Here is a 72,089-nt window from a genome sequence, read left to right as displayed (position 1 = left end):
TTCTATCCTCCACCTTCTCTCCTCCTCCTTTCCACCTTATCCCTTTACTTTTCCTCCTCCTTGTCTCCTCTCTCCTTCTCCCTCTCCCCTTACATCTCTCCCTCTCTCCTCCTTCCTCTCTCCTTACATCTTTCCTCTCACTTTCACTCCGCCCTCTCTCTTTCCTCTTTATCTCCTCCTGCCTCCTCTCCTTTTTCCTTCTCTCTCTCGCCTTTCCCTTTCTCCTCCTCCTTTTCTCCCCCTCTCATCATCTACATCTCTCCTTTCTGCTATCCTCCACACTCTCTACCTACTTCTCACCTCCTTTCCTTCCCTCTCTTCTTTCTTCTTGTCTCCTCTCTCCTCTACCCTTTCCCCCTACATCTCTCCCTCCTCCTTCTATCCTCCACCTCCTTTCCTCCTTATCCCTCTCCTTTTTATCATCCTTGTCTCCTCTCTCCTCCACACTCTCCCCCTCCATCTCTCCTTCCTCCTTCTATCCTCCACCTTCTCTCCTCCTTTCCACCTCATTCCGCTCCTTTTCCTCCTCCTTGTCTCCTCTCTCCTTCTCCCTCCTTCTGTCCTTCTCCCCTCTTTCCTTCCCCCCTTTCCTCCCTTCTTTTCTTTCCTCCCCCTCTCCTTCTCCCCCTTCACCCCCCTCCCCGCAAACACCCTCCCTCTCTCCCTCCCCTCTCTCCCCGCTCGCTCTGCCAAAATGACTCTTCTCTTCTCCCTTCCTCAGCTCCTCTTTCTCCCTCTCCCCCTACATCTCTTGCCTCCTTTTCTCCTCCATCCTCTCATCTCTCCTTCCTCTTTATCTTCTCCTCCCATCCTTCTCCCTGTCCCCTTTCCTCTCTTCCTCCTCTTCCTTCTCCTCCTCTTTCTCTCACCCCTGCTTCTCTCCTCCTCCCCTCCTTCCTCTTACCTCCTCTCCTTTTTCCTTCTCCCTCTCCCTTTTCCATCCCTCCTCCTTGTCTTCTTTCTTCCCGTCTCCTTTTCTCACCGCCTCCTCCCTCCCTCCACTCTATCCTTCCTCCTTGTCTCCTCTTTCTCCCCCTACATCTCTCCTTTCTCCTTCACCCTCTCTACATACTTCTCGCTTCCTCTCCTTCACCCTCTTCTTCCTCTTTGTTTCCTCTCTCCCTCTCTGCCTACTTCTCATCTCGTCCCTTTCACCCTATCCCTCTCTTCTTTCTTTTTGTCTCCTTGTCTTCTCTCCTTACATCTCTCCTTCCTCCTCTCCTTTCCACCTTACCCTGCTCCTTTTCCTCCTTCTTGTCTCCTCTCTCTTCCCTCTCCCTACTCTCCTTTCTCCTACTCCACACTCTCTATGTCTCCTCTCCTCTTCACCCTGTCCTCTCTCTTCACCTCTCCTCTCCCTCATCCCCCTCATCTCTCCTTCCTCCTTCTATCCTCCACCTTTTCTTCCTTCCTCCTTACCTCCACCCCACTCCTTTTCCTCTTCCTTGTCTCCTCTCTCCTTCTTCCTCTTCCCCTATATCTCTCCTTCTATCCTCCATCTTCTCTCCTCCTCCTTTCCACCTTATCCCACTCCTTCTCCTCATCCTTGTTTTCTTCCTCTTTCACCCTCTCCCCCTACATCTCTCCTTTCTCCTATCCTCCACCCTCTCTCCTCCTCCTTTCCGCCTTATCCTCCTTCTTGTCTCCTTTCCTTTACCCTATCCCTCTCTTCTTCCTCTGTTTCCTCTCTCTCTCTCTACCTACTTCTCATCTCGTCCCTTTCACCCTATCCCTCTCTTCTTTCTTCTTGTCTCCTCTCCTCCACCCTCTCTCCTTACATCTCTCCTTCTCCTTTCCACCTTACCCTGCTCCTTTTCCTCCTCCTTGTCTCCTCTCTCCTTCTCCCTCTCCCCTACATCTCTACTTTCTCCTATCCTCCATCCTCTCTACCTGCTTTTCACCTCCTTTCCTTCACCCTATCCCTCTCTTCTTCGTTCTCGTCTCCCCTCTCTTTTTTCCTCTCCCCTTACATCTCTCCTTCCTCCTTCAATCCTCCACCTTCTTTCCCTACTTCTTTCCACCTCATACCGCTCCTTTTCCTCCTCCTTGTCTCCTTCTCCCTCTCACTATTTCTCTCCTCCTCCTTTCCTCCTTATTCCTCTCCTTTTTCTCATCCTTGTTTCCTCTTTCCTCCACACTCTCCCCCTCCATCTCTCCTTCCTCCTTCAGTCCTCCACCTTCTCTCCTCCTCTCCTTTCCACCTCATCCTCCTCCTTGTCTCCTCTCTCCTTCTCCCTCCTTCTGTCCTCCTCCCCTCTTTCCTTCTCCCCGCAAAACCCCTCCCTCCCCTCCCCTCTCCTCCCCCTCCTCCCCTCTCTCTCACCCGGGGGTCGCTCTGCCAAAATGACTCCTTTTTTATTACACTTTCATATAACAGCGGCTCCCCCGGCGCGAGCGGCGGCAAAATTTCACATAAACTTTGCTCAAACACGCCTCAGCCCCCCGCGGTCCCCGGCTCGCGCTCCGTCCTCGGGCAGAGACAACACGCCCCAAAACCGAGCAAATAGCAACCCCCGGCACCCGTAGATGGAGTCATTATTGACCGGGACGCATGGGAATCCGCCTCATATCAAAACAATAAGCTGCCACTCTTTGCCGATCCAGTTTTAGCCGAGGTAGAAACAGAGACCGAGGGGCGTAAACTTTCCAGGCTTAAAATGAAGAGCGTCGCGGGGAGAGGAGAGCGAGTGATAAAGTGATCAAATGACTGAAATAAAAGAGGGAGGTTTGGGTGTGAGTGTGTGTGTGTGTGTGTGTGTGTGTGTGTACCATGTTAAGTAACCTCAATTTTTTTCAAACCTGTAGAACCTCTAGAAAGGGTGGTCCCCGCAAATGATGGCTAGAAAGTTGGTCCTCATTAACCATGGAAACCAGTGTGTGTGTGTATGTGTGTGTATGTGTGTATGTGTGTGTGTGTGTGTGTGTGTGTGTGTGCGTGTGTGCGTGTGTGTGTGTGTGTGTGTGTGTGTGTGTGTGTGTGTGTGTGTGTGTGTGTGTGTGTGTGTGTGTGTGTGTGTGTGTGGAGATCGGAGTGCGTCGCTGAATGGGAGTTTTTCATCGTCGTTCCCTCGTTGCCAACGGAGACGGGATGTACAGGAAAAAAGTGTGCGGTGTTTGTTTCGCTTTTGGAGTTGACCGAGGGTTTGTGAGAAGAGCGAGGTCAGTTTGGAGGGTTTTTTTTTTTTTTTTGTCGCTTGAAGCTGCATAACTTTTTTGGTGGAGGGTTTGGCAGTGTTGGGGAGTAACAGATTACATGTACTGGAGTTATGTAATCAGAGTACAAATTATGAGTAACTGTATTCGGTTACAGTTACAGTTACTGTTTCAGTGAGTGGTCATTGGATTACAGTTACTTTGTTGAAATAAGTGGATTACATGGCAGTATTTTCCAGTTTTTACATTTTGGGTTATATCCCTTTTTTTTTTTTTTTTTTTTTTTCATAATTCCACTCATTGCCAGACACTAAACCAGGTCTAAAACCAGGTCTAAACCAGGTCTAAACCAGGTCTAAACCAGGTCTAAACTAAACCAGGTACCTAAACCAGGTCTAAAACCAGGTTGGTATAAACCAGGTCTAAACCAGGTCTAAACCAGGTCTAAAAACCAGGTCTAAACCAGGTCTAAAAGGTCTAAACCAGGTCTAGGTAAACCAGGTCTAAACCAGGTATAAACCAGGTCTAAACTAGGTCTAAACTAGGTCTAAACCAGGTCTAAACCAGGTATAAAACCATGTCTAAACTAGGTCTAAACCAGGTCTAAACCAGGTCTAAACCAGGACTAAAACCAGGACTAAAAACCAGGATCTAAACCAGGTCTAAAACCAGGTCTAAACCAGGTCTAAACCAGGTCTAAACCATGATTTAACAGGACTAAATCATGCTGCGTGGACGTGTCTCGTCTTCTATTAATAACATTTTTAATTTGGTTCAGTAAAGTCTGGGCTTTTTATTTTCTTTTATCAGACAAAACATCTTATGTTACAATATCCTCGTCTTTGCTTCTCTACAGCAAATCAAGTAATCCAAAGTATTCAGATTACATTACTCACTTTAAGTAATTTAATGGATTCCGTTACAAACTACATTTTGGTGTATGTAATCTGTAATCTGTAGGGGAATATGTTTTAAAAATCACCTTCCCAACAATGAGGGTTGGGCACCTACTGTCTCAGCGGACGGGTTATGAGGCAAAGAGAGTTTATCCCTCTCAGGCTCAAATACATTTTTAGTATCAGGCAAAAATCTGATATTTGGGGACAATTATAATATGGGGTAGTAATATACAAACCTGACTTTTTTATCCTTTATAAACAACAAAAGTACTTTGCACTTCTGGCAGGTTTGCGTGTAGCCATGCTTGCACAGTCTGCATCGCCCACGCAGTGTTGGGAAGGTTACTTTTAAAACATATTCCCCTACAGATTACAGATTACATACCTCAAAATGTAGTTTGTAATGTAATCCATTAAATTACTTAAATTGAGTAACGTAATCTGAATACTTTGGATTACTTGATTTGCTGTAGAGAAGCAAAGACGAGGATATTGTAACATAAGATGTTTTGTCTGATAAAAGAAAATAAAAAGCCCAGACTTTACTTAACCAAATTAAAAATGTTATTAATAGAAGACGAGACACGTCCACGCAGCATGATTTAGTCCTGTTAAATCATGGTTTAGACTTGGTTTTAGTCCTGGTTTAGTCCTGGTTTAAGACCTGGTTTAGTCCTAGTTTGGACCTGGTTTGGACCTGGTTTAGACCTGGTTTTAGACCTGGTTTAGTCCTGGTTTAGATCTGGTTTTAGACCTGGTTTAGTCCTGGTTTAGACCTGGTTTGGACCTTGTTTGGACCTGGTTTAGACCTGGTTTGGATCTGGTTTGGACCTGGTTTAGTGTCCGGCAATGAGTGGAATTACCAAAAAAAAAAAAAAAGGGATATAGCCCGACATGTGAAAACAGGAAAATACCACCATGTAATCCATTTATTTCAACAAAGTAACTGTAATCCAATTACCACTCCTTAAAACAGTAACTGTAACTGAATACAGTTACTCATTTTGTACTCTGATTACTTCTGTAATCTGTTACAACACTGCGCCCATGCATGGATGGGAGAAAAGGCTCCTGAGTAAAAAAAAAGCTCATAAAATATGGATCTGTTGCAAATCTGCAACACCTGCCTGGAGAGGGTTACTGATCTGATGGAAGATTCAAGTTTGGATGCAGAAACATTGACTGTGCGCTTCTTAGTCCTCTTTGTGTCTCAGGAAGGACTGGTCTGGTCAGGGAGGGTCAGCAGGTCTGTGTCGAGGCTGTTTGAGGAGAGGAAGAGTCAAAAGTGTCCGTCCTCTGTGTCCTGCAGCGTCACAGTGTCCAGGGGGCGCCAGGTGAACACAACAGGAAAGGCCTTGCTCTTACTACACAGCAAAAAACTGGAGGGTTAAAATTTTAGGGTAAATATTTCAGAGTTGTTTTTAACACCAAAAGTGTTATTTTAACAATTTGAAAGTTAAATGTGGGTTCGAGTTGGGGTGATTTGCCAGAGTTGATGTGGTTGAGGTTAATTCAAACTTCTCTTAGTGTTAATTCAACTTCTCTTAGGCTACGTTCAGACTGCAGGGCTTAATGCTCAAATCCGATTTTTTGGAGAAATACGATGTTTTTGCGAGGTCGTTCACATTTCCAATTAAATGCGACTTTTATGTGACTCCAGTGTGAACATTAAACGGCCCAAAAGTGTCCCGCATGTGCACTGGAGACACGACGACGTCAACCGCAGCGAGCGTGCTCTGTGTTTACAGAAGTTGTCCAAACATGGACACAGCATTGAGCACCTGGAGATTTTAAAGTTCCTCTCGTACCAGAGCCAGAACATGAACAAACTTTACTTGTTTTAAGGAGGAGATTGAGAAGGAGAAGGACGAAAGTTTTTGGTCCGTGGTGTTTTGTGGGACAGCGGCAGCGACGTCCATTGAAAGGAACGTGTGGATGTGGAGACGGAGCCAAGAGTGGTGAGTGGTGATGTGCTTCACTTCAGTGACACCGAGTTCATTAACAATTTTTGCTTCCTACTTCAGCGCAGAATAGTGACGTTTGTGGCTTGTTGATAACGTGTAGGTGGATGAATGTGACCTGACCGTTCACACTGAAGTCGCATGTCAAAAGATCAGGTATGTGTCGGTTTCAGGAGCACATATCCAAGTGTCTTGAGTCGCATTTGAAAAAATCAGATCTGTGTGGTTCAGACTGTCATTAAAAGATCAGATACAGGTCACATAGAGGCCAAAAAAATCAGATTTGGGTCACTTCAGGCTGCAGTCTGAACGCAGACTTAGTGTTAATTTGGCTCCTCCCATTCACCACTTCAAACTCTTGTGAGAGAAGACCAGTTTGAACTAGTTTTTGCCGGCGGTCGGTTGTGAGGCGGTCGGTGTTGCGGCGAAGGACAATATTGAGCACAGACTTGTTTTAAACGTCCCTAACAGAAGATAACGACACTAACAGAAGATAAATAAAAACAACAACAGTTTGCCGGTTGGTGTCCACATTTTTCTTCAAGTTGGACAACATTTTAAAAAAATGCTTGAAGTGTGGACATCACATCATATCCGAGATCTGAGTGGAAAACGGATGGATAATCAAATGCACCATTAGCTCGCCTCTTGTATGGAAAAACAAACAACAACAACAACAAACAGCTCATTTCACACAATCCAACTCCCTTACTTGTGTCCTTTGAAATCCCATGATATTATGTAAAAAAAAAATTAGTTCAAAAACACCAAATTATAACATAAACAAATTGTCCATCTTTTTTGGCTTGTTTTTTTAAAGATCGTAAGTTGGAAGAAATATGTATCTACATTTGCTTACAAAAAGAAATCTGAAGGAAATCTGAAGGGGGAGCAAAAGGAAGGGATACTTGGACGGTCCAAAACAAAGGTTGAAACTTTGTTCGTACACTGTTTTCTGCAAGTTTAGAATGTTCAAAACAATAAAAAGTAACATGCTGCTCTAAATATGATGTGTTAATACCTCATAGAAGTAAAATTCCCGCTCTTTAATGCTACAGATGCCATGTAAAATAATTCAAGTTGTTCTAAAATGCTTCAATCAGATTACTTTATGTAGAAAATAAAAAATCACTGTCAAAGGAACCTATAGAAAAGTACTGAAGTCCACTGGAGAAAAGCTTGTCTCCGTGAATTTACCATAGACACACATGTAGATGACGTGTAGGTCCATAAGGTTGTTTTGTTGAGTAGTGTACTTGAAATGCTAATCGCTAAACACTTTCTCTTTCACGTATAAGCGTCGTGAATAATGCATGGGTCCCAGGGCCATTCCCACACTGTTTAAGGGGAGCCTATTAAAACTCACACTGTTCTATTTGTGTTGGTGCTTTTAGCCTATTTTTGGAGTCCCTGTCTGCTCGCCTCCTCTCACTGTCACTGAAGCACCAGACACACACATGCTCACAGACGGAGTGTGCATCTGCCTGACACTACCTTCAGAGCTGGGTAGTGCTCAGTTACTTTTACTCAAGTAGTTTCCAGACATCGTACTTTTAATCGTACTTGTGTAATTCATTGTACAGTGTAATAATACTCATACTTAAATAAACATTTTGGTTCCTCTTCCCATTGTGAGTAAATCTAAAGTGACTAAAGCTTCATGTGACAATAGGAATGCTTCACATCTGATTTAGTTTCCTGTCCTTTGAAAATAGTTGTGCATCGTTTAATGTTTAGTCCTTCAAATAACATTAACTTCAAATTATAAATCAGAAGTTACGTACAGACATTACTCTTACTTGAGTAAATCCTGCCTCTCCCAACCATCTCCTTAAACCAGATCTGGGCATTGTTCAGCTCCCGGGTCACATACGGTCCTTTGGTTGAGTCTGAACGGCCTGTTCAAGCTCATTTGGAATTACAAAATAAACATATTTTATAACTTGACCTCACGCATGGACTAAAGCTGCATTGCTTTTACTTTAGAGATGTTTTTATAAATGGCATTTTTTGTTCAGTAGCCTCACTTTTTCATTGCTTAGTCATAACAGAAACTCTTATCAGTCTGACCACCTCATCAAAACAATGATATTTACTGCTTTTTATAAAGAAATACAATTAATATTATGCAGAACTGAGTTAAGCATTTTGGCCCGGTCCTCCACAATAATAATAAAACAATAATAAAGGGACAGCACGTATTAATGAACATTTGAACTGTAAATATATAAAGATTATAGCCAACATGGTTCATTTCCATCTTCAGTCCCTGGGCAGGTTGATGTGAAATCATCTACAGGACAGAAGACAACATCTATACCAGTGCCTCTGTCCTGGTGGAGATGTTCCCAAACAAACCCAAACAAGATAAGATCGAGAAGCTGAAGATGCTGACGGTTCTGCTGCTGCAGTTCAAATTTGTGAAGGATCAAAGGTGAGGTAAGCAATAAACATTATCTCGATGAAGCTTATATGTTTTGAATTTGCTCGACTGGATCAATGACACTTCCAGTTCAGTCCTTGTTATTTGGGCTACAACATTAACAGCAGCTATAATGCTCCCTACAGTGGTACTACTGCACCAATGACACTGTTGTCCTTGTTGAAAGGACTGCAATTTCCCTTCTGGTTCACAAAATCATAGCAAAGGGCCCAAGGACTGGAGCTCCACTGCAGGATCAGTCCATGTGAGTATGGCTTAAAAATAGTGGCTGCTAACACTGAAGTTGGATAGCTATAGCCTCTGTATGGAGTAGAGCTCAAAAGGCTAACACTCTTAAGTGCACTCTTAAGATTAGCACTTGTGGACCTTTGGTGATTTGTAATAACTGGAGGATGCCTGAGATCCCGTGCTAATGTGCCATGTCTGTACTATATTTCGCCAAACACAGACATCTGGTGATAATACTTGTTCTGTGTGAATCTGCATCTCAGTGTTTGTTGTTGTTGGTTCTTTTCTCTTTCAATCTCTGTGTCAGTGTCAGTAAAATAGAGTCATTTATGGACTTTGCTCATCCCAAGCAAATGTGCTGAAAGTAACACAGAGGTGGAGGAGGTCATTTACAAATTACCAAAGGTTGCACTTATCCCATGCTAATAGGGCTTTATGCTATAAAATAATTGTTAAACATCGCAAACAATGAATGAGCAATTCATGTACGGCAGCTACAGTGTGAAAGGGACCAGTCCGTGGGTCAGGTTATCCACCACAGAAGTGCTGTCGTCTCTTTGCCCTTCAGCTGCAAACACAGCCTTCTCAAAAAGTCACAAGAAAATGTTCAACAGGCTCTATTCACTCTTACGTCACAAACCAGGAAGACGCTTGGAAACATGTGATGACAACTTCCGGTGGGCTCTGTTTGCCGTTAGCCTGATTCATGAACCAGTTTCACTTCTTGGAACCTGTTGGACTTCTCAGCATTAGGATTCGTTCACTCGACGGTAGGCGGGTACTTTTTTAATTTAACACTGTTATTTGGTCTTGACATATGTAATCCATCGGAACACTCAGTGGTGTCCAATAGTTGCCGGCACAACATCAAACAAAGCAGAGAGTGAACTTGTCTGTCAATGATCATTGTCATTTCTGTGAGGAGAACTTGCGAATTAAAGGTGCAATAAAAATGCGAAGTTTGTATCGTCTACATCCATCTCGATGCTTTGTTTACTGTTGTGCTGTTCCACAAAGGGGACCCAGACAGACGCGACGGGTTTGATGTCATGGCTTCACGGCTCACAGCTGATTGGCTGGTGTGCGATCTACAACTTCCTAGTGTATTCCGATTTCTGACCTAGTCTCTGGAGAGAAATGAAACTGAGGCACTAGGTGGCACTAACCTGGCTAGTTCGCTGTAGTAAGTCTGTTAAAATCTGGGAAAAATTTGAAAATGTCCCAGTTTTCTTCATCACCAAGTCATTGTAGTGTTCTGTTATGTTCGGCTCATCAACAGTTCCAACCATACCTCAGTTTTCAACATTTCCCAACTGACAAACAACTCCGAGCGCACTGGGTAAATGTGATTAGAAGAGATGAGGTCAAATTCAAAATGATTCCAAACAGCACATATATATGCAGTCTTTATTTTCATTTCACAGTTGGTCGGCGAGCCCACTATCGGAAATTACACCGGAAGTTCTCATTGCATGTTTCCAAATGTCTTCCTGGTTTGTGACGTAATGGAGCCTGTTGAAGAAGACCGTCTAAATCCCAAGGAACAGCACATGAGGGAATAACGCAACACACGTTTTGGATGAGAAAATATTACAACATGATTAAAAGTTGTTTGAGGTAAGAGTAACACCGAGCCTTTATGTCGCCCATTTAGAAGTATATAAAAGTTATCCTTCGCAAACACTCCACAGCTGTAACCCACCCCACAAACCACTTATTTTCGCCCAGACATCTATATATTCATACACTGGCCAGAGCACCCATCCCAGAATACACCCCCACATACACAAACAAACAAACAAACAAGTCCTCCCTCCCTCACCTCCCTCCCTGCCTCCCCCTGTCGTCTCCCGGCCCGTTAGAGAGAGGCACAGGCAGCCTACAAATAGCGCGGGGAGGAAGAGGAGGAGGAGGAGGAGGAGAGGCCCGGGTGGCAGTACGCACGGCGGGCTCACTTCATTACGCCGGGCTGGATGTGTGTTGACACCGGGCTGCTATCAGGGGGGAGCGTGTCACCGGCGCTGTTTACCTTTCCTCGGCGCGTGTTTGTGCCTCGGAGCGCGCGTTATACGGCCGTGTCCGCCAGCGCCAGCGCCAGCACAAGCGCGGCGGCGGCGGAGCGGTGAGGTGAGGTGCGGGGGCCAGGGCTGTTTGGGTGCCCGGGTTTGGCAGCGGCGCGTCTGCAGGGAGAGCGCTGATCAAGGGACGCCAGATGCAGTCCCCCCCCCTCTCCCTCCGTGTCTGCCACCCCACCCACCCCGCCCTCCACATCACCAAACCTGCACCTCAGCTCCAGCCTTCTGTGTGCCACTGTTTCACCGCGCACTGCAAAAACATGTTTAGGGAAAAATACCATTCCAGTTCACAGAATTATTAGAGATGCACCTACCCAGATTTTTCAGAGAAGATACTAGTGAGGATACTTTCACTTCAAGTATCTGCCCGTACCACACATCTGCACCGACAGCTGAACTGATATTTCAGCCAACATCCGATCCACCCAAATTTTCAGTATCTCAGTCCATATCCAAGACCAGTATCGCATCAGTGCAACCCTGATAATAATCTTCATTTTAAATGTCCTATTAAGTAAAATTTACTCTACTAAGCTGTAGTCACTTGTAGCGCCACCTAGTGCCTCTGCTCAGTTTCATTTCCCCCCAGCGACTAGGTCAGGAATCAGAACACACTAGTGCAGGGGTGTCAAACTCAAATTCACAGAGGCCAAAAGTAAAAACAAAGTTGTGGGCCAAACTAAATATTTATAGGAAAATTTCAACAACATCTGCATGTTTTCTCTTCTGTATGTAACGTTAAACCTTTTCTTATTAAAATAAATGTTTAATAATTGTTTTGCTGAAAGACTGACTCCAGAAGAAGCAGAATATAAAATAATGACAACATTTTAAATAATGTTTCTATAGTCTGTCTGTAACTGTTGAGCAGCTCTTATACATATTTGATATGATCTCGTGGGCCAAATATAATTATATTGAGGGCCAAATTTGGCCCCTGGGCCTGAGTTTGACATGTCTGCTCTGGATGGTTTCCAAGAACCCCGGAACTTGTAGACCACACACCGGCCAGTCAGTGAAGAGCTGTGAAGCCATGACGTCAAACTCATCGTGTCTGTCTGGGTCCCTTTTATGGTACAACACAACAGTAAACAAAGCGTCAAGATGGATGTAGACGAAGACAGACATTCTGTGTTGGCAACGATTCCCGAGATTGAGGATTTAAAGCCAGAACAAAGAGAATGTTTGGTGAATTTTATCAAGAGGAAAGACGTTATTGCCCTTCTTCCTACAGATTTGGCGCATTTCATACATCACGACCAAATAGCAGTGATTGGTTAAATAAAAAATTTACCTGCCTACTGTCGAGCAAACGAATCCTGATGCTGCGAGGTCAGACTGTTTCCACGAAGAGAAACAATAGACAATAGTAGTGACTATTTGTCAATGAAACTAACTAAACTAACTAGAACTAGAACTAAACATAATAACTCAAATAATCACCTTTGGGCACCAAGGTAAAGTAAAACAAACTCAATGTCCAGATCCTTTTCCAAGATTTATTCCAGGTGATGATCAACACCTACTCACTGCCTTTCCTGTCGACTGGTAAAAACCGTAGACCCACCCAGGTGCACTCTGGTCCTGCTGTGGCACCCTCTTTTATCCTCTAGGTGCCCCACAGTTCAAACCAAAACAGAAAAGGTGCTAAGGTAAATGAGGTAAATTAGACTAAACAAATTAGCAAACATAATATTAACGCAAAAATGTATTATACAGATTAACAAAACTAAATTAGTAAACTAATTGACAAATGAAAATAATAAACAAATTTTGGAATTAATAAAATGTAATAAAAAGCTTTTAGGCATGTTACAGTGTTGCATCTCCTCAAAAAGGTGATATTAGTATACTTGATAGAATGTTCCATAATAATTAATTAGTGGTTTTATTACTCAGATATCTTCAGTCTTGTCTTCTTTATTCACATTTTATTTTATTTATTTATTTTTTGAACATTCCTTTATTGATTTTTTTTTTTTTTTTACAGATTATTATGCAAATTTCTGTATTTTTTTTCTATTAGCTTGAAATAAGAAAAAAAGTATAAACCACCAAAGTAGTCAAATGAATCTTCTAAATTAAATCTTTAAAAATGAGTATTTTTACAGTGCAGATCCACAGCAGTGTGCAGCTCTGCTCCGTCTGCTCCACAGAGGAGGAGGTGAGCTCTCAGTTCATGTTTGTGATCAGGAAACATTATAACATAGACCAGAACATTTACATCATGTTGTGTTGTGGACTTCAACTTCTGAACCTCCTCTCTGATTAGTCTGTTGAGAAAACAAGTTCTTACATTGACTTCAGTCTTATAAATAAATGTTAAAAGAGCCATAAGAGAAACCACAACCTCCTACTAAAAAATAAAAACTGGTGGGAAAGAGTTAAAGATGTGATGGAAATGGACAAAGTAAAGCAAGACTGAGATTTAAAATGAAGAAATCTGAGGAGTTATGGGCACCTGTAATATAAGAGGCAAAATGACATATACCCTACCTTTTGTATGTGTGTGAATGTGTGTATGGGTGTATGTGTGAGTGAATGTGTGTGTGTTTACTCAATTTATTATTAATGAATAAATTTATTAGTTCATCAGTTACTTTTAAGTATTTTGAGATAGACTCTTAATGGGGGGAGCACGTTCCTCTGCCTAAATAGGGTACTAACATGCCCGGCTGGACTGGGAACGCCTCGGGGTCCCCCTGGAGGAGCTGGAGGAAGTGTCCGGGGTGAAGGAAGTTTGGGCGTCCCTGCTTAGATGGCTGCCCCCGTGACCCAGCCCCGGATAAGTGGAAGAAAATGGATGGATGGATGGATGGATCATGTCCAGGATTTAAAAAATAAAAAAACTGAATAGGAGTTAGTTTGTGGCTGCACTATGATAAAAAAAAAATAATAACAATAATAAGAAATAAGAAATAAAAAGGGAGTCTAAAAATGTTTTGAGATGACTGTAGAAGCTTCTCAGAGATGTTTGTCATAAAAAAAAAGTTGTTTTGTTAGTTTGGATTTAACACCAAAATGTCCCCGGCGTCCATTACTGAGGACATGTTACAACATTATAAATAAAAATAAACTGAACAAAATCAAAATGCTAAGATGTTCATTTACCTCCAAATACATAGAAAATCACAAAAAATATATATTGCAATACGCTTTTTTTCTTTGGGTCCCAGGAGCATATATATATATATATATATATATATATATATATATATATATATATATATATATATATATATATATATATATATATCTGCAGAGAACACCATGTATAGGCGTGTTTCAGCTGACGTCATTGTTATTAAAAGCCCGCGTTGCATGCTGGGAAATATTTTGGTTGGAGGCAAGAAACAGGATAGTGGTCAAACACAATGCGTAACCTCGCGTATTTATCCCCGATAATGGTAAATTCCTGCTGCATTATCAGATGCACAAATAGAAGCACGGAAGAAGGAAAATGTCTTTTTTGTATTCTGAGTGAAAAGAAATGCTAACGGTGAATTAAACGGCTTTCAAACATTCGCAGAGCAAACGTAGAAGATCCTAACAAACCATGGACTCCAACAAGTTCAACAACACATCGAGACTCTTGGAGGTTTTCATCTTTTCTGCTGTGAATGGCCCAGGAGTTTCCACCAAGTCATTGTGGATATCGCCGAAGTGAATATTTGTCCAGGTAGTTGGCGATTCTGACCAGAAATTTGGTTTGGTCCACCTTTTGTCGGGGTTGAAAAGGGTGATTTGGCTCCGTCGATGCTTATGACCAATTTCTGGTCAAATCGTCTTCAGTCCTCTGCCGTTAGAGTGGATAAATAACCAGGATCAATACCCTTGACGTGCTTTCTCGCTCCATCCGTCAGGTTGAATTATGTGTTTCTTGCCGCCGACCAAAATAATTCCCAGCATGCAACGTGCGCTTTTGTCAACAATGAAACTGGCCTATGACGTGTCGGAATAGCAACACTAAAAAGACGTGTTGTAATGAAAGGATGTTGGAATAGGTGACGGACCTCAATTGTGACCACATATCCCCAGTGCTGGAGTTAGAAATTTGGAGGCTCTATGTAAACTTGAGTTTGGGGCCCTCATTATAATGCACAATTTTTTTTTTGGTTTTGTTTTGTTTTTTATGTGTTTATTTCCCCATTGTTCTTGAGACATGCATTTATTTGAATTCATTCATTTGAATTAGAAATTTATCTTGTAGTCTACTAGAAAACCAGAACTGAATGTAGTTTTATTTTTTGCTAGTAAAATTACATTTTTGTTTACATTTATTACATATGATTATTATTATGATTATTGTTTAAAAGTAAATTACTGTCATTTAATGTTATATTGAGAGAAAATCGAATTGCTCTGAGGCCTCGACCATTAGTGGCGCTGAGGGCAATTGGTTGGGGGCCCCTCCAGGTCCGGGGGCCCTAGGCAGCCGCCTAGTTTTGCCTAATGGTAGCGTCGCCTCTGCATATCCCACGTCATTCAGCCTCTTCAGTGTATTCCGAGCACTTAAAATTCATTTTATTTGCTTTTAAATACCTCTTTGGTTTGGCCTCTCAGTATCTGTCTGACCTGCTTGTACCTCACACCTCTCTTGTTCAAGTCAGCAGGTCGGGCTCTTCTCCGTGTCACAAAGATTATGAGAAAACAGAGTGGAGATCGGGCTGCTCCGAGGCCGTGAAATCATCTCCCTCTGCACATCAGGTTGACCGACTCGCTGTCTGTGTTTAAGTCCCTCCTAAAACTCACTTTGACAGTTTCCCTGTGCTTGTATTGTATTTCCCGTACCTGTCACTGTGTTTGTCAGTTTGGTATGTGTCCTGTTTAATTTGTGTGCAACACTTTGGTCGACTGTGTTGTTTTTAAAGCGCTCTAGAAATAAAGTCGAGTCAAGTAATTACAGTCATTGCATAATACGTTTCAACCTGCACCAAAACCAGAAGAATCAAACCGCTCTCCGCACGCTCCAGTCATTTTTACACTCTCTGTTTACCTTCTGCGCTCCTGTCAATGTTTACAAATATGTCGCATTATTTCCTGCGCTATTCTCGCCCAAAACCCGCTCCCCGTAAACATGCTAACTTGAGACATCTGTTACACTCCGCGTCACTATTTACCGATATTTTTTTCCCGCGTGAGAATTTGTTGCCTTTTCCTTCCCGTCGGCGTCAAAGCGGCTCCCTCTCTACCCATCATCCCTTGCAGCGGCGAAAGATGACTCCGAACATGTGGCGCGTCGCATCCCGTTAGCATCCGCCGGCGCGCTAAAGACGCTAAACTGACGCTCCTGGCACTAGCGATTGTATTGATAGCTTTTTGATGCCGCGGCTTTTCCTCCCCGCAATCTGCCGACTCGCGCACCACCCTCCCCACCGCCGCCGCCGCCGCTCCCTCGTCTTTATCGGGATTGCCTTAGCGCGCTAGGCTACGCTTCAAAACGGCTGGGAGCTAGCTAGCGCGTTTCAGGTGGATGCTAAGGGGAAAGCTGGAGGACTTTGTTTGTTTGTCTGCACTTTCTAAAGGAGTTTTCTGATCTCCGGAGAAGGGTGCCTCGGCGTAAATATACCGGGTGTCACCGCACTGATGATGAAGGGAGGATTGGAATTGGGGAGAGAGGGAAGAAGGGAGAAGGGGCGGAGGTAGAGCTACGCGGGCTATGCTGTGTTTTTTCTCGTTTTTTTTTTTTTTTTTTTCGCGATTAAAGCCGGTTGAGTCCTTTTGAGTGTTACAGAATAAAGTTTGGAGCTGGAGGAAGAGGAGGAGGAGGCGGAGGAGGAGGAGAGCGGGCGTAACCTCGCGGATGCACGGTTTAGAGGCCGAGTGCCGCGCACAGGCTGAAGCGACATGAAATAAACTGTGGCAGAAGGGAACGTGAGGGGCTTAAAGGGTAGAAATTTTACTGTAAAGTTCAGGTCATTTACCGCTGACGGGCGACACAAAGGGGCCAGATCGTGATCGTGGGCCTGTCGGGTACAAGTGTGAATGTGGAGCAAGTAGAAAGTGTACCGTGGACCAAATAGGAAACAAATATATGGTCAATATTGGTTTACGTTTTTTTGTTTTGTTGTTATAAAGATTTGTTCTCCACGTTTGGTCCGTCCAGTGGCGGAGTGAGCAATTTGGGGGCCCTAGAAGAACTTGAGAACTTGAGTTTGGGGCCGTCACTGTAACGCACTTTTTCATTGGCAGGTTATTTGTATTTTTTTTTTATATGTATTGTCCATTTTTTCCCATTGTTCATGAGACATACACATCTTTATCTGAATCTAAACTTCTCTTATGAGTTCGATCGCCTACTAGATAACCAGACCTGAAAGTATTATTATTATTTTTTTTTTCGTTTTGTTGTTATAAAGATTTGTTCTCCACGTTTGGTTCAGCCAGTGGCGGAGTTGGCAATTTGTGGGCCCTAGGTGAACTTGAGTTTGGGGCCCTCACTATAATGCACTCATTTGTTGTTGTTGTTGTTGTTTTTTAATATTTATTGTCTCCCCCCCATTGTTCATAAGACACACACATCTTTATTCTTTACCTGAATCTGAACTTGTTTTTTTTAGTTTGGTCGCCTACTAGATCACTAGAGCTGAAAGTAGTTATATTTTTTCTCTCGTACATTTACATTTTGTTTTTCTTTTTGTTGCTGTAAAGATTTGTTCTCCATATTTGGTCCATTCAGTGGCGGAGTTGGCAATTTGGGGGCCCTAGATGAACTTGAGTTTGGGGCCCTCACTATAATGCACTCATTTGCTTTTGGGTTTTGTTTTTTGAATTTTTTTTAAATATATTTATTGTCTCTCTTTTTTTTTTTTTTTTTTCATTGTTCATGAGACACAAACATCTTTGTCTGAATCTGAACTTGTAAGTAAGTAAGTCTTTATTTATATAGCGCTTTTCACAGACATATGTCACAAGACGCTTTACAGAGCATTTATAGATTGATTATTCTTTTTTCTCCATACCTGGTAATGGTAAACTACTATTGTAGCCACAGCTGCCCTGGGGCATACTGATGGAAGCGTGGCTGCCATGCCAATCAGCGCCATTGGTCCCTCCGACCACCACCATCACTCACACACACCATTTTCATACTAGGCAATGTGGGTGAAGTGTCTTACCTAGGGACACAATGACAGTTTTCTTTTTTTTTTTTTTTGCAACTGCCGTCCCACTGTGGGACCTGATTTTCCCAGTGGTCTCCCATCCAAGTACTAACCAGGCCCAGCCTTGTTTAGCTTCTGAGATCTGACAGGATCAGGCTTTGACAAGTTGGTATGGCCAACTTGTCTTATTAGTTCGGTCGCCTACTGGTACTGGATCACCAGAACTGAGAGTTTGTTAGATTTGTTCTCCATATTTGGTCCGTCCAGTGGTGGAGTTAACAATTTGGGGGCCCTAGGTGAACTTGAGTTTCGGCCCTCTCTATAATGCACTCATTTGTTTTTTTTCTTGTTTTTTTTTTCATTGTTCATAAGACACACACATCTTTATCTGAATCTGAAGGTGTTTTTTTAGTTTGGTCGCCTACTAGATCACCAGAGCTGAAAGTAGTTTTATTTTTTTTCTCATACAATTACATTTTGTTTTTCTTTTTGTTGCTGTAAAGATTTGTTCTCCAAGTTTGGTCCATCCAGTGGCGGAGTTGGCAATTTGGGGGCCCTAGGCAAACTTGAGTTTCAGGGCCCTGACTAACGCACTCTTTTGTTGTTGTTGTTTTGTTTGTTTCTTTGTTTGTTTATGTTGTATTGTCTGATTTTTCCCATTGTTCATGAGACTTTCACATCTTTATCTGAATCTGACCTCATTGAATTAGTTTGGTCGCCTACTAGATAACCAGAGCTGAAAGTAGTTTTATGTTTTTGGTAGTACAATTACATTTTTGTTTCCATTATATATGATGATGCTACGATTATGTTCAAATCAGGGTCAAGCTGACTCGTCCATTCTAACGTGAAAGGGGGAATGCTTTGACAGTTAAAATAGATTTGACAATCAGATTCTATTTTGATGGTGTTTTCTTAATTAAAAGTAAATCACTCTCATTTAATGTCATATTGAGAGAAAATTAAATTGCTCTGAGGCATCGGAAATTAGTGGCACTGAAGGTAATTGATTGGGGTCCCCTGCAGGTTCAGGGGCCCTAGGGAGCCGTCTACTGTTGCCTAATGGTAGCGCCGCCTCTGGGTCTATCCTTGAACGCTCTAAAAGTGGAGTCCTTGTAACATCCAAGAGATTTCAGACCTTTCCAGTGTTTTTTTTTTTTTTTTTTTTTTGCATATATATTTATTGCCTTTTAGTTTAAACAAAATAATCAACAAAATTACAACATAAGCAATACAAGCAAAATTAAACAAAACAAACAAACATAGGCCCATTCATATATTAAACACAGATAAAGCCATTTCAAAATGTAAATACCCTATTCATAATGGCTGAGATCTCAAGTCCAGTATATATCAAAAATGGTTCCCAAGTCTTCTTAAAGACATTGTCCTTATGATGAAGCCGACACTTCAGGTAATCAAGAGAAAGAAAACCAAGAACCATCTTCTGCCACTGAGTTTTAGTGGGAGTCTTGTTACATATCCAATTGACTAGTAGACTTTTTCTGGCACAAAAAGTCAGTATCCCATACATTTTTTTATTATACTTATCTTTTACAACGGGGTCAATTGACCTTTCCAGTGTTGCCAGATTGGTCTTCTTTTGACCACATCGGGCGGGGAGGAGAGGCCTTAGGTGGGCAGATAATATTTGGGCAACTTTCAACAAGTTTGGGCGTTTTTTGTTTTCACACCAGTCAATGCAATACGTAATAACATGAGGAACCGTACAGGACTGTCACTCCTGTCCAGTCTTAAGGAGGTGCTCCGGCCTGTGCTCAAATGAATGGATGTCCACTATGTTCAGACCTCCCTGGGGTTCAGATGCTGCACAGATTCAATTCTTTGATGTACGAGTGTCAGGCTCTGTGCTATTGTGCCTGTCATCGATGATATTCATTTTTATGCATGATGAAAATGCTGTTCTACATTTAACCAGAGATTTTATAGAACATGTTTTCTCAATCCTGGCAATGTTTTTTAAAAGCCTACAGATTAGATGTCCTTTTTTCTGTGGTAAATGAAAATGCTGTTCACCATTTAACGTGTTTTTTCAATACTGCGAATGTTTTTAAAAAGCCTAACGATGGATTACGTACATTTATTCAAAGATGAAATATTTTCTGTGACAAAAGTTCTGCATTTTTTCGGTCAAGAGGGCGGGTTTTCGAACATGATTAGGTGGAAATCACTGAAATCCCAATCTGGCAACACTGCCCCTTTCCATTCAAACGGTTCTTTCCCATGGCCTTAGCAAGAAAGATTTTTGTATTTTAAAAAGATTTTGGGAAGTTTGGATGGGTAGAATTCTATATGACGTCATTCCTGGTTGGGGCATGCAAAAATATCAAAATATCGTATCGTTTAATGTGATACTGTATTGATATTGTGGGCTGCTGTATCAATATAATTTTTGGTATATTTTACTGAATTATTTAGTTACAGAGCTACAGTTTTGTTGTTTGTTCAGACAAATGAAACTTGTTTATGTGTCACATTTGACATTTGTGCTATTTTGATGATTAAAATGTTTATGTTTCATATGAATTTTGCACAAGAAGTGGTTTAACAAAGACTTTTAGTGTCACAGCCATGATTTAGACTTTCTTTTTTATTGAAGTGTATTGAATCTATTTCAAATATATCGTATCAAACCGAAAGTGCACTGTATCGAGGTATGTACTGTATCGTGGCCTATTTATCGAGGTATGTATCGTATTGGCAATTTCTTAATGACACCCAAAAAGTTGTTCTTCAAACTTATTACATCAATATTTTTAAGAAATGTACTTCAGTATATGTAGGCTTACAGCATGTGGCTCTGTACGAGCCAGTGTGGGTTAGCGATGAGAAAAACTGCTCGTTCATGTCGTTCCTGTTACAGTGATTCTTGTTACCAAACTATCTGCAGTTTGGCACAGCAATGACTGAAACAGGACATGAAATTAGATATTTGATAGAACGATCCTATTCAGAACATGAAAAAGTAAGTTTGGTGGACCATAAAAAAAAAAACAACAACAACAACTACTACTACTACTACTACTACTACTACTATTACTACTAGTACTACTACTACTACTACTACTACTACTACTACTACTACTATTACTACTATTACTACTATTAATACTATTACTACTATTACTACTATTAATACTATTACTACTACTACTACTACTATTACTACTATTACTACTAGTACTACTACTACTACTATTACTACTATTACTACTAGTACTACTACTATTACTACTATTACTACTAGTTACTACTACTACTACTACTACTACTATTACTACTATTATTACTATTACTACTATTAATACTATTACTACTACTACTACTATTACTACTATTACTACTAGTACTAGTACTACTACTACTACTACTATTACTACTATTACTATTACTACTACTACTACTATTACTACTATTAATACTATTACTACTACTACTATTACTACTATTACTACTAGTACTACTACTACTACTACTATTACTATTACTACTATTACTATTACTACTATTATTACTATTACTACTATTACTACTATTAATACTATTACTACTACTACTACTACTATTACTACTATACTACTATTACTACTATTACTACTAGTACTACTACTACTACTACTACTACTATACTACTACTACTACTATACTACTACTACTACTACTATTACTACTATTACTACTACTACTACTACTACTACTACTATTACTACTATTATTACTATTACTACTATTAATACTATTACTACTACTATTACTACTATTACTACTATTACTACTACTACTACTACTACTACTACTACTATTACTACTATACTACTACTACTACTACTATTACTACTATTACTACTACTACTACTACTATTACTACTAGTACTACTACTACTATTACTACTATTACTACTACTACTATTATTACTATTACTACTATTACTATTACTACTATTATTACTATTACTACTATTACTACTATTACTACTATTACTATTACTACTACTACTACTTACTACTAGTACTACTACTACTACTACTACTACTACTATTACTACTATTACTATTACTACTACTACTACTATTACTACTATTATTACTATTACTACTACTTCTACTACTATTACTACTATTACTATTACTACTATTATTACTATTACTACTAATACTACTACTACTACTATTACTACTATTATTACTATTACTATTACTACTATTACTACTATTATTACTATTACTACTATTACTACTACTACTACTACTACTACTATCACTACTATTACTACTACTACTACTACTACTACTACTACTACTACTACTACTACTACTACTACTACTACTACTACTACTACTACTACTACCCAACATTTTTTTTCCTTCAGTAATTAAAAGACAACCCCAGGACCTGGCCACTGTCTTTTAAATGACATTTCTTTACCTGTGACTAAACACTCTTAAATGTGACAAAGTTTTTCAGATGAAGATGATTTGCATATTTCAATAATCATTTTAAGTAAAGTCTTTGAATATGTTGAGAAGAACTGAACCCGTACACCCTCTTCCTTCAGCACAGAGCTCAGTGAGGCAGACATACGAGCGCTCGGGCTAATAACTCTGTGCATTTCAAACTTTCTGACCAAACCCTGTCCCCTCTCCATCTCCCTGTCCGCGGGCCTCCTCTGCACCTGTGCCTCCTGATGGCCTTGTTATCCCGGGGTCCTCGCCTGGTTCACAACTTATGTCGGCGTCGGGCAGCTCCGCGGACGGCCCTGGGGGTCCTCGAGGCAAATGGCATGTCACGGAGCGGTCATCGCGGTACACGTCTCCACGCTCTCACTTGTCCAATTACGGCTCTTTGGCCCCCACTTTGAGGCCCCCGGCTGAGGCTGTGAGGGATGGCCCTGCGCCGGCCCCCAGGTGAAAGCATCTGACACAGAGGGATGTGTGCAGAGAGAGGGACAAACACAAAACACAAACCTCACACACTCCAATGTAAAGAGCCATGACAGCGCGGGATACACCAATGTTTGAACTATCCACTGGTACTGATTATATTTTATGAAGGTGCTGTATTTGAGTTTTGTTGTCCTAAAGATGCGGAAAACAGAAATAGTACATTTTAAACAGTTTGCAGTGGCCCAAAGGTTTTCCTTATTTTCCTAACACATTCTGAACATCCTAATTATATTATATTAATTATATGAACTTTAAGTTTATAAGCACGTTTCAACTTTCAGAGGCTAGTAGTGGAGCATGATTGTCATTGTTAGCAATAACGTGATGTTAACAACAAGTGCAGTCAGAGATAACAACCTGGTCCCATGAGGCATTGGTGGGGGCAGTTCATCACCACGGAAGCAGTTTATGAGGAGCCCAGCCCAACCATCCCGGTTATGTGTGTGCCAACTTGTGTGATGATTGGATGAATATTTTAGCCTGCAGATGGTTCAGAAACTGCCTAAATTGCCTGTCCTTTATAATGACTTGACCCGTGTGACCTCAAATTACCTCGGATCGTCACCAAACTTTTTTTCCGGCATCGGGCTCGGGGACTTGACCCACTTACCAAATTTGGTGACAATCGGTTCATAAATGGTGGGTGGACAGACACACAGAGACACATAGACACACAAGGTGAATTCAAAGCCTGGTCAACCCTTCGCGGACCAGGTAACAATCATGACAAAAGGAGAAATTAAATTTGTCAATTGGAAAAAAGTTTATTTTGGTCTAACACGTGTTGCAGCTCTTACAAGCTGCTTCTTTCAGTTCTGGAAGAAGTTCTGGAAGTTCTGGAGGACTGGACAACTGAGGGATTTTACAAACAACAATCGTGCTGCTACTACTTACTACTACTAACCCAAAACATGCTACACAGATCTTCAAGAACAGCTGATATTCAAGGTCAGTTAAATCCAATCAATCAATGAACCTGCCCAGGGACGACAGGTGGAAATTAGCACTGGTGCTAGTGGTAAGACACTTCACCCACATTGCCTAGTATGAAAGTGGTGTCTGTCTGTGTGAGTGTGTGTGTGTGTGTGTGTGTGTGTGTGTGTGTGTGTGAGTGATGGTGGTGGTCGGAGGGACCGTTGGGGCCGACTGGCATGGCTGCCGTGCTTCTGACAGTCTGCCCCAGGGCAGCTGTGGCTACAATAGTAGCTTACCATCACCAGGTATAGAGTGAATGAATAATGCTGAATGTAATGCTCTGTAAAGCGTCTTTGTGACAAAAAAAAAATGTCTGTGAAAAGCTCTATATAAATAAAGACTTACTTACTTACCAGTTACTACTTATTACTACTTACCAGCCTCACTTCCTGGTTCACTATAAAACTGCTTTCTGAGGACACAAAACAATACACTACAACTTCACTAACCTGTACAATAGTTTGATCAGTGAAATGCCCATAACAGTGTGACAGCTCTGAAGGACGAGTGACGGGCAAATGGAAGGTGAGTTAAACTAATTAAAACAGGTCTAACACCAGGTCTAAACCAGGACTAAACCAGGACTAAACCAGGTCTAAAACAGGTCTAAATCTCCAGGTCTAAAACCAGGTCTAAAACAGGTCTAAAACCAGGTCTAAACTAGGACTAAACCAGGTCTAAACCAGGTCTAAAACAGGTCTAAACCAGGTCTAAAACAGGTCTAAACTAGGACTAAAACAGGTCTAAACCAGGTCTAAAACAGGTCTAAACCAGGTCTAAAACCAGGTCTAAACTCTAAACTAAGGAAAACTAAACCAGGTCTAAAAGGTCCAGGTCTAAACCAGGTCTAAACCAGGTCTAAACAGGTAAACCAGGTCTAAACAGGTCTAAAACAGGTCTAAACCAGGTCTAAAACAGGTCTAAAACAGGTCTAAAACAGGATTTAACAGGACTTAATCATGCTGCATGGACGTGTCTCCTCGTCTTCTATCAATAATATTTCTAATTTGGTTCAGTAAAGTCTGGGCTTTTTATTTTCTTTTATCAGACAAAACTTCTTATGTTACGATTTCCTCGTCTTTGTTTCTCTACAGCAAATCAAGTAATCCAAAGTATTCAGATTACATTACTCACTTTAAGTAATTTAATGGATTACGTTACAAACTACATTTTGGTGTATGTAATCTGTAATCTGTAGGGGAATACATTTTAAAAGTCACCTTCCCAACACTGATTATAAAACTATTATTTGAAAGACCCGTACTTTTACTTTTCAATTTACCCAAAACTTTCAATCAAATTATCACTTCTCGACGATGAACAACGACGATGTGGTGATTGAGATGCAGCGAGACGCCTCCCCTCTCCCCCGCGTCCCAGGCTGCAGTCCTCTGATCAAAGTGTCCGTGTTGACTGGAGGGCAGAGCGGCTCGGTGGGACCTGCGCCTGGGGTCCACTCTCCCCCAGCCAGCCTCCGACATCAAGCCCATCACCGCGCAACTTTATCAACCGCGCAACTTTGATTGTGCCGTACCCCCGTTCCCCGTGCCGTGTGCCGCATGCTAATCCCACCTCCGCCCTCCCTCCTCAGACCTGTCATGGCCGCCTCTGGATGGATTGTCGCGTGTCGGGTTTGCTCCCCTCCAGGCTACAAGCTAACATCAGTCATAGCCTCCTGCGCTGCGCCGCTGTTCCCCTGACAGCTCCGCAACTTCACCGTAATTAATCCAGAGCCGAGCAGGACCGGACTGATCAACGGCCCGGGGTTTGTTGGACATGAAGAGGCGTCTGCTGGAATTATGTGGTGAGTTTGTTTGAGTTACAGGGGAAAGTTTGGGGGTCATTGTTCATTCGCGGCGGTGTTGGTGGAAGTGTGACTGTGCATCTTTGCCCCGCAGTCTTTACGACCACCAGCAATCAGTCGCTCGTGTGTATGCGAGTGTGAGGAGTGGCCAAGTGCAGCCCTCACATCAGTTTTCATTAGGGATGCACTGATATGACACTGGTATTGGATATATGTAAGAAAATTTAAGTAATCTATCCTCCACGTACATTTTAGTTTAACAGTGACGTACAAAATTTACACCATGATCTTCCATTGGCATACCATTATCTAAACTTGTGGCATGTTGCTGTCTAACTAGTCTAATGAGTCAAAGGTGTTTGAACACTCAAAGATCACACTCTGTTCACATTTGAAATCACAATATCAAGCTCCCCCAGGCCTGTATTATTGATGGTAAATAAACTTTTCCTGCTTAAAGCAACAGTCCAGAATTTTGGACATAGGAGCTCATTTTCTAGTGAGCCAGAGTGCTGGAGACTTGTGGAGACACTTTTTGAAATATTCCAGTCCTGAAAAACTAGTTTTTCAAAGCTCTTCTATAGTTACTTTATACGAGAAATCACTTAGAAAATACTTGTGGATAATATATGTAACATATGTCATTTTAAAGGAAATAAGCCTCTGCTGTGGCATCAGGTGATATCGGGTATCGGCGGATAATTAAAGCCATAGTTTCGACATCAGTATCGGAGCATAAAAAGCTGGATCGATGCATCCCACCTTCAGCTGAAACAGCCCAGTTGATACAGGTCAGACTGTGCAGGTCAGTCTCACTGCTCCCACAGTTTTCCAAAAATATTGGAAAAGTGGTTTTCAGTAAGACTTGATAATTTCCAACAAAAACAAAACATCTTGAATGATAACCAGTATGGATTTAGGGCAGAGTATTCAACTGCAATGGCAATAATGAAACTAATAATAAAAAAATTGAAACTTGACAATGGGAATTATTCTTAAAGTATATACATTGACATACAAAAAGCTTTGGATGTAATAAATCATTCAAAATTAAGAAAATTAACAAGTATGGTATTCGAGGGGTGGCTCATCAGTGGATAATGAGCTGTTTACAAAACAGAAAACAATATGTACATAATGACAGAATCAGAAAGAAAAAATATCAAATGGGGTGTTCCCCAAGGCTCGATTCTTGGGCCCAAATTATTTATATTATACATGAACGATTTTGTTCAAGTTTCTGAACTTGGGAAAATTCTATTTGCTGATGATACAACATTATTTTACTCTAAAAGAGGTTACAAATAAAGTAAATGAAGAGCTAAGAAAAGTGAAATATTGGTTTGATTTAAATGGATTGATTCTTAATATTTCATATTATTTAATGATAAAAAGAAAAAAAACATGGCATATCATTTGAAATAGGTGGGATACAGATTAAAAGAGTAAATGAAACTTAGTCATGATTGATCAAGGTCTAAACTGGAGTTTGTCTCATATAAATTACACTTAAGGCAATTGCAGTGCTGCATAAAGTAAAGTTCTCACTAAATAGTGCAGCATCTTTAACCTCGTATAACTCTAGAATGGCACCAAATCTGATGGACTGTGTGGAAATTTGGGGGTCAACATATGAAACTTACCTACAGCCAGTAGTTATTTTACAGAAAAGGCCTTGAGAATGATCGCAACAGCCATTTTAGAAAGCCACCCAACTCATTATTTGTTCAACTTAAAGTGAAAGAAAATGCATGATTTTATTGACTTAAGTCTCCTCAAAGTCATGAATAAAGCAAAGTGCAATGTATTACCTGTAAATATCCAAAGAACATTTGAGACTAGAACAAGCCACTACATTTTAAAAGGAACCTACATGTTTAAAAAACCCAGATTCAGAACCAAGGCTATGGAGCGAAGCATCGCTGTGAAAAGAGTTGATTTATGGAATAGTCTTGACAAAGATATAAAAGAATCAAGTACAATGACGACATTTTAAAAACACATAAAATCCATTAACTGTTGTGCATAAAAGTGTAGATCTTTGTTTGCAATCGATGTGATTGATTGTGCCTGAACTGAAATGTACTGATTGGAAATGTTTTAAAGTGACTATCAGTGTTGATATTTTGTCTGGAAAAGGGAAAAGGGGGCAGATAATATACGATTTCTCTTCTTTCAGCTCCTTTTCATTCATTTCTTGTATGTCTGATGCTGTGACACTGTTAATGTCTTTTTATACTTTATGAATGAAATAAATGTGGCCCCTGTCTGAACACCTCTGAGTATGGCCTCTCATTAAAGTTTGTCCATTTCAATTTAAATCAAATCAACAAAGTATGTTAACTTTATTCCCTCATCGAAAACAAACCTGAATTTGTGGCTTCATTCAGTCTATTAATCCTGTTTACAAGGTCATCTTGCTCTGAGCTTCAGAAATTACTCAAAGTTTTCCATGGATTGTTATGTCATAGGTAAAAATCGTGTGCAGAGTTTTCACAGAAGATGAGAAATTATTACCAGTGTTGTCAAATTGGATGTGGGAAGTTTGTGTTTGGTCCGAGTACACAGCAGTTGTATGGACATGATAGAAGCTGGGATTGTACTGCCAACCTCTGGGTAAGTGGGTAAAGGCTCAAACCGCTGCCATCTTAGTGTTAACCTCTCTGCCACTACATCTTTGACTTATTGTGCTTCATTTGGAGAGCGGTGAGGGATTCTGTTGGATACATTGTAAGTTTCAGTCACCAAATTTACTAAGCTTGTTTTAATCCAACTTCCAGAGCACAGAGTTTGCGTGTTCTCCCAGTGTCTAGGTCTGGTTCACAGTGTATTTAAGTGTATTTATCCATTTTCCTAATCCACATTATTACTATGAGAAGCCCTCTTATCCTCCCAGCTGGAGATCTAGTGTTCACGCTCCATCTCTGCCTCATAAACCTGTTACATCTGCTCCACTGACTCTTCCATGGAGACCACCTGGACCCCGGGCCCCTGAGCAGCGCACATTAGACGACTCCTAATAACAAACACAAATACGAGAAACTGTTGCGGCTAATGTGCTCGCTTTGATTTGGGGAGGAAATGGCACGAGCCTTAGCTAACAAACGAGATCCAGTTCTGTTCACATCCAACTTGGTCATGAATGTTGTTGACACTGTTAATGCTCCCAGACTGGAAACTGTATTCTGTGTGTGGCTGGTGCTTTGTTGTCCTTTTGTCTTCTCTGTGTGAAATAGTTTGTGGTAATTATCAAGTGAAAATATTCAAGCAGTTGAACTATAGGACATGTATCGAAACTTTTTAAGCACGTTGTTCCCTTGTCAAAAATGAACCTGGGTTTGTAATGATCTTTATTCACTCTGGATTCATTAAAACTGTTTACGAGGTCCTCTCTTTCTGAGCATTCACAGAAATAAAAGTTATGTCAGGTAGAGATCCAGAGGTCTTCGATTCCAAACCAATGAGGAAGCGTGTTTTTAAATTTGTCTAACTTGTTCTGAGTTCTCACAAACCTTTCGGGACACTACCAGTCTTCTCATGAATGTATTCTGGACACCAGCGCAGCTTTAGAGGTACTTTTTCAGGAGGAAAGGTGAAGCAGAGCGGACCACCCTCCATATAGTGACTCATGGTTCTTTCTTACGAGATTGTAATAGAATTCTAATCTAACACAATGAGCTTTCTTTCGACTTTTACAGACATTTTACATTAAACTATATGAACTATTTACAAATGCGAACAAAGAGTCACTGTTCTAGTTTGGTAACAGAACTGTAATTGCAATAATACATGAGGATTCCAACAATGGTAAGAAAAATGAAAGATGCCAACAATGGTAACAGAGTAGCAATGGCAAGGAAACAACAAGCAGCACTACAGAAGAAAGAATTGTTCTAATTTTAAGAGCCACTCTCTATATACTGTGACCAGACCATATGTTTATAACTACTTGAATGTATGGATATTTTGGCATTGCTTAAGACGTGTATCCAGACTGTTCCAGAGTTTTACACCACATACAGACACACAGAAACTTATACAGGTAGTTCAAACATTGGGCTGTTTGAAATGTCCACCCTCTAAGAGCCTTGAAGGTGGAAAAGCGCTGTATAAAACTGTGACCATTTACCATATCTGAACTTAAAGCTGAAAGTGTATTTTTTCTCTACAAAGAAATGTATTTGGGTCTGGTCAAGTGGAAACGGAAGGAAACGAGCAGGTTTTTGACATTCAAATGTCTCTTATTCAGAAACTAGAGGGACTATTGAAATAAGTAAAGTATCAGAATGTAGGAAAGAGTTACACTCCAACAGGGTCAAGTTAAACCTGTGATATTCTTTCAAGTTGTTGACAAAAAATTAAAAAACTCATGTCGGTAACGGAGGGAATGAAATATGCAGCACTTTTTGGGCAATAAATCCAAACAGTGATAACTCTTGGTTCTCACTTACATATCCTTAACAAACTGCTTTGAATATTTGCTTCATATAGTTTTCTACCATATGGTACAAGATTAGGTTGAAAAACCTCTGACTTTTTGACTAATGAGATTTTTTATTAAGAAAGGTCATGGTAACGGAGGGAAAAGTAACGGAGGGAAAATTGTGCAAACAAGTAGAAGGTGCAGGATTTTACATCATTTATTATCTTTTTTCTTCTGAATACTTTAATATTACTTCAAAATGAAAGGAAACTATTTCTATAAAATATGTCAGTCCTTCCAAGCAAATTTTTATCATTTTAAATATTTTTTTTGGAGAAATCATGTACCTTCATCAACAGTTCAAAGATGGAATAACACAAGATATGATGAAATACATCCATTTATTGACATGATTTTCAGGTCTTTGAAATTTGGGAAATAATTTTTGTTCCATGTTTCATACATGGTCTGTTTAAAACATATGGAACTTTAGAACCAAAAATGGTACAGAAAAAAGGTCAACAGTTTCATAAACTAGAGTACATATGTATCTGTTCAATACATTTTTATATCAGATGCATTAACTTGAATTTTTGGCCTTCTTCTTCTTGTATTACAACAAAATTCTGTTAATATTGATTCTAACTGTCCACACTGTGTTAAATATTAATCATGACGTCACCTGCAACCCACCAAAATACAATATCATCAATATCAGTCAATATCATTAAAATAGTCTTGGTCATTTCCTGATTGTGACCGTTCAAACTGCAATATTGATTTGATTGTTGTATTTTTTTAATCCCCATACTGCTCTTGAAGCCTCTCCTTACCCCCCCGGCCCTCACGGTTCCTTCCCAGTGGACACGGCCCTCACCTGGGACAGTGGTTCAGTGAGGCAGGGTCCGGCTCTGCTCCCTGGCCCTCCTCACCACACATCACACAGACTCTCCACTTAAAAAATACATGCGCTCCACTCCTCATGCCTTATTGATGCCCTCTCCTCCCTTTATGTTTATGAGGTGAAGGGGCCCCCGGTCAGTGACCCCGGGGCCGGCAGGGGGTCCCAGAAAGAGCCTGTTTCCTCTAATTCTGCCCACTTTTAAATGAGCCCCCCGGTACGAGCGCGACAGAGAGCTTATAAATAGTAAATGTAGTGTCCAGGCTGCACTGTCCACCTCTGAAAGCTTCTCTTATTTCGTTACTTATTTTTGTTCTTAATCCTGTAGGACATTAGTGTGAGGTAAACACTGTTCAACTCAACATCACATTCTTATTTAGACTTAAAATTTGATTTAAAAAACTGTACTTAAACTTAACTGTGGGGAAAAAGATGTGTTTACGCGATACAACCGAAGTGTGGACTGATTCCTAATCATTTGGTTATATTATAATGTCTGTTTTGGGGAGTGGGAGTGGTTGGAGCTGGTTGGGACTAGTGTGGGGCTTGTAAGGAGCTGATTGGAGCTGGTGTGGGGGCTGCTGTTTGGGGCCGACGTGAGTGTCATTGGAGCCGGTGTTTGCGACCGATGCGGAACTGGTGTAGCGCTGGTGTGGGGCTGGTTGGGGCCGACGCAGGGCTGGTGTTTGGGGTCGGTGGTTGTGGAGGTACAGGGCTGGTCAGAGCTGTTGTGGGGCTGACTGGGGCCAGTGTGGGGCTGTTTTTGGTGGTGTGGGGCTGGTCGGGGCAGTGTTGGGAAGGTTACTTTTCAAATGTATTCCCCTACAGATTACAGATTACATACCCCAAAATGTAGTTTGTAACGTAATCCATTAAATTACTTAAAGTGAGTAACGTAATCTGAATACTTTGGATTACTTGATTTTCTGTAGAGAAGCAAAGACGAGGAAATTGTAACATAAGATGTTTTGTCTCTTAAAAGAAAATAAAAAGCCCAGACTTTACTGAACCAAATTAAAAATATTATTGATAGAAGACGAGGAGACACGTCCGCGCAGCATGATTTAGTCCTGTTAAATCCTGTTTTAGTCCTGTTTAAGTCCTGGTTTAGTCCTGGTTTAGACCTGGTTTAGTCCTGGTTTAGACCTGGTTTAGACCTGGTTTTAGTCCTGTTTTTAGTCCTGGTTTAGTCCTGGTTTAGACCTGTTTTAGTCCTGTTTTAGTCCAGGTTTAGTCTTGGTTTAGTCCTGGTTTAGACCTGTTTTAGTCCTGTTTTAGTCCAGGTTTAGTCTTGGTTTAGTCCTGGTTTAGACCTGTTTTAGTCCTGTTTTAGTCCTGGTTTAGACCTGTTTTAGTCCTGTTTTAGTCCTGGTTTAGACCTGTTTTAGTCCTGTTTAGTCCTGGTTTAGACCTGGTTTAATTACCGAAAAAAAAAAAAAAAAAAAAAAAAGGGAGGGAATATAGCCCAAAATGTGAAAACAGGAAAATACCGCCATGTAATCCATTTATTTCAACAAAGTAACTGTAATCCAATTACCACTCACTGAAACAGTAACTGTAACTGAATACAGTTACTCATGATTTGTACTCTGATTACGTAACTCCAGTACATGTAATCTGTTACTCCCCAACACTGGATGTGTGGCTGGTTGTTGGTTGTGATGGTGTAGGGTTGGATGAAGGTTGTGGTTGGGCCTGTGTGGGGCTGGTTGTGGTGGTGTGGGGCTGGTTGTGATGGTGTGGGGCTGTATGGGGCTGGTTGTGGTGGTGTGGGGCTGGTTGTGATGGTGTGGGGCTGGTATGGGGCTGGTTGTGATGGTGTGGGGCTGGTTGTGATGGTGTGGGGCTGTTGTGATGGTGTGGGCTGGTTGTGATGGTGTGGGCTGGTATGGGGCTGGTTGTGATGTATGGGCTGGTTGTGGTGGTGTGGATGGGGGTTGTGGTTGTGAGCCTGGCATTTGGGGGTATTTGTTTGTGTCCAGTGTGGGGCTAGTGCAGGTGTGGAGTGTAGGGGTTTACATGTGGGTCTGGTTGGGAACAATGCTGGGCTGGTGTTTGGGGCTGGTGTTCGGGGCTGGTGTTTGGGGCTGGTTTTCGGGGCCTCTTGGGTCCCGTTGGGTCCTTGGGGGTCAGGGCCTGGGGGTGTTTGTGTTACCGTCACATTCAGAGCTGCGTGTGGGACGGCCGCTCATGTACCACCTCCAAAAGTATTGATTGAATAATATGTGCAGTGTGATCCTCCAGCCCCCCACTGCGAGGACCATAATCTCTCCCCAGACACAGCACCCCGACCCGGATCTGTCACGGATCGACAACACGGCACGATCTCTCAAAGGAAAGAAGACAAGAAATGTTTTTAGAGTGACCAGGTAAATAGATTTGAACTATAGAAACTGGAAGAAAATCGACAATATGAAAGTGAAAAAAGGCCAAGACACTGATGGTGGTGAAGAGGAGAACACTGAGAGGATGAATGGCTGATGGTTCTGCTGCTGCGGATAAAAGAGCGTCATGGATTTCAAGTTCTTCTTCCTTTTTTACATTGGGGCACAACTATTTTCTGTTCATTGTAACTTAGGGATCCATTCACTTTTAGACACTAGTTTGTGCGGCCTTGATCAGTTGCCAGGAAGCAGGTTGGCTTGAATTAAGAAAATAAATTCAGTTAAAGATTCTGTACTTCCACAAACTCCCGGGAATCTGTCTCGAACAGCTCAGGCTCAATTGCTGCATGTGAGAAACTGACCAATCACAGAGCAGCACTGAACCCAACATGGAGACGCCATCAGAGTCCGTGTAGCATTTGTTTATTTGTTTTTCAAAATAAAATCAAAAATAAGAAAAAGATTTTCTTCATTATTTATCTCCAAAACCAAAATGAAAAAATAGATACTGACCCGATTAGTTTTTTTAAGTTTTCGATTTTGTGTTTAAATAATGGAGAAAGCAGATAACGGCCGTTTTCCTTTTCCGTGACTTAAACTGAAACACCGGACTGAACCAGGACTAAACCAGGACTGAACCAGGACTAAACCAGGACGGAACCAGGACTAAACCAGGACTGAACCAGGACTAAACCAGGACTGAAACCAGGACTAAACCAGGACTGAACCAGGACTAACCAGGACTAAACCAGGATTAAACCAGGACTCTTCCAGTCTCAGTCCTGGTCTGGTCCTGGTCTCAGTCCTGGTCTCAGTCATGGTCTGGTCCCAGTCTTGGTCCCAGTCTGGTCCCGATCTCAGTCCTGGTCCCGGTCTCAGTCCTGGTCTCAGTTCTGGTCTCTCAGTCCTGGTCTCAGTTCTGGTCTCAGTCCTGGTCCTGGTCTCAGTCCTGGTGTCAGTTCTGATCTTGTCCCAGTCTGGTCCCGGTCTCAGTCCTGATTACCCGACAATCTACATGACATCCCAACACTCAAGTCTGTTTCAGTCCTGGTTCAGTCCTGGGATCAGTCCTGGTTTAGTCCTGATTTAGACCTGGTTTAGTCCTGGATCAGTCCTGGTTTAGACCTAGTTCAGTCCTGGTTCAGTCCGTATGCAGTGAAAAAGTCCGGCATCGCAGTTAAAGTCACAGAAAAAGGAAACGTCTGTTATCTGTTATTATATGTTATTCATTTAAACACAAAATCGAAAACTGAAAAACGAATTGTTATCCATTTTGGTTTATTTTTTTTTTTATTATTATTATTATTTTTTTTTTTTTTGAGACACAAATGAAAGAATGGTACATGGATTCATCAGACGTACTTGACCTAATGTAGTGTCAGTACAGACTCTTTTGTTTGTGAAAAACCCTTTGTTTCCATGTTCATGTTTTAAAGGTTATTCCAAACATGAGCTACTTTACTTCGCAGATGAACTTCTCTTGTTTCTTGCTGCAGTGAGGGGGCAGGAGATGTTGGACGTCATCTCTGAGAACTGAGTCAGGTGTGGTCTCCTTCTCTTTCTTCTCTCTCTCCGTCTTTCTCTCTCCCTCCCTCTTGTCGGCCACTGTCTTTTTCAGTTTTTCCCTCTTTCCTCTTTCTCTCTCTCTCTCTCTCTCTCCAGCTCCCTTTCTCTTCCCATCTGTTTCCTCTGCCTCTCTATCCCATCTCTTTTTTCTCTTCTTGGTCTCTCCATCTCGTCTCTTTATTCCTTTTCTTCTACACCTTTCTCCGTCTTTGTCTGTTTGTCTGTCTGTCTCCTAGTCCCTAACCCTCTCTTGTCTTCCTTCTGTCCTTCTTTCCTCTATCTCCTACTCTCTCCTTCTTTCCTGTCTCCTACTCTCTCCTTCTTCCCTCTGTCTCCTACTCTCTCCTTCTTTCCTGTCTCCTACTCTCTCCTTCTTTCCTCTGTCTCCTACTCTCTCCTTCTTCCCTCTGTCTCCTACTCTCTCCTTCTTTCCTGTCTCCTACTCTCTCCCTTCTTTCCTGTCTCCTCTTCTCCTTCTTCTCCTGTCTCCTACTCTCTCCTTCTTCCCTCTGTCTCCTACTCTCTCCTTCTTTCCTCTGTCTCCTACTCTCTCCTTCTTCCCTCTGTCTCCTACTCTCTCCTTCTTTCCTCTATCTCCTACTCTCTCCTTCTTCCCTCTGTCTCCTACTCTCTCCTTCTTTCCTCTGTCTCCTACTTTCTCCTTCACTCTCCTCTCTCTCTCCTTCACCCTCTGTCTGTCTCCTTTACTCACTTTCTCTCCCTTCTCGTCTCCTCTCCCTCTATTTGCACCTCTCCTTCTCTCTCCTTTATTGCTTACTCTTCTTTCTCCTTCCTCCTCTCCTCCCACTCCTCCCTCCGCCGCTCTCTCGCTCTTTCAGCCCTTTATTTGAGCGTGATATAATTTTTATAGACTCGTTCCCGTGTTCCAATAACAACAAGAAAAGTCGAGCTTTTTACGCACCAACAAACCAGCTCCGCCGAGACCCCGCGCGTCATAAACGATCGTTGTCTCTCGTTTTAAACCCTTCCCCATGTTTTCTCATCATTCTTTATCATCTCTTTAACGGTCTGGAAAACACGTAAGAAGCGCGTGAGCTCATCTGACGCCGTTTAAGAATACAGTTTTACGCGTTTAAACTGTGCGTAAAAATCACTGGTTTAACTGTTGGATGAAAACGCCAAAATAGGTCACGCTTTCTTGAACATTTTAATAGATCTATTTTTTATCTCTCCCGTGTGATTTTTTTTTTTTTTTTTTTTTTTTTTTTTTTTTTTTGCCTTCATCATGAAATAAAACAATGCTACAATCAGTGTTGGGAAGGTTACTTTTAAAACATATTCCCCTACAGATTACAGATTACATACCCCAAAATCTAGTTTGTAACGTAATCCATTAAATTACTTCAAGTGAGTAACGTAATCTGAATACTTTGGATTACTTGATTTGCTGTAGAGAAGCAAAGACGAGGAAATTGTAATATAAAATATTTTGTCTGATAAAAGAAAATAAAAAGGCCGAGTCTTTACTTAACTGTATAAAAAATATTATTGATAGAAGAGTCCACGCAGCATGATTTAGACCTGGTTTAGACCTGGTTTAGATCTGGTTTAGTCCTGTTTAGTCCTGGTTTAGTCCTGGTTTAATCCTGGTTTAGTCCTGTTTTAGTCCTGGTTTAATCCTGGTTTAGTCCTGTTTAGTCCTGGTTTAGTCCTGGTTTAGATTTAGTCCTGGTTTAGATCTAGTTTAGATCTAGTTTTAGTCCTGGTTTATATAGTCCTGGAATATAGCTCAAACTGTGAAAACTGGAAAATACCTCCGTGTAATCCATTTATTTCAACAAAGTAACTGTAATCCAATTACCACTCACTGAAACAGTAACTGTAACTGAATACAGTTACTCATAATTTGTACTCTGATTACGTAACTCCGGTACATGTAATCTGTTACTCCCCAACACTGGCTGCGGGTTTCTCTTATTGGCGCATTCGGGGCGCAAACGATGCCTTTGATTCGCTCTTAATTTCATCAAAAAGACGCATTTATTTTCCGTTTTTTTTTTTTTTTTTTTTTTTTTTTTGAGCAGTCCACCGGAGCTTTTCCTCTCTCTGTCTCTTTCTCTCTCTCTCTTTGTGTGTGCGTGTGCGTGTGTGCGTGGTTGTGTCTATCGGGAGCTCAACTCGACTCTATCCGCACTTCATTAACCCTGAGCCGGGGACAATCCGCGCTAAGAGCCGGGGGATTTACGCGCAGCCTTTCACATGCAAACACTCTCCCTCTCTCTTTCTCTCTCTCTCTCTCTCTCTATCCATCCCTCCCCTCCTCCGCCCAGAACAGCAGCGATACGTGGCCTCCTCCTTCCTCCTCTCCACCTCTCCGCATCTCATCAGCTGTCCACGTCGCGCGCATAAAAAACAAACTAAAAAAAAGAAAAACAACATCAACGGGGGTCGTTCGTTACGCGAATCGGTTCCGCAGCTCATGATGGGGCTTTAATAGGGTGACCACCTGTCTCCCTCTCTCCTCTGGTTGTCCTGCGCACACGTTTAGGCCCGTCTCACTTATTTAGAGAATGTTACGCTTTTTGCTTGATTGGTGCCAAATGACCAGTGTTGGGGAGTAACAGATTACATGTACTGGAGTTACGTAATCAGAGTACAAATCATGAGTAACTGTATTCGGTTACAGTTACTGTTTCTGTGAGTGCTAATTGGATTACAGTTACTTTGTTGAAATAAACAGATTACACGGAGGTATTTTCCTGTTTTCACATTTTGGGTTGTATTTCAGGACTATATAAACCAGGACTAAAACTAGATCTAAACCAGGTCTCAACCAGGTCTAAAACCAGGTCTAAACTAGATCTAGATCTAAACCAGGACTAAACCAGGACTAAAACAGGTCTAAAACAGGATTTAACCATGCTGTGTGCGGACCGTGTCTCCTCGTCTTCTATCAATAATATTTTTTATACTGTTAAGTAAAGACTTGGCCTTTTTATTTTCTTTTAACAGACAAAATATCTTATATTATAATATCCTCGTCTTTGCTTCTCTATAGCAAATCAAGTAATCCAAAGTATTCAGATTACGTTACTCACTTTAAGTAATTTAATGGTTTCTGTTACAAACTACATTTTGGGGTATGTAATCTGTAATGGTAAATGGTTTTTTCAACAAGGAACACACATTCACACACCAGTGTACGCAGACACTGTGGGCAAGGTAGGGTTAAGTGTCATGCCCAAGGACACAACGACAGCATTCATCTGTGGGAGCTGGAATCACACCAGCCAACCTGTGGGTCACTGGATCTGACCGCTCAACCTGTGATGTTTATGTCAAGAGCTGGAATCAAACCGCCAACCTTCAGATCAGTGGGTGAATGCTCCACCAACTGAACTACTGCCACCCAAATCTGTAGGGGAAAACATTTGAAAAGTAACACTCCCAACACTGCAAATGAAGTGCATAAAACGTGAAATGTATGTAGAAAACATGATAATACACGTTTGTTTTCCTCGTAAAGAAATCGAAATTGTTTTGTGTGGATGAAATTCGGGGTTGGAATATGATAAGACCTAATGTTACTCCAATGTTTCTGTGTGTAACGCTTGGTAAAAACTGAAAATCGAACGGCGTTTTTTACATTTACGAGAATTAAAGTATGACCTTTCCGTGTTTTTTCGAATTCTGGGTTCATTTGGTGGGATAGTGCCTTTAGTCAATGTGTATCATAGTTGTAGGCGAGTTTCAGCTGACGTCATTGTTATTAAAAGCCCGTGTTGCATGCTGGGAAATATTTTTGGTCGGAGGCAAGAAAACACGGTAGCGTCAAACACAGTGTGTAACCTTGCGTGTTTATCCCCGATAATGGTAAATTCCTGCTGCATTATCGGATGCACAAATAGAAGCACGGAAGAAGGAAAATGTCTTTTTCGTATTCTGAGTGAAAAGAACCGCTAACGGTGAATTAAACGTCTTTCAAACATCCGCAGAGCAAACGTAGAAGATCCTAACAAACCGTGGACTCCAACAAGTTCAACAACACATCCAGACTCTTGGAGGTTTTTCATCTTTTCTGCAGTGAATGGCCCAGGAGTTTCCACCAAGTCATTGTGGATATCACCCAAGTGAATATTTGTCCAGGTAGTTGTGATTCTGACAGAAATTTGGTTTGGTCCAGGCTTTGTCGGGGTTGAAAAGGGGTGATTTGTCGTCCATCGATGCTTATGACCAATTTCTGGTCAAATGGTCTTGGGTCCTCTGCCGTTAGAGTGGATAAATAACCAGGATCAATACCCTTTACGTGTTTTCTCGCTCCGTCCGTCATGTTGAATTAGTGTTTCTTGCCGCCAACCAAAATAATTCCCAGCATGCAACACGCGCTTTTGTCAACAATGAAACTCGTCTATACATCTGTTAAGTGGTCACGTTTGTCTGCGTAAACTATAACAATTCAGACACTTTTTGGCTCTTTCGTGGTTTCTAGTTGAATTATCTTTACATATGTCATACGTGCTGCCCATAAATGTATAAACTATAAACCGAATGTTAAAAATTAAAAGAAAATGAGCAATATTTCAATCTTAAAGCCACATTACGTAATCTTTTAGCAGACTCTGATTTGGCTTGGAGCTTGTTTTCGTGGGAATGTTGCAGAGGTGGGACCAAGTCTTTGTTTTGCAAGTCTCAAGTAAGTCTTGAGTCTTTGATCTCAAGTCCGAGTCAAGTCCCAAGTCAAATACAGGCAAGTCCAAGTCGAGACTCGAGTCACTGGCTCATAAGTCCAAGTCAAGTCCAAAGTCGTCTGCTTTGAGCTTCAAGTCATTTCAAGTCTTTAAACCATTGTACCAAATATAGTATAAAGGTGGATTTGATCATTATAGTATATTTTTGCAATTTATATGACATTTAAGATAAATTATACCTAAAAAATGATTGAATGAGTATTTGTAGAGTATATAAGAGTTGAAATTATTTTAGTTAATTTTTCCTCTTTAAATGTCTTTAGAAGATCTTAGGGTGAATCATTACAGTCAGAATAGAAAGAATTCAGATTTAAAAGTTCTTCTTAAGTCTTCTCAAGTCACAGGCCTCAAGTCCGAGTCAAGTCCCAATCATTGACCTTCAAGTCTTAGTCCATTTTATCAAGTCAAGTCTCAAGTCCTAAAAATAGTAACTCAAGTCTGGCTCGAGTCCAAGTCACGACCTGCATGTCCCCACCTCTGGAATGTTGTTCCTTTGGCTTTAATATTCCACAGTATGTCACAGTGTTCTCCATGGATGATCTCAAGTATGATTTTTTTTTCTATTTTCTGGAATCATGCAGGTGATGTAGTCAGGCTGGCGCCAGTTAGTGCGTCGCTCAATTTCATTTCTCTCCAGCGACTAGGTCAAGAATCAGAATGCACTAGAAGGTTCGCAAAAACCCCAGAAGTGCAAGTTCTGACACCAACCAATCAGCGAAGATCCAGACATTCTGTGTTGGCAACGATTCCTGAGATCGAGGATTTAAAGCCAGAACAAAGAGAATGTTTGGTGAATTTTATCAAGGGGAAAGACATTATTGCCCTTCTTCCTACAGGATTTGAGAAAAGCTTAATATACCAGTTAGCCCTGTTAGTGGTGCATTATATATGTCGTGAACAAATAGCAGCGATTGGTTAAATTAAAAAAAAAGGACCAAAAAAAAGTACCCGCCTACTGACGAGCAAACGAATCCTAACACTGTGAGGTCAGACGGTTTCCACAAAGTGAAACCAGCTGATGAATCAGGCTACAGGTGATGTACCACCTCCAGAAAGTTGCAAGGCTTATTATGCCTTTAAATATGATTATATAACACAGTATTAGTGACATGAGTCTGGTCTAAGCTGTTACAGAGTCTGCTACAGTGTTTCTCAAAGACTGGGTCACGACGCTCAGGCAAGAGATTCTTTTTTGGGAGGTTTCCTGATATGAGTGCTGCTCTCCTCCTGCACCTGGACTGGAACACTACAGAAACACAGACAGGCCAACCTATCTGATTAGAAATGTTGAAATGTTAAGACATGTATAATTTCTAAACTTTTTGTAATTATTGTATTGTAATTGACTATTTTGTTCCAGTATTGCTGGTTCAGTTGAATGTTGAAAAGAAAAAGAAATGTTCTATATTTAATGTCTAAATAGGCGACTTATGGATCCTTTTATTTCTGCTTCAGTGACTGTTTTTCATTGTTTAAAACTTGAGTAATACTAATTGTTCAGAGACACGATCACTCAGTCAACAATAAAATATCCTCATTAATGTTCAATAATGATCAAATCCACCTTTAGTTTGTGATTCACCAATAATTTCTATTGACTTGTGAGTGTTGGGAAGGTGACTTTTAAAATGTATTCCCCTACAGATTACAGATTACATACACCAAAATGTATTTTGTAACAGAATCCATTAAATTACTTAAAGTGAGTAATGTAATCTGAATACTTTGGATTACTTGATTTGCTGTAGAGAAGCAAAGACTAGGAAATCATAACATAAGATGTTTTGTCTGATAAAAGAAAATAAAAAGCCCAGACTTTACTTAACTGTATTAAAAATATTATTGATAGAAGAAGAGGAGACACGTCCACACAGCAGGATTTAGTCCTGTTAAATCCTGTTTTAGTCCTGGTTTAGTCCTGATTTAGACCTGGTTAAGATCTAGTTTAGACCTGGGGGGGGGGGGGGCCCAAAATGTGAAAACAGGAATATCCCGCCGTGTAATCCATTTATTTCAACAAAGTAACTGTAATCTAATTACCGCTCACTGAAACAGTAACTGTAACTGAATACAGTTACTCATAATTTGTACTCTGATTACATAACTCCAGTACATGTAATCTGTTACTCCCCAACACTGCTTGTGATTTTTAAAATATGGGTCCCCAGAAAAAAATGTTTGTGAAACACTGGTCCATTAGGCCTCAAGTTTAAATGTCCCGAGCTCGTCCCTGAATGCACCATCCATCACAACCTGTCCCTCTTTTTCTATAATCTTTGCTCACCCTTGCCCGCTCTATAATGACGTTGTGGGGTGTTGTTTTTGCTTCTTTTTTTTTCCTCCCCCCTCGTAGACTCGCTGTATTTTTAATGCCATTTTCCGCCAGTCAGAGCGATGCGTCACGGAACAGGTGCCGTGCGCGCAAAGACAGCGGGGGGCGTGGCGCGCGGGGCCATTATCGACTTTCAATTACAAGCGATTAAAGCGTTAGTCTAAGCGGAGACATCCTACAAGAGCACGAGCTTTGACGGACGCGAGCTAAGCGACGGGGACGAGCACGTACAGCGCGAGTCATGCCACGTTTGGACTCGAAGTTTTAAAAAAAAGCTGTATTTTAGGTCACGTATAAAAATCAATAGATAATTTCAGCCTTGGAATTGCACTTGCAACTAAAAAGGAGCTGTTAACTTGAAAACCAAGTTACCAAGAGTGGAATGTAGGACCCTTAAATAAAACTGAATTTAATGTCAATTTAAAGCTACTTCTGTAACTTTCTGCATGAGCATGTCACCTGCATGATCCTATACAAGGAGAAAGTGAAAACTGTTTTGGAACATTCTACATAGATGCCACAGTGAGGAAGATCATGTCAAAGGAACAACATGTCAGTGGAAACAAGTCTGAGGTCCTCCACGTCAAATAGAAGCCAGGTCTGTGGAGATGCGAGCCAGCTCACAGAAAACGCATGTTTCTTTAGTAGAATAAACACAACCAAACTGAAAACAGACTGTTACTTTAGTTTATTTATTTTAGTTTGGGTATGTTGTCGAGCTTTAATTAGATCTAGGTTACAGCCTTTTCTGTAAAACTGCATTCAGCCAGTTTTTAGCCATTTTTCTTTTTAATTACTAGTTTTAATCTGTTTCTTTAGCTCCATGTGGAAGGTACTGGACATGATGATAAAATATATGAGTAAATAGCTACTTTAAAAGCCTAATACTCTACTTTAATGAGAACTATTTACGTCAGTTAAGTTAGCGATATGTGGCCACTTATTTATTGTTGTTAATTTTTTTTTACTTTTTTATTTTTTCAAACTGAACTAGAGCAAACAACACTGACAAAACATCAGTAAACTAATACATAAAAACAAATCACTAAAATGAGTTACTTTGAAAACATACGGGCTGTGCGTAATGAACCTACACCGTGCGTAAAACTTATCATTTTGGACATTTAAACGTTATTATTTTGGATTTTAACAAAAAGGAAAATTATAGAATGAATTCAAGTCACAAAAGCAAGTCTGAAAAAGTAAAATGTACCACTTTTCCAACGTTAAACTTCAACAAACTTTTGATTCTTTGGCGATATTGAGGCGAAAATCAAAAGTTACGCGCGCAATCTGACCAAACAGGTGCCATGCGTACGTGCCTCCGGGGGGGCGTGGCCTCTAAAGCCATTATCGACTTTCAATTAAAACCTATTAGAGTCTTTTGTCCCCGGGTTAACATCCACCGGCTCCTCACTCTCTCCCCCCCGTGTCTCTGCTGAGGACGTGCCCGGGCTGTGCGCTCTGCTCGCGGGGAGGGAGGGAGGGAGTACGCGAGGGAAGGAAGGACGGAGAAGGGAAGGAGAGGAGAGGGGGGGAGGTTGTTGGAGGGTCCGCTAGCCACCTGTCCCCCTCCTCGTCCCCCGCTCCGCAGCCAGCCTCGGCCCGGTCACCAGCTGTTGGAACCGCTTGGCACCGGAGCCCACTTCCAGCGCCTCTCTTTTCTCTCGAACTCTTCTTGGATGAGCGACACGAGCGTGGAAACAATCAATTTCCAAACGGGGATCATTTAGGGCACTTAAACAATTGCTGCGCGCGCATTAATATTTCATCCGGGGCATTGTTGGTGTTGGAGGGGGCGGCGAGAGTTTGGGCCGGTCATTTGGGGAAGTGGTCCCGCGGAGGAGTGGGGGAGGGGGAGGGGCTAAAAGGATCGTAAATATCTTGTTACGTTAAAAGAATAACGGTTTTGGTCCGAGGTGTTGGAGGAGCAAAACGTTTTACGCAAATCAGCTACTGTTACTTCATTCTCAAATATCATACAGAAAGGGGTGCTCGGTTACTTTTCGTACTTGAGTAAACGTTGTGGTGACTCTTCCCACTGTGAGTAAGTCTACAAGGGACAAAAGAGCGGGTGACCTGGAATTGCCAATCTCCACTGAACTAAAGGTAAAAGGAGCAGTTAAAAGGACAGACCGGAATTTTGGACATAGGACCTGATTTCCTAGTTAGAGTCAGAGTGTTGGAGACGTGTGGAGTCCTTGTATTTGCAGAGGTCACTGGTGCTAGACTAGTGCATGTCAATGGTCATAAGTCTCCTGCCACTAAAAACAGTCTTACCCACTCCACAAAACACCTGTAGAAGTAAAACCAACCTTGTATTTGAAGGATCTGTGTCTGAGTTGTACTTCCTGATCGAAAAATCTTGGCAGCAGTGGACTGATATCACCTAGCACCATAAGTGGAGTTTATCAATGTCATGACATTGATAAATAAATATGAATCCTAGTCTGAACCAGGAGTAAACCAGGACTAAAACAGGACTGAACCAGGACTAATCTTGGACTTAAGAGAGAGAGAGAACCCTGAGCCCGCAGAGCAAAGTGTCCGTAAAGCGAGATAGGACTGCAGCTGTACTTAGCTCCATGGATGTGGTCATCCAACAGTCTACACGGGCGCACGTCTGGGCCCGTCCCAGTACTCAGTCCTGGTTCAGTCCTGGTTCAGTCTGGTTCAGTCCTGGTTTAGTCCTGGTTCAGTCCTGGTTCAGTCCTGGTTCAGTCCTGGTCCCTCATGTTTCAGGTCACTATAGGACAGTAGTGCAGATATCATGAGCCTATGCAGTTTGCTTTCACCTTTGCCAGTGGCTCCAGTTTGACATTTAAGTTGTAGCTATTTTATTTTTGTTCTTTTTTTTATACCTCACGTTGGGAGAAGTGGGTGGACGGTGTATCCCCTGTATACCCCCGTGTACCTCGCTCACTATACCCCTGATCATGTTTGATGCACTGTGTAGTTTGGCTTTATGGGAGGCTTATGAACTGAGTCCTGTTGTATGTGTAATAGTTTTATAACTATTCTGTGTAATGTCACAGAACAGTTATAACACACAGCAGTGTGGACAGTAAAGTGATAATTTCATTGTACAGGGCAAGGCGTTTCTTTACTGTGCACATGACAATACACACTTATATTTATAAATATGAAATATAAATATTGAATCTAATTAAAATGTTTGCCTCCCCTAGTACAAAAATCAAACTCTGCCTATGCCCAGCACCTCTCTTATCAACAAAGTCAAACTCCGCTGCTGCTGAGGAAATAGTCCCTCAAAATGTGACGATTCATGCGATGCAGGATTAGTTTTATTTCAAACATTATTCTATCAACAGAGACATTTACATAAATAGTCTGGGGATGTAACAGTAATAATTGTTTTCCCTCAGGTGTTTTGTGGAGTGGGTAAGACTGTTTTTAGTGGCAGGAGACTTATGACCATTGACATGCACTAGTCTAACACCAGTGACCTCTGCAAATACAAGGACTGGATGGAATATTTCAAAAAGTGTCTCTACACGTCTCCAACACTCGAGGTCCTATGTCCAAAATTCCAAACTGTCTCTTTAACTTGAAAACTATCGCTTCATGACATCACAAGGTGGAACAGAGCATTTAGAGCTTTGGAGATGTAAACAGACTAATAATAAAGTGTTACTCAAACATGTAAATGAAACAAAACACAACTCCAAGTACGTTTTTGAGGAAGTAACAACAGTATAACACATCGAGAAGCTCCCAAAAGTCAGTTTTTACTAATAAATTGTGTTATCTCCAAATACTTTTTACTCTTACTTATATTTCAAAGTAACATTATACAATCTCTGCCCAAATACAAGGGAAGAGTAGTGGTCTTCAAATGAACAGCTGTATTTACCTTTAGTTTAGTAGAGAATGGCAATTCCAAATGATTCTAGTGAAGGTGTATGAAGTTAAAAACAGCACTTCCTGTATTACCACATGACATCACAAGGTGGAACGAAGTGTTTTCAGTTTCAGAGAAGAGCTCAGCCTAAATGTAATTAAGTAAGTCTTTATTTATATAACGCTCTTCACAGACATTTTCTGTCCCCAAAGACACTTTACAGAGCATTATTCATTCACTCTATACCTGGTGATGGTAAACTACTGTTGAAGCCACAGCTGCCCTGGGGTAGACTGACAGAAGCGCGGCTGCCGTGCCAATCGGCGCCATCGGTCCCTCTGACCATCACACTCACACACACACCACTTTCATACTAGGCAATGTGGACAAAGTGTCTTGCCTAAGGACACACAATGATTGAAGTGATTGTTTTTAACTGACCTTAACTATCAACTGTAAATGTGCAGGGTTTGTGTGTTAAACATGTGTGAATGAAACAAAACACAAGTCCAAGTCTGTTTGTGATGAGCAAATTACATTATCAGATCAGAAAATAGAGTCATATGGACCCTTTAATAACAAAATTGTCAACATTTTAAACAAAGTAGAGTCGTTTCTTACTATATCGCGGTTCGGTTGTTTCACAAATTTTGTTAGTGCAATTTTGCATGCTTTTTTTTTTTTTTTTTTAACAGCGTATGAATGTGCATTGTGTTCCTCCCCTGCGTCCTGATTGGCTAAGGGACTGTAGACCGTTATCAATCAATCTCCTCCTTGTACAGTACAGAATGTGTTCAGCTGCCAAATTTACGTAAATGTTCGATCTCTAGCAGTGTGATTCTGAAGAAGTTTTCTCCCCGACAAAACCCACATTGTCGACATAACGTTCTGCACTGACAGAGGCTCCTGCGGTTGCACCCAAAAGACAGAGGAAGATGCAAACCATCGCACAAAAAGTTGGACTTGTGGACACGCTGAAGGAAGGTAGAAGTTATGTGACTGTAGGTGCCATTACGGAATAAATTAATATTCGGTTCGTTACATAAAGAAGAAGGAAAATAAAATAAGGACGACAGCAGCAGTAAGTTTCAAGAAGGGTGCAAAAAGGTTGTAACTGTCCTGTCTAAGTAAAATGTATAAAGTGTGTGGTGAGGGGTTTTACAGCCTTAAAACATATATCATAATTGTAAAAAATAAAGCTGACTACTTCGCTGATTTCGCCTATTGCAGGTTATTTTTAGAACGTAACCCCCGAGATAAACGAGGGACCACTCTAATCACCATTTTGTCCAACAATTTCAAAATAAACTGCACAAATAGTTCAACTTGAAACCAAATGTTGTCTCAATCATGGTTCAAACGTGTGCGGTGTGATGTGTGTGGATTTTCCTAAAGTGGATTTGATTAAAAGTCTCTGGAGTGGAGCTGACTTCACCTTTGCTCACGAGTCCTGACACGTGTCACCGGGTTTACTAATCTGTTTCAACATTTCATTTGAACGGAGTCGCTCGATCTCACGTTCCACTATTTGATGCTGACAAAATCCATTACGCAGAATTACTCCAGTTACTTTTTCTCCTAGACGCGTGTAGGTAAATGTATGTTTTGCTCAAAGGCACAGATACAGTACATGGGAAAGGTTTGAACCAGCAACCAGCTAGTTGTTATGCAAATGCTTAACCTACTGTGCATCTCTGACCAATATTATTCCTGATCTTTGTTATGACTAAACACAATTCAGGGCCTGTTTACACGAGAACACTTGCAGGTAAAATGACAAAATATTTATTGGAAGTGTCTTTCGTTTAGACGGTGACGGCATTTTTGGGGCTTAAAAATGCAAAAATCTGAAACCACCATCCAGAGCGGAAAAGTTGAACACACTTCACCGTAGTGTTTCCATCTACACTGCCCAAGATGCAAAACTCTGGTCAGATCTGTTCACGTCGTGTAAGCGTTTATGTCACATACATCACCATTGAGTGTCACCACCGAGCCGCCCAATTGAATTCCACACACTTTGGCTTCACTGTATGCACGCAGATTTCCTCCCGAAACCGCTCATCTAAATGCAGAATAAAAAGTGAAGACGCAACGCCTCTTCTTCTGTTCTTCCTTTCAGACCATCATCATATAAACGTGGACTTAGGTTTGTATTTGAGGAGGAAACAACGTCTAACAAGAGTCATTTTACATCATATAGACTCTTTAACATAAAATATGTTCTATTAATTGTATAACGTTATAAGATCTTTTACTTTTGGTGACCACAAAATAACTAACAATTTGCTTTTGTATAGCTTTGCTTTTTTTAAGCTTTATAGTTTTGTTCCTGAAAATGAGATAGTAGTTTCATACAGCAGACAGTGTGTATGTCCCTCAGCCTCACTCTGATGGTCTGATGGTTCACTCTTCAGAGGTTTAAATCAGGTTAGAGCTGTTCCTCATTGACCCTCTCCAAGTTGTCTTTGGAGTTTAGTTTAGTTTAGGTGTTTATTTATCAGGGACAATGTTCATAAAAACATTGAACTACACAAAGAAGTCATATGTTTGTGCAGGTTAGAACAAAATTGCTCATTTCCACCTTCAGTCCCTGGACAGGCTGATGTCATAAATGGCACACATGCCAATAAAATACAATACAATGTATACTGATGCAATCATTCATCCAGTCAATCAATAAGTAAAACTATAGTCCCAATCAGGAGTTATTTGTGTTTGTTTGATCTTGAATCACTTACATTCAAGACTCCATATTTTCTATCAACTGTATCGGTGATGCACATAGGATTCAGTGGTGTTGCCTTGTCACTTTGGTACAAATGAAAAATCTGCAGCTCACTGGTGTGATGTGCAGCTGTCCACTGAATGTGCCAACAGCAGCTTGGAAGCTGTGGGTATTTATCACATTGTAAAGACTTCATATACACACTCAGATATGGCGTAAACTAAGTTCAGGTTAAGGTTTAGGTTAAAGTTACACTAGAAAACCAGTAACTATTCTAATGCTGATTTACTCTTAAGTACAAAAACATTGGACATGATGTTATAATTTGGTGTTTTTTGGTTCTCAAGATCCACTCAGCAGCAGAATGAGCCTCACATGAATCTCTCATTTGTGTTGCCAGATTCACTGCTGAAATCTGGTTGAGCTGGTTTAAACCTAAAGGCGTCTCTCTGTTCTGATCTAAACAGACTCAAGCCACTGGAGCAGGTTTTAAATCAAAGACTTTTATTTGCACATTTATAAAAGTACTTCTCTTTTACATCAAATCCCTTGAAGTTTGTTGGGAATTTACCCCCCAAAATAAAACAGAATACTGAAAAACAGAAATTTTTGTTTGGAAAAAATGTGAAGAAATTCCTGGTTTCCATAATAAATGGAAAACTGAAGACGATAACCACTCCACAAAATCTGTAATATACATGTTATAATCACCAGAGGACAGGACGCAGTCACACATCCAGAGTGGAATTTCAGATGGAAAATTTCACTTTGAAATCTCAAATAAGAGCTCAGATTCTTGCAGATTTGTTCTTTGACCTTGGCCTGGAGGAGAGCGCTAACATTTTTCGATAAAAGGCAAAATATTCTTATTTACAAGTTTATGAACAAAAAATCATGACAGATTTACAAAAGGTTGCTTTGGATTCTCTACAGAACTACAGCAGTTTGAAGTGCAGCCCAGTCTCCCAAAGTCAAGTACGACGCTCATCTCTGCAGATAGAAAAAAATCAAATCATTTTATTATTTTAAAAGACCCATAGTGCACAAAAGAGACTCATGAAGAATTAAACCATGTTAGAAAGTTGTTACCTCATCACAAACAGACCTGGAGATGTGTTTTGTTTCATTCACATGTTTGAGTAACTCTTTATTATGAGTCTGTCTACATCTCCAAAGCTGAAAATGCTCTGTTCCATCTTGTGATGTCATGAAGTGATAGTTTTGAAGTGAACAGCTCCTTTTACCTTTAGTTCAGTAAAGATTGGCAATTCCAGAGCCAAATATTATCCAGATGATTTTAGTGAAGGTGTATCGAGTTTAAAAACACGGTGGAGCACTTCCTGTATGTACATGACATCACAAGGTGGAACAGTGTTTTCTGTTTGAGAGAAGAACTCAGCTTAAATGTGTACAGTTTGTGGGTTAAACATGAAACAAAACACAACTCCAGGTTTGTTTGTGACGAGGAAACATTAGAACAGTGTCATATGGGCCCTTTAAGAAAAAAAAACAAAAACGTAAGAGCATTTTTAAAAATTTTGATTATTGTTACGTTATGAGTTTATCATGTGATTGAACCAAGATGGTGCTCTGCCTTCCCTCTCCCCAGACACGCTTTTGCTTAAAGTGCACATGACAGGATAGACCGCTCATTTCACTAAAACACACTTACATTATTCAAAGTTTTACACCAATTCTTGTGAACTTTGTGAATTAATGTGTCAGATGTATAATTGCCCAAGTGTTACTATAGCAACCATAATGTTAACAAGGGCCAAAGTGTGTTTAAATTATACAATAGTTCTGACTAGACTAATACAAATAAATTATTAACAGTTTTATCTTGTGAAATGAAGGTCGAAACTGTCAGAAAATGCCTTTGTTTTTTTTTCATTTTGGATGGTTTTTTTTCCGTGTTGATGACATACACTAGCAGAGGGATAATACAGTGCTACTTCTTGACATTTGGGGTTTTTCTTTTCTAGTATTTCCCCAAAACTGTGATAAATCTTGACCACAGGAACTCTCCACCAAACATGAAAAGCCGTCATGTGCACTTTAAAATAAGAATATGGAAGTTATGTATTCGAACATTTCTGAGGACGTAAAGACTTAAGCAAAACAATAGGAATATAGATTTACAGTGAAGTTAAATACACTGGACCTTTTTTAAAATTCTGTTTGGGACCAGATTTCACTGCAGCAGGTCTTGCTCCTGGGACTTAGGAAATGGAATAGAACCAAGGACTTTGTGAAGTGGGCCAATGTACAGGAGTCAGTTAAGGTTTTACATGGTTAAAATTTCCAGATTATTTTCTGTGAGGCGCGGTGACTCTAGTGGAATCTTTAGTCATTGTATCCTTCGACAAGACACTTCACTAGGGGTGTACAAAAATATTGAAAGATCAATTGATATATCATATTGTTTAATTTGATGATACAGTATCGGTATCGTGGGTTGCTGTATCGATATATCAACCAAGAGTATTTTTAGTTATATTTTACTCAATAATTTGGTGTAAGAACGACAATTAAGTTGACATTTTCACTGTTTTGATGCGTAAAATGGGTGTTTTTCATATTAACTTTAAACAAACTTAGTGGACTTAGTAGACGTTTAGGTGCTGTCCACACTAGTACGTATACGAGTCGTTTTCGTTGTGGATACAGTGTTTGTTCACTCTAATCAGATGGAAAATGACTCCAGAGATGGAACGATCTGGTCCCTCCAGCTCCTACAAATTCATTTGAGTACAGATCTGATCCGGCACCGTGTGGACACCTGAAAACGCTGATATAGGTCTCTGCGCCGCAAAGTAATTCACCGCCAAAACACTAAGAGGCTAAAATATATGTCAATTCATATATACGTCTATGCGTACGACCTGCAGATGTATAATCTCTGAAAAGTTTAACATGAACCATCTCCAACACGACAGAAACACAGAGCAGACTCACCATCAGCAGAACATCCCTCTGTCACAGAAAGAACACTCATATTCCACTGAGTCATGTCCTTTAGTCCGACAGAAGCTGAACCGCATCAGAGCACAATAGCGAGTCTTTTTTTGAGCTCTTAGTTTATGCAAATGGTTTTAAGTTTTGTTTCTGTAAAACGTAAACAAATATGCTCAAAGCTGTGTGGAGTGGGAAGGCTCACGGACACAAGAACGACGTGTCTGGACGCAAATCGTTTCCGATACGGTGATACGGTGACAGCCGTATCACCGTAGCCTTTGTTTTTGACTGAACCGTATCGAATCGATTTAAAATATATCGTACTGAATCATATTGAAACGAAAGTGCATTGTTTCAAAAAACATCGTATCGTGGTTTATGAATGGAGGTATGTATCGAATCAGCAACTTCTTAATGATACCCAGCCTTACACTTCACCCACCTTGCCTATTGCGAATGAATTTTTGAGTGTCTTAAAAAGTGCCATCAAGTGTGATTCTTTTCATATTTGCAGAAACAAACCTCGAGGATGTATCTGAGAAAGCGGCTCCACTCCAAACGCTCTGAAAAGACTTCTGCTGGCCACTACCAATATGAAGAACCATAAGAACCATAAACAGAACAACGCCAACAGAGGTCAGACTGCAGCTCGAAACTCAAACACCCCAAAATACTGGACCAAATAAATACTTAACTTAGATCTTCACATTTATAAATAAATAACTTATAAATAAAGCTATTACAAAAGCTTCCATCGCCACGACGACAGTTCAGTCCGGCTCCAACCTAACGAGAAGTCCGGCGTTTTGTTTTCCCTCCCGCCTCAGTCTTTTCCGCATCGGTCGTAAACATGAGTCCGTGTCGGGCGTCGGGCTTCACCGTTGCTGCGCGGGCCGGGCCAGCACGCCGGACATGGGGGGCAGGGGAGGGGGCGGAGGGGGCGGCGGCTCTCCGGCTCCCCCCTGCAGGCCGTGGAGCAGGATGCGGGGCACGAGGGGGCGCTGCAGGGCCGGAGGGGGGGCGGCGGAGGGGCCCCTGTACAGGTAGAGGGCGGCGCTGGGGTCCAGGTTGGAGACCAGGCTCTGCGGGTAGAAGTACGGAGACGGGAACATGCGCTGCAGGGCCGAGTAGTTCCCCGCCTCAGCCAGGAGCTCCAGGCCCACCGCCGTCTGACGCTTCCACTTCGTCCTGGAACACAAGAAGAAGAAGAAGAGAGGGAGTTAGATAAAGGATGTTAAAGGTTCCACTACCTGCTTGTTTCCATGGAGATGTTGTTGCTTCACTTGGAATGTTCCTTTAAACACACACATCTAGCATTTATTCATTACATCTGATCCTATTGCTCAACAAACAGTAATTCCATCTGTCAGTAGGGGCGACTCTCCATAGATCTGAACTGTAATGTGACGCTCTGCTGTAACCTGCTTGTTTCCCTTGTCGTACATAGGTTAAATCTTTACTGTGGAACATTCTAGACCAGACCCTTAGAAGGAGTTTGCCAAAGGATTTCTGAATTCTATGTATTGTGGATAATAATTAAAATTTGATAAATTACCATTGTAAATGTGTCATTTTGATGCCCAACTTGGTGCACCGATAAATGGACAGTGGTTTATGTTTTATAAATTCGTCATCCAAGGCTTACCGTGGCTCCTATATTTACTCAGTTTCTTTGTGACTGCTGAATTTGGTAGCTCTCTGGCATTTTTGTTTCGTAAAGGTACCTGACTGGAGAAAAAACGTTGGAGACCCCTGTTCTCAGACCCTCCACTACCAATGATGCACCTTAAAGATTTAGCAAAAAAATGGTGTAATTCTTTTCTCATTTTGGCCATTTTTTAGGTTTCAAATTTTACTTTCTGGTTGGAAATCACTAGCCTGATTCTTCAGCTGGTTTCACTTTGTGGAAACCATGTGACCTAGCAGCATTAGGATTCTTTCGCTCGACAATAGGCGGGTACTTTTTTATTCAACCAATCGCTGCTGTTTGGTCGTGACGTATGAAATGCTCTGAAGGAAGAAGGGCAACAACGTCTTTCTCCTTGATAAAATTCACCAAAAATTCTCTTTGTTCCTTCTTTAAATCCTCGATCTCAGGAATCGTTACCAACACAGAATGTCTGTCTTCGTCTACATCCATCTCGACCTCTTTTGTTTACGGCTGTGTTGTACCACAAAAGGGACCCAGACAGGAGCTTAAGTTTGACGTCACGGCTTGAGTTTGTCATCACAAATTAAAAAGAGTTACATTAAAAATATTTGACTTTATTTGTGTAGACTCAACTTGACAAGTTCAAATGATCTACCAGTGGAATAAGTGTGTTTTTCTTAATTCAAGCAACATTTAATTTTGTTTCTTATTTTAAGTGCAAAGAGTTGTTTTTCAAAATCTTAAGAGCAGCAAGATATATTTTCATATTTGAAGTACAAAAAGTCTGGTTCCACTGGCAGATCATTTTAATTGTTAAGTGAAATTGACTCAAAAACGTTCTTACTTCAAGTCATATTAACTTGGCTAGATGATAGCTTTTGTAGTGTAGGGAATTCCATAACTGTTACCGAGCAACCATGTATGTAGAAAAGTATCGGAAAAATAGTTCATGAAGTTTCAGAAACATTATTTGGGCGGTCAGGGTTGAGCTCCATGAAGTGAACTTGCTTCTGAAAGTTGTAAACGGTGCTTATAAACTCATCGTGGTGAATAATTAGGATGCTCAGAATACACAAGGGGAGTGAGGAGGATCTTTCACACGTCACACGGTAGAAACACGACGACGACTACTACTACTACTACTACTACTACTACTACTACTACTGCTGAACTATTGCTAACTATGGATTTTGGAACTGCACACTTACATACAATTAAAATAGCCAGTTTATAGAGACATATGACATCTATACACAACAAGGTTTTATTTGAGGTCCAGAGTTCCAGCAGACGAGGGGAAACACAATGAAGTATAGAAGCAGCGTTCATATTCCACCATATCAGACATTTTGTACTCAAGTAAATCAGAGTATTTCAAAAATAATGTTATATTGCTCCAAGAAATGATTCAAGTGATACTAAAGGTTATTTTTTGGAAACTACTGTTCAAGTATGAGTAACGATGGGCATAACATCCACACTAAAATTTAATAAAAAAAAAAAAAAAAAGGATAGACAAAAAAAAAAACCAGACAAACTGTTACTTACTGTGAGTAACCTAAACTTTCTCTCGAGTAACAGTACAGTTACTCTGTTAGTAGTACTCAAGTATGAGTATGAAACCATAAGAGCCCACCTGTCTGCTCCTGCCTGCTCCTGTCTACTCCTCTCTGTACCTGTCTGCCTCCTGCTTGCTCCTGCCTGCTCCTGCCTCCTCCCCTTTGTACCTGTTGGCTCCTGCTTGCTCCTTCCTGCTCCTGTCTGCTCCTGTCATCTCCTGCATGCTCCTGTCAACTCCTGCCTCCTCCCCTTTGTACCTGTTAGCTCCTGCCTGCTCCTGCCAGCTTCCTGCCTCCTCCCCTCTGTACCTGTCGGCTCCTGTCTGGTCCTGTCGTCTCCTGCGTGCTCCTGTCGGCGTGGGCAGGTGCTTGTGAGTGCTGGTGAATAATAGATGTGCACACATGCACACGTGCAGTATTCATGAGTCCAGTGTGTCTCTATATTTGTTTGTGTCATTTAGCCTGAGCTGAGCTGTACACACACCACAGACACGGGACACCAGGAGGCGGGGCCAGTCACCACGACAACCAATAATATGAAATCCAATTATTGATATTTTTATGAAGAATTTTACCATCGACTTTAAACGCTCCCATAACTCTGTATTTTATAAATTTGTAACTATTTCCCAGATTTTTGTCCATCAGACACTCTTCCAAGTTCCGTCAAGCAACGTGACGGGAACAAAGGAGGGAATAATGTGTCTTGCCCAAAGAAACAATGCCATGCCCTGGCTGTCCGAGCATCAACTATATATACTGACACTGGAGTGGGCACATTGAACAAAGTAACTTGCCCGAGGACACAATGGACATTTCCAGGTCAAAGCAGTAGCCGTCCCAGCTTTATACTGTGAGTGTGCTGGAGTGGGCCAATTGCACAAAGTGTCTTGCCCGAGGACACAGTGGCAGTAATAATGCATCAGTTTTCTAGACTCTCAAAGACACTTTACAGAACAGGCGAGTCAAAGCGGAGATTGAACCATTCCCTCTCCGTGACAACTGTAATCGCATGTATTGAGACCGGAGTAGGTCATTTGAATAAAGTGTCTTGCCCAACGACACAAAGCTTTTGACTGGGTCAGAATGGGAATATACCCAGATAATATAAAGATACAAGAGATAGAAGTTATTTGCTTAATTCAAGTGTCTTGCACAAGGACACAATAGTACTTGCTTTGTAGGTTGGGAATAAAACCATACCCTCTCCACAGCAAATATAACCATGGACTTTAATGATTTAACAGTACATCAGATAGAAAGTGTCTTGCATAAGGACACAATGGCCATGCCTGGATCAGTTCAGGAATGGAACCATATCCTCTTCACCGCAACTATAACCATCAATTTTAATGATGTAACAGTACATCACAAAGAAAGTGTCTTGCACAAGGACACAATGGTCATGCCTGGATCGGGTCGGGAATTGAACCATACCCTCTTCCCCCCAACTTTAACCATAGTCTTTAATGATTTGACAGTACATCAGATAGAAAGTGTCTTGCTCAAGGACACAATGGTAGTTGCTGTGTAGGTTGGGAATAGAACCATACCCTCTCCACAGCAAATATAACCATGGACTTTAATGATATAACAATACATCACATCAAAAAAGTGTCTTGCACAAGGACACAATGGACACACCTGGGTCAGGTCAGGAATTGAACTACGCGCTTTCTGCTCCAACTATAACTATATACATACAGTGAGAATTGAGTGCACTGTTTTGGATAAGGTGCCTTGCCCTATGACACGTTGGCAGTGCCCGGGTCAGAGCAGGAATACAACCACAATCTCTTTGTCAGAACTACGTGTACAGAGACTAGAGTACATTTTGGATAAAGTGTCTTGCCCAAGGACACAGTTTGTAGCAGGAACTGAACCATGCACTTTCTGCTTTAACTATAACTATATACATACAGTGAGATGCCTTGCCCTATGACACGTTGGCACACCCGGGTCAGAGCAGGAATACAACCACAATCTCTTTGTCTCAACTATGTATACACACACTAGAGTACATTTTGGATAAAATGTCTGGCCCAAGGATGTGAGTTTGTAGAAGGAATTGAACCATGTACTTTCTACTATAACTAAATACATACAGTGAGGTGCCTTGCCCTATAACACGTTGGCAGTGCCCGGTTCAGAGCAGGAATAAAACAGCAATCTCTTTGTCCCAACTACGTCCACAGACACTAGAGTACATTTCTGATAAAGTGTCTTGCCCAAGGACGCAGTTTGTAGCAGGAATTGAACCATGCACTTTCTGCTCCAACTATAACTATATACATACAATGAGGTGTCTTGCCCTATGACACGTTGGCACACCACAATCTCTTCGTCCCAGCTATGCATACAGACACTAGAGTACATTTTGGATAAAGTGTCTTGCCCAAGGACGCGAGTTTATAGCAGGAATTGAACCAAGCTCTTTCCGTCCTAAATATACCGAAACTGGAGTAGCCTACACAATTTGGATAAAGTGCATAGCCTGATGACACTTTAACTTTGAGTATGTAAGACCAGAATTGAACCAACAACCCATTGATTTGTCACTGAATTTTCCAATATTCTCCGATTTAGGTTAAAAATGTAAAAAGCGATGGCGTTTTAATCGTGTTTTCTGAAATAAACGTGTCATCTGTCAGAACGTGATGCTTCAGACCTCTTCGTATTTTGGTTATTAATATTTTGTTCGTATTTTTAGAACACTTAAATCAAATATAAAATAAAAAGCGAGCGTGTAAGTGGACATTAAAAACACGTCTTTGAAAATGTGAAGTGTGACTGACAGGTCCCCATAATGCACCTGTCAGTGTGTGTTATGCGCGGCGGCCATATTGTTTCTGACATATTCGTCGTTATGGAAATGAGAGGAGACACTGGGAAAGCTAGAAAATGAATTCAATGAAATACAAAAATTCTATCTAAAAACTGGGATTTAACAGTAAATTTTGAGTAATTTTCTTACAGAAGATATTAATTATAAAAATCGGTAAGCGATCCCAAAGCGTTGGTAGTTCATTTCGTATTATAGCACAATATAATAAGATCTGAACAAAAGTAAGTAACCTGTTTTTCCTCAGCTGACGGATGTTTTAAGCCAGATGCCCTTCCAATACTAACCACAGTATTCATCAGTTCCTTCACAATATATTTTAAACTTTTGTATTATTTAGGTTATTTTTGTATACTTTATATAAACATGAAAAACGCAAGAATTGTATGCAAAATATTTTTATGATGCATACTTGATGGTTCTAATTTTTGCTTATTTTCTTTTCATTTAATCATTCCTGGAGCAACAATTATTGATATTAAAATGTATAATTAGAAATTCATGCAGATATTCCTGTATGTTTACATTTCAAATTCTCAAAGTTCATACTTAGAAGTTTCGGATGCAGATTTACAAACTTTTCAATCCATTTCAAAACAATTTTGATAATAATTATCTGCAGACTGAAAAATCTTGCCCTAATTTTCACTTTTTTCTTTTTGGTTCTCAGTTAACATTAAAAAAATATATTTATGTCCAAAATTTGCCTTGAATTTTGAAAAGCGTATTTTCAGACATCAAAGTGTGTGTGAGAGAATTCTGACTTTGAATGTAAATTGAGCTTTTTTTCTGAATTTACTCACCACAAACAAATGCAACAATGATTTTACAAAAAAAAAAATTCAAATTCAAATTGACTATTTACTTTTCTTTCATAAAACCAAACCCTTCAGAAGCAGCATCATTCTACCTCTGTAACAGACTTGTCACGTGTCAGCTGTCACTCATGCCAATTGCTCATGACGCGTTCACAGTCCCTCCAAAAATTCTGGATTTTTCACAACTGCTCTGCACATTTTAGTTAATTGTGAAAATATAAAAATGTAAAAGTGTGCACGTGTCAGCTGTCACTCACTCGTGTAATGGGCTCTGACTCAGTCCTCTCTGGAGGCCTACACTGCAAAGGTGAACATGCAAATTCAGAATTTATTTTTTTTTTTCTACTATTTTTAGTTTTGCTATTTTAATTTGAATGAAATAAGATGTTAAGATTTTTTTTTAATTTTCCAGATTTTTTTCTAACTATTTTTAAGTGCATGATAATGGCCTAAAATTTGCATAATGGAAATGTGTCTTTGGTCTGTTTTTAAAAATGGTAACTAAGTCAAATAGCGATTCAAAATTGTATGGAATTTTTTTGCAATTTTTCCACAATATATCTTGACAGTTCTGTAATTTTAAATATATTTTGACAATAAAATAAAACTGAACCAATAAATAACGTTAAAGGTTTCTTCAATTTTACCACATGGGACTTTCCTCCAGGGTTTTAAGGTATATTTTCTTCAGTCTTTTACTGATTTCAAACTTTCAGATTTTTTTTATTTAAATTTTTTGTTATTTTATCTTTTTTTGCAGTTGAAATGTGGTTGACTGGGCCTATACTCTAATATTTGTAATTAGTTCAGTGGTTAATTTTATATATTATGAAAAACACAGGTCTCTTTATGAGCGAAACTTGAGAAATTTTAGGTGAACTAGAATTTTTAAAATCGTTCTCTATTACATGAAATGGGGACAAAAAAATAAAAAAAATTAAAATATTAAATTGGTAAAAATGGTTCTATTCCAAATAAAGCAACCACTAATGACACTAATGATACTACCACTAATTTTAATATTGACAATACGTTTTTTTTGTTTTTTTTTTTTTTTTTTTTGTTGCTCAGTTAGTCGACTAGTCTAACGAGTATTTCTATTTGAGATGTTTTAAATAGGCCTACATTTTTAACCAAATAAATGTGTTGTATCGTGACTGAAGGCTTTTACGCAAGAATATTTACGTAAAGGTATTTAAGTACAGTGTAGGTTGATAGTATTTAATTTTTTTAATAACCATCTTCGTTAAAATTGTTTTTTGGCGTGCGTTTTAGAGTCACGATTAATATTTTAATAGTCGACTCCTCACAGTTATTCCGATTAACCGATGCAGCCTTAATCCCGGATGCACAAAAATAGTGGAAACTGCTAAAAATCAATCAATATTCTGAATTCAAGCGGATAGCCTATTTCCTTTTCTCATCCCTCCCTTGGGCCCTGTCCCTCCCTCCTTCCTCCATCCTTTCCTTCTTCCCCCCCTCTCCCCTCTCCCGGGGCTGACCCACCTGCGGTTCTGGTACCACGTCTTGACCTGGGTGTCGGTCAAATTGAGGGACGCAGCCAGCTCCATGCGGTCCTGCACGCTCAGGTACTTCTGCCGCTCGAAACTGCGCTCGAGCTGCGCCAGCTGGTGGTCGGTGAACGCGGTCCGGGCCTTTCGGGGTTTCTTGAGCCGGACCTGCGGGCTGTCTCTGCTGCTGGAGATCTCCCTGTCCCCCTCCTCCTTCACTGTGGACACAAACAGGCGGGACAGGGGGGAGATGAGTGGAGGGTCAAGGGAAGAGAGCCGTGCGTAATTGTGGATAGACCCTCTAAAGTGGTAATACGCGTAATATGAGTTCAAATATAGTGTGTAGCTATTGCGTAAGTACGTAAAGGTGCATAGAGCTTAAAGCATTGTCAGTAGCCTCTAAAATGAGAATAACAATGGTAAATTTAAAATACAAAAACTTAAAATCCAGGTTATAGTTTAATTTATTCTAAGATTCGATAGTGGCGCTTGTGCGTAAAGTGAGTAAAATTGGATGGAGACTGTTACGCCAAATGAAAAATAAATAAATAAAGTTACACCAAATGAATTGTAGTTATACTAATCTCTAAAATGATAGTAATAATGCTAATAACTCATGGTAAAATCAAAATATTAACGTTTTATATCCAGGTTAGGTTAGGTTAGGTATTTCAGAGATGAAAGCAGGAGGCCAGTGCGTAAAGATGTGCCAATATTTTTTGTCGTTACAGGCCCACTAGGCTTAAAAATGATAATAATGATAAGATACCCAAATACAAAATACAAAAGCTTTACAATCGTGAGATAAGTTTGTATTTTAGAGATACACGTAAGAAAAGGGAGGTGTTGGGTTGGTGTTACGTAAGTGCGTAAAGGTGGACGGAGCCTGCAACGCCCAAAGTAATGTTTTTATGCCAGCCTCTAAAATTTTAATAGCAAGGATGAGTTCAAGATATAGTTTAACTTCCAGGTTTTAGTTTTGTATTTCAGAGATGTAAGTAAGATCATGGAGGTTCAAGGTCAACCAGTGCGTCAGTGCGTAAAGATGGAGGTTGCGACGTATGGTCTTTGTGTTGTTCTTTTTGTTGTTTACTCGTCAGTGGAGGTTTTTGATTTGATTTAATATTGTCAAAAACAAAAAATAAAAACAAGTAAAATGGTTTTCAATAGTATTTCCCTGAACACTCAGTAAATTCTTTTAGTCTGAACCCCCAAACCACACGACTGACTGTAGAATTCTCCATTAAGTCACAAGCAGATCATGGACGATTAAAAGCGACTGAGTCTCGATTAAAATTCGATTAACTGCCAAAATGATATCAGTAATGGTTAGTTGAAAATCCAAAAGCTTTACATCCATGTTTTAGTTTTGTTTTTCAGACGTAGAAGTGAATAAGGGCGATTCAAGGGCAGCGTGCTGTGCGTAAAAACGAACCAACAACCTCACACCAAAAGCATTTCTAAACTTTTTTAAAATAATAATAATAAAAATATCAGTTTGTGTTGGGTTGAATTACACGTGACACCCATAAAAGACGTCTTAACTTTCCAGATTTTGAAACGTGATGGCGTAATCGTTCAAATAACTTTAACGTAAGAAAATATTTTGACAACCACTCATACTATTTCAAGTCAGTTGGTTTTGTCTTTACAACTTTATTAAATATTCTGTCCGGATGGCTGCTTAATGCGCGTTACGTACTCCCGGAGCCTCAATGGGCCTTCACCGTTTATCACCCATTACCCGGTACACTTGTTGACCACGTGACACAATTAAACGCGTTCTCTTAGTGGGCAGCAGTCAGGAATGCCCACGGCTGTGTACGTCAGGACGCACGGGTCACTCACTCTACGCACACGCAGCTGACGTTGGGACTGGTACATGTATCCACAGGTGATGGGGACATAGTTAGAAAAACAAAAATACGCCAATGTTTACGATGTTTACGACGGATATAACGAACTAATACCAAATGTTTAATAATTTATGTTTTAAGCAGCATTTTGAGAACTTTCTGTTTCAAAATATAAAACCAAATGGGTGTTTAAATGGTCAATCACTATGGCAACTGTCTTATAATATCACCATTTTGAAATCCAAAGCTGTATTTTAAGATTTGGATAGAACAATGCGCACGATCATTTTCTGCAATCTTTACGTTGCCATATAAGATAAACCTTTGTGAACACGCCCTTTACGCATTTGTGGGCTGTTAATAAATAAAAATAACCGCGTTTACGAGTGGTTACAACGTATATCACTTGACATAAATAAGCGTCCTGTTTTGCTCTCAGCTGTTGGCACCATTCATAATTAAAAGAAACAAAAAACTCTCCTCCAGCGCTCTGCTCGTGTTAAGTACTGAACAAAAATCCGCTGTTTTACGACTGGTAAAAGTAGAAAAATATATGTAATTGATTTGGGGTTTAAATTGTGAAATAGTAATGTAAAAATGCGCTTGGAACGGTTTTCTGTGATCTTCGTGCGTCAGGGAACAGGCCGTGCGTCAACGGTACATTTCATTGACAGAGATAATTAACCTTTGGACAGCTCCGGAGGTTTCGGATCTAGTTTCACGAACGGAAACCACGTTAAACACCCCGAAAAGTTAACATATACGTTTGGTTTCGTGAGCTTCATTCCATTTGGCATCGCTTCTGGCTGAATTCGGTGCGTAAAACCAAAAATGGCGATATTGTACTTGGTTTGCGTGCGTCACGGAGCAAAACTGGACGCGTTTTATTTGTTTTAAGACCACAGAGGTGATTTATTTTTTTTTGCTAGCGTGGTTCAGTCTTAATCCAAACGCTGACCTAGCCCATAACCTCTTGGCATTATCTTCTGAACCATTAATAATCATTTGAATTAAAAGGTACAGCGCGTAAAAGCCTTTCTGACCCTGAGTGAAGGTTCAAATTGTGTTTATATACCGAAAATACGAAACACGAAAATCTAAAATTGCTTAAATAATGATTTCTTACGGATTAAAAGCTTATTTGTGAATTAACCGAGCCAGTTTCTCTTTATATTTAAAAATAGTTCGCATGTTTTCCCCTTTTTTCGTCTAAATTTGTCCTTGGTGCTTTGCTTTGATTGGTCCAAACTAGGCCATCTGAACCCCCATTAGGAGACACCCGTTGTTTTGGCTCCGGACCTAATGCGTAAAACTGTCCAAAATTTCAATCACGCCCCAAGCCACGTGACTCTCCTTATCCGCGGTTACTATGCAGTCTGGGAGAAGGGCTATTTGTGCTAATGTGTGGCCTTTTTTGGCATTAAAGCGCTTTCTAAAAATGGGGAAGGGGGAGTCGTGTTTGGACGATTTTGGACAGGTAAACCAACTCATTTTTTTATTATGATTTGGCACGCGTAATCTCAGCAGTTCAGTCAGTTTTGAGTCCATAAAAATATCATTACATTTATTTTTTGTTTTACAATATTGCCAAGAAAACGATGAGACGAGTCATGGAAATGTAGTACTTTACGCACTGGTAATGCGTCGTTTTTGCGCAAAATTATGAAAAATAGCTGATTCCAAAAACGTTATTGGATTTAAATTAGGCATAAAATTGAATAAAATCAGCAAAAAATATGGGGTTACGTATAAAATTGTGAAAAATATTAACCTTTGTTTTATCTTTAAGACCAAATTCATAAGTAAAAAGTAAAAATGGTAATGTTTATGTTACAAGAATCTCTGGCTATTTCAGTGACCACATCCCAAACACGTACGCATGATCAACTATTAAAAAAATAAAATTATTACTCTACGTAAGCATCTAAGTGTGTACTATATTGTCTACGTTTGACGCTAAGTGAGCCTGACTAGTTCGGTCTGCAAAGCGCACTTCCCCTCGCCCGGTTACGCGCGCCGTGGCTATTTGATTCGCTTTAAGTCTTTATGAAAAGCCAATATTCCTCCAATGTGATCCGCTCCCGGTCTATCTTTTGTTCTCCGGGGCCGAACACAAGAGAGGGGGGGAGAAGAAAGGGACCGAGGAGGAGTGAGCGACGCGCGCCAGTGAAGTGCGACGTGTACCCGACTGAGCAGCGCAATAATCCGCCTAATTGAGCCACAAGGGAAGGACCCGGAGCCTGAGCACAAACTTCACAGGCTGCGGAGGAAACGAGGAATCAAGAGCCACCGTACAAATCTGATTAGCGCCGCGGACAAATTACATCAAATCCGGGGGAATATTATAGACACCGGGGTGGAGGAAAGAGAGGCGAGGAGTGAGGCGGGGGACGGGAATCAAAGAAGCCGAGGAGGAAGGCTCATTCTCGGATTGAACAAGGGGCTTTGATGCGATGAGTGACCATGAATATCATAAGTGGACAATGAGAAGATGACAAGATAACAGTGTTGAAACGACAATAGAGAGGTTTATCGATATAGGCTTGTTGTTCCATGTTTGGTGATCCCGTGCGTAAAAGCGTCACCAACTTCTTTTAATTGCAAATATTGAAATTCCTAGGCCCATGGAAGCATAAATTATGTGTTTATTGTTAAAGAAAATTGCGTAAAAAATATAGGAAAATGTATTATATGTATCATAACGTGTCACTTGCTTTGGTTTACAAATGGACTTGCTTAAATAATGAATGACACGACAACTGTAATTTACGCAGTCAAATTTACACAACTTGTACAAATGAATCCATAAAATCTATTTTAAAAAAATTTACTAAAATTTAGGATTTGAATCACATTGAAGGAAAAGAAAATTAATACAAAATACAAAAACAGCTAATTATAATCACAATAATGTCGAAAATAAACTGGCAAATATTGTTCATAACAGAAAAACGATCATTTTAAAACAGCAGTAGCGATGTGACCAAATCCGCAGGGTTTAATTTGATGTAGTTATTATAGGAATTCAACGTAGTGTCTTCATTAGTGCCTGTCCAGCCCAACTCAACCAAAATCTGTAGAGTAAATTATAACAAGAATAGCCTCTAGCAAAATACGAGTCGTTAAAGCTGAGAATCCAATGCGTAATGTGTGTTCCAAACTTCCCAAACGCACCGATAAGCCTACATAGATGCTTTTCTTTTAAGATGATAAGATAAAAATATAACAAAACTGACCAAAATACATCATAATAAACGCTAAGGTCACTCCTCACTTTCTCCAGAACCAATGCGTAAAACCATGTGTCTTACGCTGGTTTTATGCAATCCATTTTGAAACCAGATAGTTGTGAGTAAACGCTAAAATCCTCTATTGTGTGTTTTAATCGATTCGTGCGAAATATATAGATATATAAAAAATAAAATAAAAGTATCAAAATTTGACAACCACGATTTGAAAACACCTACAATAAATGAGCCCTCCCTGCACCCCGCCATTGCAATGACCGTCACGTATTCTGTGCGTAAAACCAGACGTGGCCCGCTTGAACAGATGTCCCAAATCACATGCATCACACAGAGGCTAATCAATTATTAATTATTACAATATTGATAGTGTCACCTGGTGAATGATTAAACAAAGGGAAAGACATGGAAATTCATTGCGCGTATTTGGATAGCGAAATTGCGTTATGGAGAGGTTTACGCGAATGAAATAAGGGAAATTACAAAGTTTGAGAAGACATTACAACATTCTTAAGGTCAATAATATTTTTTACAGGTATTCAAAGGTAGGTTTTGTTGTCGTACAGGGAGTTTTTGGGTCTATGATCAGGTACAACATTTGTGAATTTGAGAATCTGAAAAGAGTTTTAATGTAATTGTGTGCGTAAAAGTTAAAAATAATGGATACAATTACAGGATTAAATTATTATAAAGTCTATTCAATTCAAAATGGAGTTGTGTTGCTATTTTTGTGAATAATTATAGACTATAGCTTAATGGGATGAATGTCTATGCGTGTGTAGGTGGGATTTTTTGTCCTTAAAATGCTTTGAGAAAAAGTCGATAACTGACGCCACATGGGAGCTCCAATAATGTTTGTCATAATTATCCCCGTGTTCGCGTCCGTGGGCCTCTCGGAGCGGTGCGTCCCGGGTGCGCCTCCGTGCCCGCACCGGCCCGGCTCCGCGCCTCATTAAACTGTCAGCCTGACTCTGACATGTCTGTTACCGCTGACAACGAGCCCTGATGGCGTTTATCTGGAGGCGACCCTGTCATCTCCCCCCCTCCACCCACCGCCCTCCTCCTCAAACCCACACCGAGCGAGGCGCCTCCGAGCGGGGCAGGGACGCGCTCCGAGCCGCCACCGCTGGAGCCTTATTACGGTTTTGGGTTTTTTTTTTAGGTTTTTGCTGAAAGCTGGCTCGTGGTGTCCTCGCGTAAAACGGAGGATTATTAAAGCACGTGTTTGTTTCGTGTTTATTTGCCCTAAAGGCACCGCGCAAAACAAAAGATTTGTGTCAATAAAGTCACTTTTACAAGGTCTACATTTTTATACTTTTATGATTTTATTCTGTTTGACATTTTAGGCCTGTATTTGACAAGAAAAAATCAAAGGAAAATTTTAGGTTAGAGTAAAGTAGACGATTTAAACACACACAACAAATAACTGGTAAAATAATTCGTTGGTCTGACAGTGGTTTCCACCCGCGTGTGTCGGACTCCGTGGGCAGGAGGATTTTACGCACGCTGACAGTGATTTTACAGTTACAAAGATTTACTGAATATAATCTCCTAACTCCCTTCAATTTAAATAGTGTAATACTTTTTTTCTAAGGACTTAATTTCCCATAGTTCAATTTTAACAGCTGTGATGTTTTTTTTAATTCTTTGAATTTTACACCGGGACACAAATGCATCACGCTCAGTTTGTACTGACATGTTTTGGACTCATTGTCTGTGTAAGTGTAAAATATACTCCATAATGTTCATATACGCGCTGACACAAATCTCCTGAAATACTGCACTGCAATTCTGATTATGAACAATATTTTATATTCATGTATATATCACATCATACAATATTATACTTTTTACAAAGGTCTTGCAATAATAATAATAAGGCTTTATAAAAATGATATAACACGTCTCACCTTTGTACTCGCTGTCTGAGGACGAGTTGCTGTGGATCTTGTCCATGAAGTCCTGCTCCTGGAGCTTGGAGGCCAGGCGGCTCGCCTCCTGAGCGGGCTGCCCGTTACTGGAATAGGGCGCACAGGCAGCCAGGGGCTTACAGTCCGCGAGAATGTCCCGTATGAGAAACGAGGATGTGACGGTGCGCTGCTGGGGCCCGGCGGAGAGCTGCGCGTGCTGCAGGTGCGGCGGAAGGCCCAGCGCCGCTCGCTGTGCCGCGCTCTCATCGCACTCACGGCGCGGTGAAGGCGGTGAAGAACAACCGCTCTCCGCGTCAGAGCGCGGGCTGAAGCTGCCCTCCACACTGCCGCCCTTCAGCGGGCTGCCCGCCCGGTGCGACAGCAGTGAGTCAATGCCGAAACTCGACCCGTTCGAAGACGCCTCCATCTGGACCGGCCTCAGACCAGCATCTGGGTCAAGTGTGCCGAGGAAGTGTTCAAGTCCTTCCCAGGACCCTCCGGTCAGGTGTGCCGAGGAAGTATTCGAGTCCTCCCCAGGACCCTCCGGTCCTGCAGGGGGTCGGTGTAAATAATACCGCTCCTTCCGCACGAGCGCGGCTCCTGTTCCGTGTGCGGCGGGCTGCGCTGCGCTGCGAGCCTCTGCTTCTCACGAGGCTTCGGGTTTATATAAAAGCTCTCAGTCAGTCTGGTCTTGAGTCCCGCTGAAACAGTCTGAAACAGAGTATCCTGCAGGAGGGGGCTCCGGTACGTCCGGGAGCAGGGCTCTTCTCTCCGGTCCCAAAGGGCTCAGAGGGAGCCGTGCGCGGGGCAGTTTAGTGCGTGTTTAGCGCTGTCCGCTCCGGAAGGTTCGGCGGGACATTCAGCACCTCGGACAGCTGCAGAGCGGGGCGCAGTGCGCGCGGCTCTGGCACATGGCTCTGCTTCAGTGTGGAGCAGAGAAAGTGAGCCGCGTGGAGCAGCACAGGTGGAGAAGTAGAACAAACAGAACAAGTGGAACAAGTGCAAAGCGGAAGACACTGGTGAGACGCAGCGGCGCGCGACGCGGAGCTAAAGTGGGTTAAAGAGTCACGAGATCCGCGTGGGTAAAAGAAGAGGAGCGCGTGGCTGCTGCGGAGGGAGGGAGCCGCTAAAGCCCAAAAAGTGAACTTGAGCAAAAGTCAGGAGCAGGTTTTAACTGCGCCGTGACCACGTGAGTCCCCTGTGACGCGCGCTGATTGGCTGAGGGACACACTCCCACGCCCACTGCGCCCCCCTCTGCCCCCCTGTCCCGGGCTCGCGCACCTCCAGCTGTTTACGAACGTCTTGCGCCGTTCGCGTCGTTACGTCACTGATGAGGCTCATAATGGACTCATTATGGTGTTTACAGTGTGTGTTTACAGCGGGACACTGTCTCATGTGTTTATACATCACATGATTTACGCACTCGACAAACGCGCTGCGCTACACTGCGGAACATTTGATTGACAAACAGGCCTCCGTGTTTATCTGCACTTTTGTTTTTGTCTAAACAAATATTACACTACTGCATGTCAGTATGTGTACTATGTCTAATATGTGTAGTATGTGTAGTATGTGTATTGTGTGTATTATGTGTAACATGGACCTGTATTAAAGCTCCTTTAAGCACGTGGCCTCGCTGCTGTGTTACAGGAGGATTCTGCAGGTCTCTCCTGACAATTAGTCTGTACACAACACATGTGTTATTCTATTTTATTATTCTGGTGTAAAAATCAACTGCGTAATTCAAACTTGACTTTATTTGATGATTAGATTTTTACAAATGTTTAAACCAATGAAGTGATTGACAGGTTTACACTGTCTCTGCTTTGTTCGTGTCACATTCTTCATAAATACTCAGCCTCTACACATATTCCTCTCACATATACTCTATTTTCTGTGTTTGAAAATCACAAATATGAGCCAATCACCAACTCAGTCACATTTAAGGGAGATTTCCAAGTGTGATTAAACTGCACTCATTTACAGAAGTCAAATAAAAGTACAAATAAAAGTTAAATTACTTCAAAAATATTTACATGGTCAAAAAGTCAGATGTTTGGATAAAGAATTAACTTTGAATATTGCAAAAATCATCAAATCTGGGGCCATGGGACTAACTTGACTTTAATAATAATCAAAAATAAAAATAATTATTAAGAAAAGTTGAGGCCTAGACTTTTTGACTTCCATTAAAATATCAATAAAACCTCACAAAAAAATCTAAAATAAATCTCCCACAAACTGGACAAAAGTTTCCAAAATGTCCCAAACGTCAATTAGTCCCGACGTAACCGAGCGTGCTAAACGTGCCTCATTATCCGCGCTTCTATTCATGAGAGTTTAGCGACAGACAGCGAGCGGCGGAGGTCACGTGCGTAAAGAGCGTCATTAGTTCGACTTTTTTTTTTTTTTCACGATCGGTGTGAACGACGCCCCCCACGTGACTCCGCACAAAGGGCCCGGGTCGGGGTCTCACGGCTCAGCGCTCATCACTTAGGGCCCGATAATGGCGCCCTGATCGGTACCACATGCGCGCGCGAGGAGGAGGAGGTGGGTGGGGGTGGGGGGGTGACGCTTTGTGCGCACGGCTCCTTTAACGCGCGTAAAATGCCGCAAACACTTTCTCTTTTCTTTCCAACTGCGCCCCCCCTCCTCACCCCTCCTCACAGATAAGACTCTACACTGCAAAAAAAAAAAAAAAAAATACTTGGATTAAATCTGCACTACGTAACTTTTTTTGCTCAGCGTTGCTTTTCGTAACTTGAAATTTAAATAATCTTAGGTCTTCTCTTACTCCAAACTTTATTCTTGTGCGCTTTAAGTCATGTTACAGTGTCGTTTCTTTATCACAAACAGTTCTGGAGTTGTGTTTTTGTTTCATTCACACAAACACAGTAGATTTCCCACCTCGTGACGTCATGAAGTTTTCAAGTGAACAGCTAGTTTTATTTTTAGTTGAGTAGAGATTGACAAGTCCAGGCCTGAAATGATCCAAGTGATTCTAGTGAAGGTGAAAACACACAAGAAAAATTCAAATCTAGTCACGTTAAATTGATTTGAATTAAGAAAGTTAAGTAATCTCCCTTGACAAATTAATAAATGATCTGCCAGTGGAATAAGACTTTTTGTATTTAAAATATGAAAATACATCGTGCTGCATTTAAGATCAGAAAAACAACTCTTTGGACTTAAAATAAGAAACAGAAAATAATTTTGCTTTGCGTGAATGAAGAAAAACAAACTTATTCCACTGGTAGATCATTTTACTTCAACTTGTTTTGTCAAGTTGAATCTACTCAAATAAAATAAATTGTTCTTCATTGAAGTCATTTTAACCCCTTAACGCCTGAATTGATATAGATGTGTATATATAAAAATGTTTTGTGTGTGTTTTTGCCTTTAAGTAGATGGTAAATTAAGATGAGATTGTGTTATGTTACAAATTTGAGACAACTAGAAACAAATGCTTGTCAAAGATTCCTAGGAAGGTGCTGCATGTGCACGAACTGGCACAGAGGGAATGCAGACCAATCTGTGTATCATTTGTTCATTCGCTTTTCAAAATAAAACAAAAACAAACAAAAAAAGTTTTCTTCATTATTAGTCCCCAAAACCAAAATGAAGAAATGGATATCGATTCATTGTTTTTTGTTTGTTTTTTCTGTTTTTGATTTTGTGTTTACATGAATAATGGAAAAAAATGGATAACGGACGTTTCTTGTTTACATGACTTAAACTGATCCAGGACTGAACCAGGACTAGACCAGGACTGAGTGTCAGAACGGGCCTGAAGGTGCTCCTGCATAGACCGTTAGGTGATCAGGACTGAGACCAGGACTGACCAGTTTAGTCCTTGTTTAATCCTGGTTTAGACCTGGTTCAGTCCTGGTTCAGTCCCGGTCTGGTCCTGGTCTCAGGTCTACGTGGGCACACCTTCGGGCCCATCCCGACACTCAGACCTGGTTCAGTTCTGGTTCAGTCCAGAATCACAGTTTAAGTCAGGTAAACGGGAAACGTCCGTTATCTGTTTTTTCCATTATTCATTTAAACACAAAATAAAATTTTTCATTTTGGTTTTGGAGACAAATAATGAAGAAAACTGTGTTTTTTTTATTTGTTTGTTTGTTTGTTTGTTTTCTTATTTTTGGTTCTATTTTGAAAAACGTGTGAACGAATGATACATGGATTCAGCCGCTATCTCGGCTTCTATCTTGATCCAAACAGTTTGTCTCATATTTGTGACAGTCTGTGTTACAGGGTTAACTTACCTACATAGAGCTTTGTGCAGTGCAGTGCTGCACTTCCTGTATTACCACATGACATCACAAGGTGGAACAGAGTGTTTTCTGTTTGAGAGAAGAATTCAGCCTAAATCTACAGGGTTTGTGTGTTAAACATGTGAATGAAACAAAACACAACTCCAGGTCTGTTTGTGAAGAAATATTAGATCGACAACATTAGATCAGAAAATAGATCAGAAAATATTGGCCCTTTAAAGTAATACACAGATATTTAGGCACAATGGAGTCAAAATAACAAAAATAAAAAGGCAAAATAATACTAAACACGTCCATACTAAAAAAGCAATGGTAGCACAAGAAATGCTTATTTTAATTTATTAACATTTTAAAGTATTAATTGCCTCTATACTAAAAAATTATGATTTTAATAAGTGTGTTTATTTATTTTATTCATAAAGTATAAAAACACATTAACAGTGTCACAACATTAAACATACAACAAATGAATGAAAAGGAGCAGAGAGAAGAGTCATTTTATGTTATCTGCCCCCTTTCCCTTTTCCAGACAAAACATCAACACCAATGGTCAAATTGGTCAAACAATAAAAAATATCATTTTAATAACAAATGAATTTGTCTTAAATCACACAAAATTGACTCTTGTGAGCTTTTAGTTCTGTTATAATGTTCACTCCTCAAAACCAGACCTGGAGTTGTGTTTTGTTTCATTCACACATGTTTGAGTAACACTTTATTATTTGTCTGTCTACATCTCTAAAGCTCAAAATGCTCTGATCCACCCTGTGATGTCATGAAGTGGTAGTTTTCAAGTGAACTACTTTACTCCTCAATACACTAGACCAGAGGTGAAATTCACAGACAGTCAAAACTAAAAACTGGGACTAAGTCTTGGGCCAAACTAAATATTTATTGGAAAATGTCAACAACATCTGCATGTTTTCTCTTCTTTTGAGATACGTAATGTTA

General features: G+C 40.7%; 2 protein-coding genes and 1 pseudogene across 2 annotated transcripts; all 3 read right to left on the bottom strand.

The window, feature by feature from the left end:
• Nucleotides 1-17,927: 17,927 nt before the first annotated feature.
• On the bottom strand, nucleotides 17,928-18,045 carry LOC129409107 (5S ribosomal RNA; annotated as a pseudogene).
• Nucleotides 18,046-31,533: 13,488 nt separating this feature from the next.
• Nucleotides 31,534-34,838, bottom strand: LOC129408878 (uncharacterized). The gene is made up of 3 exons (XM_055153208.1): nucleotides 34,790-34,838; nucleotides 32,555-33,066; nucleotides 31,534-31,707 (listed from the first exon to the last, which is right to left on the bottom strand). The coding sequence occupies exons 1-3, from the start codon at nucleotides 34,836-34,838 to the stop codon at nucleotides 31,534-31,536; spliced, it is 735 nt and encodes a 244-aa protein (XP_055009183.1).
• A 17,506-nt stretch (nucleotides 34,839-52,344) lies between these two features.
• barhl1b (BarH-like homeobox 1b) lies at nucleotides 52,345-67,288 on the bottom strand. The gene is made up of 3 exons (XM_020925886.2): nucleotides 66,862-67,288; nucleotides 59,846-60,068; nucleotides 52,345-52,657 (listed from the first exon to the last, which is right to left on the bottom strand). The coding sequence occupies exons 1-3, from the start codon at nucleotides 67,286-67,288 to the stop codon at nucleotides 52,345-52,347; spliced, it is 963 nt and encodes a 320-aa protein (XP_020781545.2).
• Between the last annotated feature and the right edge of the window lie 4,801 nt (nucleotides 67,289-72,089).

This window comes from Boleophthalmus pectinirostris, unplaced genomic scaffold (genome assembly GCF_026225935.1).
Source record: "Boleophthalmus pectinirostris isolate CB_2022bp ecotype Guang Dong unplaced genomic scaffold, ASM2622593v1 HiC_scaffold_18, whole genome shotgun sequence".
NCBI classification, from domain to species: Eukaryota; Metazoa; Chordata; class Actinopteri; order Gobiiformes; family Gobiidae; genus Boleophthalmus; species Boleophthalmus pectinirostris.
This window is presented reverse-complemented; position numbering and strand designations above follow the sequence as displayed.

Bases quoted from the DNA above. Each gene is read 5' to 3' on its own strand.
- LOC129408878 (XM_055153208.1), bottom strand. From the start codon at position 34,838: ATGACGTCCAACATCTCCTGCCCCCTCACTGCAGCAAGAAACAAGAGA. The intron at 33,067-34,789 runs GTTCATCTGCGA...AAACACCCCCAG, and splicing joins TGCAGCAAGAAACAAGAGAA to GCCCTGACCCCCAAGGACCC. The intron at 31,708-32,554 runs GTAACAGATTAC...TGCCCCGACCAG, and splicing joins CACACATCCAGTGTTGGGGA to CCCCACACCACCAAAAACAG.
- barhl1b (XM_020925886.2), bottom strand. From the start codon at position 67,288: ATGGAGGCGTCTTCGAACGGGTCGAGTTTCGGCATTGACTCACTGCTG. The intron at 60,069-66,861 runs GTGAGACGTGTT...TTGTGTCCACAG, and splicing joins CTCAGACAGCGAGTACAAAG to TGAAGGAGGAGGGGGACAGG. The intron at 52,658-59,845 runs GTGGGTCAGCCC...CTTGTGTTCCAG, and splicing joins ACGTGGTACCAGAACCGCAG to GACGAAGTGGAAGCGTCAGA.